Here is a 72,089-nt window from a genome sequence, read left to right on the forward strand (position 1 = left end):
TCCTGATGACCGATGCGGGTGGGGAATTTCACCAAGAGGAGCAGGCTACACATTTGGACAAGATATAGCACAACAATTTAACCATACAAATGGTCTTAGCCTTATTTCAAGGGCCCATCAACTTGTGATGGAAGGGTTCAATTGGGCACAGGTTGGTTTCCATTGTGTTAGATTCCTTTGGCCCTAATCATTTTCGCACAATTCCTTAAACATGAACGTGCACATAGAATTTCCCTTCATCTCTGGCATTTGCGCATCAGACTGGAAAACATCCTTGCAGGAAACTTGAATAACTGATTTGCCTTATGTCGATCACTGTGCAGGAGAAGAATGTTGTCACAGTTTTCAGTGCGCCAAACTACTGTTACCGGTGTGGTAACATGGCTGCGATTCTCGAAATTGGGGAGAACATGGATCAGAACTTCCTCCAATTCGATCCAGCGCCGCGGCAAATCGAGCCAGACACAACGCGCAAGACCCCCGACTACTTTTTGTAATCGTGGTGTTGACTTTTTTTAACTCTTTGTGCTGCTGGTGCTCCTCTCATCCGCAGCACTGCCTGGCTGGATCTGTAGATCTCTGTCCTTAGAAAATGGGATTCCTTGAGCTGAGTTGTGTACCTCCCTCTCATTCTTTTGTTTGGAGATTTTGGTTGCCGCTTCTCAGGACCTCATAGGACATGTTAAAAGTACATTGCATTGGTATTTTTTTTGTATCTCCATTTTGTATTATTTCCGAGACAGAGAAGGGAAGCTGCAATAGAATCGTCTCGTAACATATTTCATGCTCTTCTTCAGAAGAGTTCCCTTATTTCAGGGATGTTGTGTTGTCTGGTATGGCCTGTGGAGGATCTGCCTCAAGTGACAAAAGTTGCTTGGTCTGTGTGAATTGTGTATGGGTTTTTTTCCAATGTTTGTGCATAATTTCCTGTTATGTTCTCTTTATAACAGTTCGCTGGGATCACCATGCCAGCACCTATATTAAGATGCATTGCCCGTCAAAGAAAAACTGGAACGTCTGTGAGTCCTTCTGGAGAGCCCATTGGTTAAAAGGAGGGGAATTAAGTGCAAGTTGTTTCCACCAGTTTGCGTCAGGGAGAAACGGAGGAACACCATTAAAAGGCTGCACGACGATGCAGGAGTTGGGTGAAAGATGAGGCCGATTGAAGTCCCTACTGGAATAACACTACTATCGATACAATCCACAAAGTAAAAAAAAAAAACCCAGAGAAGATCAAGGATCAAAGACCTATAATTCTCTGTAGTCCGGTATATAAAACTGTATTTGAAACCTATTGACTCAAGTTTATTCTACCAATTGCCAACAACACCTTATGTGTGGCTAGTAACTTTAGAATTGAAATTATGAGTTATATTTAAGTAGTTTTCTTTAGTGGTCATAAAAAACAAAATCCGAAGTGCCCTTGTGCCAGGTAGAATCATTGCAGGTGATGCTCTATTAGCACATGAGTTGACAAATTTCTTGCAACACAAAGAAAAGGCAGCCACAGTCATGTGACCCTCGAGCTTGAGTGTCGAATGGTTTTTTTTTAAGAACGTGATGATAAAGAGGCTTCAACAAGAGATGGATGAACCGTGTTATGAAATATATCCCTGCAGTAAGATATCAGACCAGTGTAAACAATCCCCTTAAGCGGACAAAGAAAGAACAGAAGTTTAACACCTGAGTTAGCATGTGTGGTTTTCTTTCCTCTCTTTCCTCTTGGCCAATGTAAACTTTTCGCTTCCAAGATCCATGGGTGAACTTGTCTATTTTCCTCCCCTCCGCTTGTCACTCTGACAGCTGATGGCGAGAGGGGAATCCCAGTGCCTTTGGCTCTCGCTAGTATTTTAAGTTATTTTTTCAATTCCTCGCGGGCATGGCATTTGGACGGATGACGACGCTTCTTCTTTCAGTTGTTTTTTCGTGATCCAATCGAAACGAGTTCGTCCATTTGGACGAAGTTGATGGAGCTCCGACGTAGATTCCTATCATTTTTGGATTGAGGTTAGGATTTCTCGCCGTGCGTATGCCTTCACGAGATCTGGTGTCTGGCTCTTTGGATTGATTTAAGGGTTCAATGACTACTGTCACGTGCACGGAAACTTTACTGTTGTCGTCAACAAGGTCAACCCGACTTCGGTAGAGGATCAACACGTCGACGGCTTGTTCTGATGACAATAATAATCATTCAGTGGTTTAGAGACCTCGATGCAATTTTTATATCTATATCTATATCTATATCTATACCTACTATTAAAGCAAGGTGATATTCTTAGTTTCGTCCCGCATCTGATCCTACGTTGCTTGAAATACATGAGGTGGTACTAATTTATAGAGCCAAGTTTTGTATGGGCTATTAAAAAACGTTTGTATCGGCTTAGTCGGGCCTGCGTTCCTCCACTTGGGCCTTCACTTTTACGTTGCGATCAGCCCCATCAGGTCGTTTCAGTTTTGTTTGGCACGGGATCGAGCTGGCGATCGAGCTCCTCCTGTTTCCGTTTCCTATGCCCTCCCGTGAGTTGTTTCTGTTTTCTTTTTCTAAAAAAATTAGTCGTCCGCCTGGGCCTTATGGCCCAGCAAGTTCAAGTACGTCTCAGCTTCCAACGGAATGAAAAACCTGCTATGCTAGCGTAGGCCTGTACATGATGCGTCTTTTTTGTCAATAATCTCATCTTGCCCAGTTAAATCGATTGCCATCAGTTTATATACGTTCTCAAACAATTAATACCAGTCACCTTAGGAAATAAACAGTGAGATGATAAAACGGGATTAGCATATGTTGTATACACAAAAGCACAACAATGACTTGAGATACACCAACAATGAGGCGGATGGGATGCACACAAACCCGATGCAGAGGCAAAACTTAGGCGCATGATGCCTCAAATATGAAAAATGCAAGGAGAGAAAGGACGAAAGCATACAGTTTTGGTCCATACTTATTGGACCGGGAGCATGAATTTTTTTCTTCATTGCAACGCATGGACATGATTGCTATTTTTTATAATGTTTGATGATGCTCTCTACCTCTGATCAACTTTTATGATAGACCGGATACTCCTTAAAAAAGATCCCCTCAAAGCATAAATGAAATAAGCTAGGAGCCCTTCCCTCACAAAGCCTCAAACCCTCACCATACGAACTGCTCTAAAAAAATGTCCGAGAGACTGCGGCGGCGCCAGTGAGCCAGCCTCCTCTGCGCAGCTGCGGCGCAGCCACCGGCCATGGAGATGGAGGCGGCGACTCCTATTCCCAAGAAGAGGAGGTCGGAGGTGCCCGGAAGCAACCAACCGGAGGAAATCTCGAGCCACGAGCCGGCGGCGGCGGCCATGGAGGCGCCCGAATCCGACATCCGAGAATCACCGACGCCTGGAGCTGGAGGAGCAGAAGACGGCGTCGGCCACATCAGCGGACTGCCCGACGCCGTCCTCGGCGACATCATCTCCCTCCTCCCGACCGCTGAGGGCGCCCGCACCCAAACCCTCGCCTCCCGGTGGTGGCGCCGCCTCTGGCGCTCCGCTCCTCTCAATCTCGACTACTACGACCTCCCCGCCGAAGGTGACGTTCTGATACGCCTCATTTCCCAGATCCTCTCCGCCGACGCTGGCTCCGGCCGCCAATTGTGCATCTCCGCGCACCATCTCTACCACCACGCCGCCACCGTGGATGCCTGGCTCCGGTCTGCTGGTCTCAGCAACCTCCAGGAGCTCGAGTTCTGCTGCGCCGGTTATCGACCGGTACTGCCGGCGGCGACAGCGTCCACCTTCCGTCTCTCGTCCAGCCTCCGTCTAGCCACATTCAGCCAATGCCGCTTCCCTGACAGCATCATCCAGGTGCTTCACTTCCCCCAGCTCAAGCAGCTCACGCTTGGAGAGGTCGGCATCTCGGAAGGTTCTCTGCAGAGCGTCATCGTCGGCTGCCCTGTCCTGGAATCCATGCTTCTTAGCCACTGCATTGGCTTCAGCTGCATTCGGGTCTGCTCCCCAAACCTTAGAACCATTGGCGTGCGTGTTGGATACCGAAGCAAGTTAGTGGGAATATCTATTGAGGATGCCCCTTGTCTCCAAAGGTTGCTCCAACTTGGCTTAACTAGGGGCTTGGACATATCGATAATATCAGCGCCCAACCTGGAGACCGTGGGCCGCCTTCGCTACGATGACACTTACGGCTTCAGCTTTAAGGTAGCTTTCACCTTCACGTCTAACCTGCATTTGTCAGCAGGCAGAATTCATATTTTCTGCATTTTTATATGGCCTGATGCAATGTTCTGTTCTTCATAGGGATTTCCTACTCTGTTCCCTGTGGTGGCACACACCGTCAAGACTTTATCTATCGTTGTTGTTCCTCTCAGTGTGGATATGGTTCTTGATCTCATGTGTTGCTTTCCCTGCTTGGAGAAGTTGTATATCCAGGTAACTGTTGTCTTGTGATTTGTAGTGTTAACTGTTAAGCTATTCTTTGCATTAGCTTATGTCTTTCCATTTTCAGATATGTTCGTCGGGGAGAAAGAATTTGTGGCGTCGTAAACACCAGAGTCACATCAAATGCCTTGACATCCGTCTCAAGAAAGTCGTGTTGGCAAATTATCGAGGCACCCTGTCAGATGTTAACTTTGCCATGCTCTTTGTGCTGAATGCTAAGATGCTAGAGTTATTAAGATTTGAGGTTCAAGGCTGCTGCGACGAAGAGCTCATTGAAAGGCAGCGCAGGTTGCTTCAGCTTGGGAACAGGGCTTCCAGAGGTGCTCGGTTTGTTTTCACAAAAAATACATGTCTCCGCAAACTTGAGGACATCAAGCATGTGCGCTATTTGTCTGTAGCTGACCCCTTTGAATGCTGATGTTGATATTGGGTTTCCTGTCTGTGTACTTGGAGGAGTTATTCTTGCTTATCACATTTTTTGTTCGATCCAAATTTGATTAGTTCTCTTGTTCCTGATGTTTTGAAGTTGCTGGTGTGCTGGGACCTTGTGGTATTTGAACCAATTATGTAGAATCTGTAGAGGATGCAGACAAATTTTCGGCTAATTGTGCCTAGGCAAGGTCTGTGATTGCAAAGTTTGAAACCATTCTCTTTCTTAATATTTTCTTACACTTATGCTGTGTACATTTTCTTGTTTCCTCTAAAACCGAGCTACATCGTACAAGAGGTTTATTTTATTTGAATGTTTCAAGCACAGGGAACTTTACTTTGTCTTCGCACTTTTCATTCAGTAGCACATATTGGCTTGTCATCTTTATTTACGTACTGTGTGTGTTGAGCCAGGTTGTTCTCTTCCATGAGATGACGATGGGATTTTGCATTTGAGAGTATCATTTTACCTGGAAGAGCATAAGGAGCATCTATCTAGCGTTGGTTGGAGTTCAGACATGACTCCAGCTGAGAGCGTTTCCTGTTACATTTGTCCCTTCATCTGCTCCCTTTTGCCCTTCGAGCTTGTATGCTCTTAGGTAAGCAGCCAGCCTTCCTGACGTAAGCATTTAAGTAATCTTCTATATCTAAATAGCTAGCCCCCACTAACATATTTTTCTCAACGTGCAAGCATGCCACCTCATCATTCAACATGCATAGAAAAAGGCCCACCTCAACATGCAACTATGCATATTAAAAATCCTCTTCACCATGCAACCATGTATGCATGTAAAATTCCATTCTATTATGCTATTTACATCAAATTCTTATATACTTTCAAAAACTATTATTTCAAATATTGATGTTTCGTGTAACCAAAAACCTCATTGAAATATTGCAAAATATTCCCGCAACGACGTGCGGGGCATCATCTAGTTTTCTGATAATTCCTTGGTTTGATACAGTTTACTTTGATGCATGTGTGCATGGTATTTATTCCTAATAGCTTGGATGGGTTGAAATCACATGTTTGGGCAATTGGGCCTTTCGAGTCAACTTCATATGCTCAATGAGACCCTAGACCTGCAGTTTTTTTTCTTTTTGAAAAAAAGGGGTTTGCCCCGCTCCACTTTTTATAAATGAAGCGGATATAACAAGATCCGGACTAGCAAAAAGCAAAACAATAGGCGCTCCTCAGGCATCTCACAGCTAACATGTCTGAGCAAACTAGAAAGCATCACTATCAACTAGGCCAAAGGACAGTCATCCCCAGCACTCCACTTTTTATTACGTTACCCAACTGAAGCGAAACAAGCAGCAGAAATAAAGCCCCTCCTACTGACTGATTGCTTCAGACGGGGGAAGAGTCATCTCCAGGCAATACAAGGAGCTCCCCACGACGTTTGTCCAGCGCGATGATGAATTGCCGGAGCAGTGTCGCCTGTGTGTCAGTCGCAGAGCACCACCCATTGCTGAAGGAAACTGTGCAGCTTCACAAGAACGCAACCCAGACCTCTCCAAGGGCGCCCCTGGAAGCAGAAATCGTCTCCAAATACTCCACAAGGAGGCGGCTACAACCATATTAAGTACAGGTTTTTTCTTATGTAAATGCCACAAAGCACAAATATCACTGAAACAAGAAATCTGGGTAGTCTGAAAAAAATCCAGAAACTAGCTCCCACGTTCTTTCAGCTACTATGCAATCAAAGAAAAGATGCTGTACAGATTCCAATTCGTTGCAAAAGAGACATGTAAGGTCATCAACCTCTCTCCGCTTAGCTAAGTTATCTCTGGTTAAAACCTTGTTATACACACACAGCCAAAGGAAAACATGAATGCTTTGGGGACAGGTTACTTTCCACAGGCTGTGTCCAATGGAGGAGGCAACACCTCCAAAATTGATAGCACTACAGAAAGACTTTACCGAATAAACTCCTTTGGACTCCAGCATCCAGACTGGAACATCGGGAACATCAGACATGGGGAATTTTTTGATATGCACAAGCAAATGACACCACTTATCTAGACCATCTCTATCTACACATCTTCTAAAAGACAGTTTCAGGGCCACACCATCCCACACCTGTGAGACAGTGCAGTCAGGTTGATTGCAGATTAACAAACAAGTCTCAGTATTGTGTTTTTAGGGAACAATCCCCAGCCCAAGTATCGTGCCGGAATTTAATGTTTCTACCGTTACCAATTTTCCAACGATAAAACGTCCTAGAGGCATTCAAAGCAAGTAACAGTCTTCCAAAAGGGAGAGCCACCATCAGACCTGGACCAAAGAATATTAGGAGAATTGGTATTATATTTGAAAGCAACCATTCGCTTCCAATCTTTGTTGCTGGAATAAAAAAACCTTTTACCCCAAGAGGCCAGCAAAGCCATATTAATTTTTTTTAAATTGGGAAAAACAAGGCCCCCAAAACACTTCTTTATGGTCACAAGCCCCCAATTAGCCAAATGATTTTTATGTTGATCTCCCATATTGATACGGGGCTAACCCGGTGTAGGCCGATCTTTCACAATTGGAGTGGATTCCCTTGAAGAACATGAGGAATACGGGGAAGAACGGGGAGAAATCATAAGGGGAAACACTCAAGAACAAGTCCAATCACACATCCACTAGACAATCAAACACACAAGATACATGAACAACAAAGAAAAAGATACAAGGTAGAGTTCATCCCAAATCCAAAGGAGACGGGGGCTTGAATCGTAGAAGGATCTTCCCACGAAAGGGGGTCTTGAATCCCTTGGGATCTTCTCACATGGAGGTCTTGAACTCCATGGGAGTGGTCTCTCTCTCTCTCTCAAGAGGAGGAGGTAGGAGCAAAGCTCACATACAAATGAGCTATCATATTTGCTAACCCTAGAAAGGAGGTGGAGGTGGTCTATTTATAGTCTAAGTCATGAAAGGGTAAGTGGGAGAGGGATACAAGGCCAAAGGCCCGCGGCTGCGCACAGGCAGGTACCGGACGTTCGGTCGAGTCGGGCGTCCGACGGCTCGAGGGGGACCGGTCATTAGGCGTGCGTCGGATGTCCGACGTTTCTTCTCTGGACAGGTGGCACCGGTCGTCCGGTCGGCGAAGGTTGTCCGGTCACTGGTACTTGTCGGACGTCCGGTGGTCGTCGGTCGTCCGGTCGCTGTAGCGTCTTCGTCTGGCTGGGTGGAAGGTGTCGGACGTCCGGTGGACGCCGGTCGTCCGGGCGCTGTAGAGTGTCGGACGTCCGGTGGCACATCGGTCGTTCGGCCGCTGTAGACTCCGCAGCTCCGTCTTCTTCCGTCTTCGCTTCCACGCTTCCCTCGCGGATGGTGTAGTTGTACACTTGCGCTCGCACTCCTCGTCGCCCGTAGTGTTCCGACAATACCTATGCATGCACACGAGTGGAGTGTCAAGTAGTACACCATCCTCGAAGGAGTCAAGTGAACACGTGTAAAGGAGATGATTCACCTTTATGTATGTGAAGTAGATGACGCACGTGTCACTTGCCAAACGGGCTCTTGACATGGTGATGTTCGTAGGATGCTCCGCATCATCCCCCCCCCCCCCCCCCCCCCCCCCGTTGGGAAAGATCCGACCTCGGATCAAAAACCAAATCACCATGGGAAAGAGATGGCTTCGCCGTGTAGAAGTGAACGTTCACCAAGTACTCATCATCTTCAAGCTCGCAATGGGCACTCTCCAATGTCGCACCGTCTAGTGATTCCTTCAAAATGAGCAAGGACAACAGACATTTGGAAAAACAAATGTGGTTAGCGTTAGTGCAAAACCAAGCATTCAAGTGGTGATTCACCCAACCAGTGTCGTCATCATGCAAAGCATATGGTTTGACAAAGGATTGTGACATGGCATGTAAGCACATAAATTGAGCATAAGCGAAGACATCATGGAGACAAGTATGCAATGGTGAGGTAGAGATGAAAAAGCATTCATAAATTGCTCAATGAAAGGTCTATGGTAGGCATAAGAATCATTCACAACACCAAATAAAATGAAGTGTCTAAACCCATGGGTCAAGTGCAAGACAATCCAAGCATAACATGCATAGGGTGTAGTGAAGATAGTATGGCACTCAACACAATAGAAAGATCAATTGTTCATCATGTGTGAGTCAATCAAGTCAATCATGTGACAAGCAATGGGACATGACATATGTGAAGAAATGACATTGTTGCAACCAAACATGTGATAGGAGGAAGTACTCCAAAAATTGGATGCAATGCACAAGGCATATATATCATGATGCATGGAAGTGTGAAAATGACAAGTCATAGCAAGATCTCTAACATGTGCGCAATGAAATGGTCCAAGATGGCCAATAAGTCTCATGGTGCAAGCAACACAAGTAGTATGATCCACAATATCCATGCTCAAGAAAGATGTCACCTTGAACGCGCGTCCTTGTGCATTCTTCACAATGCCGAAGTACAAGCAAATGCGATGTAGGATCGTCGTGGTAGAAGGTGGTTCGCTCTCAAGAGCTCGAATGGTCAACTCACGTGAAGTAGAAGTCGACACGAAGTGCAAGTATCCTACACATGCACACAACAAAACAAAGAACGTATGCACGTGGTAGATGAACACATCATCCATCATGATGGTTGTCATCTTTTACACATAACCATTAGGAGCACAAGTGCATGAATAATATGATGCAACAAGGGCGATATTCATGGCACTAGGTATATGGTGCAAAGAGGTAAGACAAGCATGTTTCACAAGAAATATGTCAAAATCTTCAAATATACGCGAGAATGCTATGGGGGCAATCTCATTAGCAAGACTAAAATTATTATTGCACTCAATACATGGAAAATCATCTAGCATGAGAGAGGCAACACATGGAGAAGCAATAACAATCATGTGCAAAGCATGTAGATGGTTGTCATCAACCGCATGTAATGAGCAAGTATAAAGCATGGGTGATGCAACATGAACAAGCATAGAAATCAAGTCGTGCAAACTAGTGGAGCAAAGATGCAACACACTAGAATAAATCATGACAATTATGTCATGTGAGCAATTAATAGGCATAGGCAATGCGCATGACATATCACAAGCACGAACACAAAGCAAGATCAAAGTATCATCATAGGGATGGGTCATAAAAGGAGCATGGCAATAACAAGCGATATCTCCATCAAGCTTGCAAATACACATACAAGAATTAGAATCAATCATCATGTGTAATGCAAGGCATTGGTCACAAATGCATGGCAAAGGCATATGAATGGGCATATCATGCAAAGTGAACATGGCAAGATGGACATAGGATATGTAATGGACAATAACCCATAACCATGTGAGGGCCATGTAGAAAAAATGCGCGAAGCCTTTGCGCGAAGAGAGCGGTGGGAAAGACAATTCATGGGATCCCAAGTCATCATTGCTCTCTAGAGCCCGTTTTGTCAACTCGTGGGACTGCGAGGTTGACAAGTATTCATGGATACCTACACAAAAAAGACACAAACCAAATAAATTGTGTGCAGTGTAAATGCACACATCATCCATCATGATGTGTATGTGCATGTGAGAGTTAGCACAAGATAAGCATCGCTCAAAGAAATTTGATGCATGTTATAAGAACATATCATCCATCATGAAAGAATAGTTATTGTGTATAACACGATGGGGACACAAATTGAGCATACTAGTGTATGGCACATCAATAGCATGTTTATTCATGGGGAGCATATGGTGCACATAATCATGGGAATCATGCAATGGATGGAAGCATTCAAAATCTCCTAAATGTATGAGGAAATTATGGGGGTCTCCTCATGAGCAATATCATAAACATCACATGAAGAAAATGGACAACATCCAAAACAATGTATATCCGAAGCTAGGTAGTCATGGCATGGCATATGAGATAAATGATGCAAAGGGAGCATATCAATACCATTACAAGAGAAACAAATGCCAGTAACCATGGGCTTGTCATCTATGCCATAAGTGCAAATTGGGTTTATTTTAATGGCATATGCATAGTTACTACGGAGAGATTGCAAATATGACATATTGTTGATCTCATGCATAGCATATGACAAGTCAAGTGGATTGTCAAACATGATGTGACCTAAAGAATTGTCACAAGAAATCCTATGTAACATGGCATCACAACTAATATATTCCACATGGCAATAATCATACTCATCATAAATGGGCAATAAATCATCACATGGGGAAGTCGCACTAGCATGCAGCATGGAAATAGTTGGATCAACATCATGCAAGCAATCAATGTCAAGAATGAACGCTAGTGGGACTAGAGCATCACCGTCACCTATGTTACCTTTGCCATTCCACTCAAGTGGTGTAGGTGAGGTGGGAAAGACCAAATGGTGGTCATCATCATCAACTTGATGGAACCATGTGGGGGTGCATTATATTCCACCATGGCCATCGTCTTGTCCAAAGGAAGGATGAAGTCGTCGAGAATCGACGCGTCATCATATATGGGACCTAGCACCAAATGAGAAGACACAATAGAGGTAGATGTTAAGTTGTTAGAAATCATAGTGGCCTCACATGCCCTATCAACTATCACACTCTCTCTATGTGGTGGTTCACTCCCTCCCTCCAAATAGGTGCACTCAAAGTCACATATGGTGGAGTCACTCATCTCACTCAAGTGGTGGGGGTTGTGGCTCTCCTCACATGGGAATTGGGGCAACACATCATATATGAGGCTAGTGGTGAAGTCACTCTCACTCTCAATATGGTGGCACAAGTCACTCAAGTCATCATACGTCGCCGTGGTTGAAGGGAGAATCCCATGCTCAACCATCTCGTTGTCGTCGCCGTGGATGAAGGCCGAAGATGGCACATCATCGATATCCTCTATGACCGAAGGGAAAATCCCATGCTCGATCATCTCATCATCGTCGCCGTGGATGAAGGCCGAAGATGGCACATCATCACTCTCGCCTCCTAAGATGGAAGCATCATCCTTGCTTGTCACCATGTTGCACGCCTCCAAAGCTTGGTCCTTGAGGGTCTCTGTAGTTGTACTCGTCGCCGCATCGTCTTGAAAAGGAGTCAAAGTAGACTCGGCATCATCAATGCCACAAGGAGGGATGGCGGTGAAGTCAAACTTGGGAGCATCATCTTGGAGCTCATCGGGCTTGGACATCTTGGTGGTACTATCCTCATGCTCGTTCTCATGGAGCTTGGTCGTCGCGAAGTGTGCTTGGGGTGGAGAAGCCTTGGCCTTCATGAGTTCTTGTTTCGCCTTGAGAGCACCAATGTAGTTGTCATCGAGGGACTTGTAATTCTCGAGGAAGATCGTCTTGGAGATGTCGTTGTGCAATCCCATCATGAAGTGGAACTTCATCGAAATGGGGTCGTCCGCCGGCTTGTCGCAAGGCAATCTTCGTCTCCTTGAAGTACGCATCGATGGACTTGGATCCTTGGATGGTGTTCTCCAATTGGCGTAGAAGTTGTTCCGGGTAGGTTGGGGGCACGAACTCTCGCCGCATAGGTCTCTTCGTCTTGGGCCAACTCATTTTGTAGCTCTTCGAAGGTGTGTGAAGCCACCATGTGGACGCGTAGTCGTGGAAGTTTCTTGTGGCGCACTTCACTTGCTTTTCGGAAGGGACTTGATGTAGCTTGAGGTAGTCGTCCATCAAGCGCTCCCACTCGAGATACTCCTCGGGTTCTTGAGTCCCATAGAAAGGAATCATGTGGTCGTGTCGAGGTCGTAGTAGCTCGTGGAAGCCGCGGACTTGAGCTTGGGGAGCTTCTCTTGAGGTGCTTGTGGGTGAAGATGCCGTATGTCCGTAGGTGAAGATGCCTTAAAGTCGCTTGGCGAAATGCCAAAGGAGATGGTGAAGTCGTTGAGCGGTTGTTGGTGTTGAGCTCTTGACCTTCACGTTCTCGTTGGTGATGGTGTCGATGCCAATGTGATCTTGCTGGAGATGGTAGCTCGGAAGCATGTGCTCTTGAGCGTCTTCTCGAAGACGAGGAAGATCTCTTGTAGGACTTGATGAGGGCTTTGATCTCTTCCATTTGATCATCCATCTTGGCGTTGGTGGAGTTTTTCGTGGCATCGAACTCGTCGTTGTTGTTGTAGACCGAAGGTGAAATGCCTTGCCTATCCATCACAAGACTCAAGTAGAGGTGAGTAGGAAATGAGATAAACTATACCAAGTTACCTTTTTCCAAAGTTGATGATGTATCACGTTTCACTCAATGTGAAATGAAAGAATAGTGGAATTGGTACTGGACTTGTTCACCTAGGGCGTGTTCGGGAGCCCTCCAACTCCTGGCTCCTTCGGCTCCAACTCTGGAGTTTGACCGAACGTTCCAGCTCCTGGAGTTTAGCGAGAGAAGCTGGCGGCGAGCATAGTGTAAAAACGAGGATTCACGGAGCTGGACAAACCGAGCTCTCAGAAAAAAGAGAAGATGGAGTTGATGGATATTACCAGCCCCTGCCACCGCCAAGTGAGTTCCTAACATACCGGTTCGCTCGCCAAGTGAGTTCCTCACGTACCGATTCGCTAGCCGACCGGGCCTATGGGCCATCCCCAGGCCGAGTACACTAAACGAGGCCAGCCCAAACAAATAGGACGCTAGCTCTAGGTTTTGGTGCACCGAACAGATCGCTGGCTCCAGAATTTCACATGAGAAGCTGGCGCTCGGAAGCTGGCGGTGGAGTTCAGGATTTCACGGCCACGGAGGAGTACCGAACACGCCCTTACACCTATCAAGTAAAGCTTATGGAGTAGCTTGGTGAGGATAGTGGCACAAAAAATTTGATGCAAAATGTTAGCAAGAGTCAATAATGTTGAAAGAGATTCACAAATTCGCAAGTGAAACAAGTAGACCAATAGCAATATGTGGCACACGGAAACACACACACGGATAGATAAATGTGGTCGTGCAACCAAGGAATGAGCTCAAAATGTGGAATCCACGGAAAACGCTCGCGTTGCACAACTCAAGAGAGACACTAGCACGATTGCTCAATAGGCGGATACGACACTTGTGCACAACCTATAAGATGCAAAATGTATCAACTTTCTATCCCAAGTATGCTATGTATGTATGGTCCGGTGCTTTAGCACAAGATGATCCAAGATGATCGGGTATGATACCATATGATATATTGTAATGCACTATGATACGATGCTATGGCTCTTGCTTACAATCTCTTTGCTCACTCTTTTTCTTTGCTTAAAAGCTTATTCCTTTTTTTATATGGCCACAATGCGAACTGCACAAACCAAGATAGCAATTGTGTATATGCGAGAACAATCTTGTGACACAATGGATGATATGATACCAAGATGATACCAATATGATATGGTATGTATGCAATGGAAGGTGTAGATCAATGATCACTAATGTGCACAAGTAACGTTGCCGACAATACTCAAATGGCTAGTCTCGATAGGCAAGTAACGCAAAATGGGCTAGGGGTTATCAATGCAATTGCAAGAAGAATGTACAATGATGTCGTCGAGGTTACCGTCCGTTGCGATGATGAGTGGCGGTGTTCTCGATGTCGAAACGAAAAAGCCGCGAACTCAAAATCTCAAGGGCAAATGTCAAATGGTGGTAGCGGAAAGCGGTGGTGGTTTTGCACTCGGCAATGCGGAAGTGGAATGATGGGTTATGCGAGTCAATGTTGAAGTGACCGCCCCTAAGTAGCCGAAACACCTTAGGAGATGCTAGCCACAACTCAAACAAGCTCAAACAAAATTTGGTTATGTTGGGATGGCGGAAGTGTATGGTGGTAATGCGGATGATATGGCGAAAGCCCTAGGCAAAGATGCCGAAGTTCCAAAAATTTGATGGTGTCAAATGATGGAGGTAGTATTTTTGTGGGAAGCGGAATGTCAAGAGCTTCAAAACGAGCTAAAGAACTTCAAAATCGGAGTTTGGATGAATTAGTTATGGCTGAAACAAGAATCAGCCGAAGTCGGTTTTTATAGGTGTCAGACGTCCGATGAACGTCGGATGTCCGGTGGTCGGACGTCCGGAAAGGCCAGAAATCCGATGTTTTGCCTCTGTTGGGTGGTTTCGGTCGTCCGGTAATGGTCGGACGTCCGGTGGTTCTAGGTGTTCGGACGTCCGATAAAGTATCGGTCGTCCAGTCGGTCTGGGTCAACGCGAGATGCGAGTTTCAGGACGCGATTTTGGGCGGAAATTGAGGGTTTTGGGGTCAAAATTGATGAGATTTCATGGATGAAAGATGGTGAAACTTGGGGAGATGCTAGATCCACTTGAAACCAAGCAAATCCATGGATCAAAATCAACAAAACATCATCAAACCAACAAATCGAAAAAAACATTGGGGCTATTTTTCGTGGGGATTTTCAAAATTTAGGACGAAATCAAGCAAAAGAAGGCTAGAAAACGATGGGAGGGACTCCAAATTTGTGATCAACGTGGCTCATGATACCATATGATACGGGGCTAACCCGGTGTAGGCTGATCTTTCACGATTGGAGTGGATTCCCTCGAAGAACACGAAGAACATGGGGAAGAACGGGGAGAAATCACAAGGGGAAACACTCAAGAACAACTCCAATCACGCATCCACTAGACAATCAAACACACAAGATCCACAAGGTACATGAATAACAAAGGGAAAGATACAACGTAAAGTTCATCTCCATGAGGAGGTCTTTATGATATCCTAGACAGATCATCCCGTAAGGGATCTTGAATCCAAGATGGATCTTCTCACATGGAGGTCTTGAACTCCATGGAAGTGGTTGTCTCTCTCCCTCTCTCTCTCAAGAGTAGAGGTAGGTAGGAGCAAAGCTCACATACAAATGATCTATCACTTTGCTAACCCTAGAAAGGAGAAGGGAAGGTCAATTTATAGTCTAGGGCCACGAAGGGGTAAGTGAGGGGCGAAGGGGTACTTGGGCCTCGGGCCCGATACACTGTGCGCAGACACGCGTCAAACGTCCGACGGGTGTCGGTCGATCGGTTGCTCGCGGGCGTCCGGCCGGAGGAGGCTGGACTTCCGACGTTTCGCTCGGTTGAGGCGGCGTCGGATTTCCGGACGATGTCGGTCGTCCGGTGGCTGATGGTCGTCGGACGTCCGGCCTTGGTCGGTCGTCCGACCGCTATAGCTTTCGTTGGCTGGTCCATCGGGCTGGTGCAGACTCCAGGCGTCAGACGTCCGGTAGTGTTCGGTCGTCTGGTGGCTGTCGGACGTCCGAGATCTGTAGCTTCCTGGCAGCTTCATTTCTTCCGTCTTCGCTTCCACCGCGGATGATGTAGTTGTTCCTTGGCGCTTGCACTCCTCCTCGTCATCCGTAGCATTCCGACAATACCTATGCATGCACGCGAGTGGAGTGTCAAGTAGTATACCATCCTCGAAGGGGTCAAGTGAGCACGTGTAAAGGAGATGATTCACCCTTCGGTATGTGAAGTAGATGTCACACGTGTCACTCGCCAAACAGACTCTTGACATGGTGATATCCGTAGGGTGCTCCGCATCACATATTGCCCCCCAAAAAGCGAGCCATTTGGGAATTAATAGCATTAATAGCCCATTTAGGGAATTTTGTAACAACCAGCAGATATGCTGGAATACTGACAATACATGCACATAAGAGGACCGACTTCCCTCTGTAAGTTAAATGCCTCCCTAACCAACCAGATATACTCCTAATAATCCTATCAATGATAGGTTGGAGATCCTCTTCTTTCAGCTTATCACAGTGCAAAGGCACTCCCAAATATTTGATGGGAAAGGAGCCTAGTTTGCAACAGAAGATTTGAGCGAAAGTCTTAGCTACCTCCTCATCAATATTAATCGTCAAAATATCACTTTTATGGAAATTGATTTTCATACCAGATAAGTTTTCAAAATAGGATAAAATCCATTTAAACTTTTTGGCCTTTTCACAAGAGTTTTCCAGAAAAAGGAGAGTGTCGTTTGCATATTGCAAACTAGTAATCCCTCCATAAATTACATGAGGCAAAAGCCCCGAGATTAATCCTTGCTGAGCAGCTTTAATCAGCATCTTAGAAAAGACATCCGCAACTAAATTAAATAGAAGGGGAGAGATAGGGTCCCCTTGTTTGAGCCCTTTTGCACCCACAAAATAAGGGCCAGAGAATCATTAATTCTCACACTAAAGGTACTTTGTACTAACACACTCTTGATCCAGAAAATCCATTTGTTACCAAAACCCCTAGATTCAAGCATCTCAAGAGAAAATCCGAACTCACTCTATCGCATGCTTTTTCATAGTCTAATTTGAGCACAGGCCCTTGAGTCTTGGATCTTTTAATCACGTGGGCTAGAACCACACTCTCAAGGATGAATCTTCCCTTGATAAATGCAGTTTGATTGGGAGAAATCAATCTGTCCCCAATAGGGACACCCTATGTGTCATAGCTTTAGTAAAATCTTGACCGCACAGTTACCTAGACTAATGGGTCTGAATTTATTCATATATTTAGCATCTACTTCTTTAGGAATTAAAACAATCAGCGCAAAATTAAGTTTATAGATGTCCAATTTACCTTCCTCAAAATCTCTAACCATAGCCATGAAATCATCTTTAATTATGTCCCAAAAGGTTCGATAGAATAAAATGGAGAGCTCATCTGGGACAAGGGCCCCATGGGCATAAGAGCCAAAAATGGCTTCCTTGATTTCCTCTTCAGAGAAAATTGTTTGGAGAGCCTCATTTTCTTCCTGAGTAACCACTTCTTCTTCCTTCCAAAAGGAAGGCCCCAAATGAATATTATGTTTATGTTCATACGCAAAAATATTTTTATAGAAAGAAGTGGAAATCTCAAGCATCTCTTTAGTGGTATGAACAGGGCCATCTTCCCCATTAATTTCAAATAAATGGTTTTTTCTGTGTCGATGATTAGCTAAAGCCTGAAAGTAAGCGTTATTCTTACGGTAATCCACTTTTGAGCCCAGGCTCAGTTGCACCCGCGCTGACAAAAAAATTCAAAACAAATACTTAAAAATAAAATAAAAATCCATTTTTTTTGGGGTAGATAATTTGATGCGTGAGGATCACTCCAATTTTCAAATCATTTGGTCATCTGAGCAACTCTCAGTAAAAAAGACAAAAAAGACAAATTCAGGGTCTGTAAAAATGTTAACTGTTCACACACTGTTCTGACCCGATTTGTCTTTTTGCTCAGAGTAGCTGATATGTCCAAAATATCTAAAAATTAGAGCGAACCTCGCGCGTCAAATTATCTACCACACAATTTGTTTTTGGATTTTTTGAGTTTTTTTTTATTTTTTCCTGATCGGGTGCAGATGAGTCTGGGCACCAAAACGCTGCATTCTTATTCTTATTGCCACTTTTTATTTTGAGATCTCTCGGTCACTGCCATAAGGCAGTCTCCTCTTTATGCCAGATAACATCAAGTTCTTCTTTAATTTTTTTCGTACGAGCCCTATCCGCCTCATCGATACGATTGGTCTCAGAGAAGAAATCCAGGATATCATATTCCTGCATGAGATCTTTTCCTTTTTCTTTTTAAGACCAGCTCCACGTTAATATTCCAACCCTAATTTTTTCTGAAGGATTCTAGATTTATGGAGCCAGTTGTCAATGGCCGAGCCCACACAAGGGGTAGTAGTCCAAATGTCACAAACAAGATCTTTAAAACCTGGTTGGTCAAGCCGCCATTTTTCAAAATGAAAAGGTTTAGGGGAGGTAACCCTCCTAGCTTTAGTGTCCAAGATCAGCGGGGTATGATCACTCCCCACCCTTGGAAGGGCAGTAAGAACAGAAGGGGGAAATGGGAATCCCAGGTGGTGGAAACAAAAATACGAGAACCTCTTGATTATTACTCCAAGTATAACTTCTATTAGCAATCTTAATCTCTAAGAGACCCCATTTATTGATCCAATAATTAAATAAGTAAGAATAGTGGTTATTAATTAAATCATTGTTCTTATCATCCGCGGATCTAACTAGATTAAAATCTCCACCCAAAAGAACAGGATAAGAAAAGTTATGCATCACATCATGCAATTCAGCAATGAACTCAATTTTAAACTCATTATACGCAGTACCATAGACAGCCACATAATGCCACGGGAAACCATCATCTTTATTCTTAATAGTGACAATGACACAATACTTTTTATTGATAAAACCAATAACCTCAAAAAGGTCATTTTTAAGGCCCAAGAGGATGCCACCAGCAGTATTATTAGCATGTAAAGTATGCCATCAGAAGTCATTTCTACCAGCGATGGTCTTAAGAATATGTTGATCAAAATCTTTATCTGCGACCCTGCGAACCCAAACAAGCTCTCAAAGAGGAGCACCGAGCCCCGTGTCGCTCCCCGCGAGCGACCCGGGCGCTAACCCTAGCCGCCGGGCACCGCCGCACCTCCAGCCTTCCTCTCCCCGCCGCTGCCGGAGAGCGTCGGCGGGCAAAGCCCGCGCGGCGTCGGCGGGTTTTCCTTCCCTGCGAGCGAGGCAGGCTGCACGGGGCTGCTGCGCCAAGCGAAGGCAAGGGCGCTGCGGTGTGTGACTGGGCGCGGGCTGGCGTTGCCCGGCATGCCATGGCGGTGAGTGGCGGCGTGCACACGTGCCAGCGGCGCGAGGAGGTCGCGGGTCCCACATGCGCGGGGTCGTCGCGGTCGACCGGGGCAGATCTGGCCTCTGCCGGCTTATGGCTGTAGGGCGAGGCGGGGGTGCCGGCGCACGCGCCGTTGGCGTGAGGAGGCCTCTAGCGCCAGAGGAACGGGGTCGGCCAGATCTGGTTGTTACTCGCTCACGGCGGGATGGTTTGGCGCCGCGGGGCAGCTTATCAGATGGCTGTGTTTTGCACCTGGGTCGGCTGCGTTTTGGCATGTGGAGGCAGTAGCGGTGGAGTCGGGGTTATTGGTGGTGTTTCTCCTTCAAGCGCGTACACGCCCGACTCCCTTGAGCAGTGGCGCCGTCCAGTTTGCCTGGGGCTTCACCAGGCTCGCGTAGACCAGATCCAACACGAGTACTCTTGCTCTTGCGCGCGGTGGTGCGGACGGTGCAATTTGGTTTGGATCTTGCCCAGTTCTGCGCGCTGCGGTGCGGACGGGCTATGTCCGGTTTTCCCTCTGCCTTTCTTGTGCGCTGCGGTGCGGAGGACCGCCCAATTCTGCGCACGGAGGTAGAGGATGGCCAAATCCGGCTTGGCTCGCCTAGGGTCTGCGAGCGGCTATGTGGACCGACCAGGTTGGCGTGTGCTCGCCGAGTTCCTGCGTGCGGCTTCGACGTACTCGTTGTTGGTAGTGTTCGCATGGGTTGTGATGCTCCGTGGCGTTGGTGGCCTCGGATTCTGGGATTGTTGGTGGAAGGCTCGGCTCCGGATGAAAATCATGCATCGACCTTGTCGTTTCCGGCGGTAGCGGCATCCACGGATGTCGTCATCCTCCTTGGAGGTATCGTTGTGGAGCCGGTTGCCCTTCCCATCGAGCGGCGGGAGATCTTCGGGTGAAAACCTAAGATCGTGCAGTGCCAGATCGGGTGACGGCGGTGTCCTCAACATCGTTTTCCTCCTTGGGGGCGTCACCTTAGTGAATCTCGGCGATGGATCCGATGGTGTTCATGATTGATGGTAGAGCTTGGGTTTGTGGTGCTGTCGATGGGTCCTTTTAATTTCTTTTCTTCTTGCACTGTTTTTTCGGTGCTTTCCTCCTTTGAGGATTCTTGTAACACCTTCTTCTGATCAATGAATTTGGCAGTTCTCCTACCAACATTAAAAAAAATATGTTGATCAATCACTTCTCTCTTGGTTTCAAAGAAACCAACAAAATCCTCTAGATTATTATTAATAAAATCTCCTAGGCACTGAAGTTTGCCATGTTGACCTAACCCCCTAATATTCCAAAACACACCTATCATTTTACTATGAAAGGATGAGACAAACCACAAGGCCGATTCTTAGTATGAAGAACTGGGCTATCCCTCCCTAAATCAGCAGTGCCCCCTGATCTAAGAATGGGATTAGCACCATGAGGTGATATGAGATCATCAACAGTAATATCTAAATTACCAGGAAGTATGAAAGGATCGATATGGTTGAATAGAGGGGGGTTGAATAGGCAACTAGCAATTTTTAGCTTTTCTTTACCAAATTAAACTTAGCATCAAAATAGGTTACCTAGATGTGTAACTAGGTGAGCAACCTATATGATGCAACAACAACAACAACAAGCACACAAGCAAGCAAGGGATACAACACAATATAAGCTTGCACAGGTGAAGGTAAGAGATAACCAAGAGTGGAGCCGGTGGAGACGAGGATGTGTTACCGAAGTTCCTTCCCTTTGAGAGGAAGTACGTCTCCGTTGGAGTGGTGTGGAGGCACAGTGCTCCCCAAGAAGCCACTAGGGCCACCGTATTCTCCTCACGCCCTCACACAATGCGAGATGCCGTGATTTCACTATTGGTGCCCTTGGAGGCGGCGACCGAACCTTTACAAACAAGGTTGGGGAAATCTTCACAACTTAATTGGAGGCTCCCAACGACACCACGAAGCTTCATCACAATGGAATATGGCTTCGCGGTGACCTCAACCGTCTAGGGTGCTCAAACACCCAAGAGTAACAAGATCCGCAGGGGATTAGTGGGGGAATCAAATTTCTCTTGGTGGAAGTGTAGATCAGAGCCTTCTCAACCAATCTCTAGAAAATCAACAAGTTTGATTGGCTAGAGAGAGAGATCAGGCGAAAATGGAGCTTTGAGCAACAATGGAGCTTGGGGAGGGAAGAGGTTGATCTTGTTGGGGAAGAAGACCCCTTTATATAGTGCGGGAAAAGATCCAACTGTTACCTCCTCACTCAGCCCGCGACACGCGGTACTACCGCACACGCTTGCGGTACTACTGCTCGCGCGGTAGAGGCCAGATGAGGTCCTGTTGCACTGGGCAATGAGTGGTAGAACCGCCGGAGTGGTACTACCGTGTGCCCCTACGGTACTACCGTAAGGCAGGGCTCAACTGGTGCTGGAAATAGCACGGAAGAAATAAATTGCTTCTGTGGCTACTTCCGCTGAGGTCAGAGCTGTGCAAAAGTCCGGCACGGTACTACCGCTCGCAGGGAGAGGTACTACCGCGTAGGGGCGGAAGTAAAAAATTTACTTCTGCGCCTACTTCCGCATGCGCCAGCGTTAGGGCTGGAGGCAGCGGTACTACCGCTCGCCTGAGCGGTACTACCGCGGACCCCTGCGGTACTACTGCTCCCTTGAGCAGTACTACCGCACGTCACAGAAACTATAGCACTTGGCAGCCTTCGTATTGCAGAGACAAGAATAACCGGATGGTGCTCCATCGAAGCGAAGGAAAGGTGGTGTAAAGGAACATATGTGTACGTGTTGATTCCACCATAACCTTTCCGAAGCGGACCCCTTCTTAATAGTACGGCTTTCCTATGACTCAAATCCACCGAAAAGAAACGTAGAGAACCGCCGTCTTCGATAGGCTTCGAGGGACACCGAATCGTCCTGTGCCTAGGCATGAGATATCTGAAATGCTCAATGCACATGATTAGTCCGCAAATGCAGTGTCATCAATCACCAAAACCACATAGGGAGAACTATGCCCTTACAGTCTCCCCCTTTTTGGTGGATTGATGACAATACGGGATTTACACATAGGGATATAAAATGAACATAAGCAAACCCAAGATCTAAAAAATATAGACAGGCTCCCCCTAGATGTTTGCACTCTATGGATATGCTTTGGACTGCACAACACACATACTAGGATCAACACTCCCCCTATATTTTATAGACAAGGCAATCCTTGCAACAAACTAAGTGACACTAAGCATGGAGGCAAGGTATAGTAAGTGAGCATGAAGTAGAGGGCACAAGATAAAATAAGCTCACAATCTACTAAACATACTAGACAATAAAGGATAACCTTGAGGGCATATGTCTCACACCATATGATAGAATAGGTCTCCTGGACTCACACGCACATGAACACAAACCAACAAACCAAAGCAACGAAGGTTCAACGAAACGAAAGCAAAGAGACACAAGACTAGTAAATCCTAGACTCTCTCCTCCTTTGGCATCGAGACACCAAAAATGCAGAGAGGACACCTACGACACAAGTGGTAGCTCCCACTGACGTGATCACCCATCAAGCTCCTCATCTGTCTCAGCAGCAGGAATGGGCTCCTCATCTGACTCAACCCACTGATATCCTTGCTTCGTCATCCAAGCAGCCTCAGGAGTGATGTTCTTCTCGGACCCGCTCAAGACTTGCACGCCAAGATTCCTCAAGATCCTCTTGTCACGCCGGCGACTCTCCTTCTGAGCAACGTGGGCCCGGTACTGCCCCTTGGCCTGCATGTAGAACAGAGACTTCACCTTCACCTTGAGATTCTTAGCCCAAGATGGCTCATAAGAGGAAGGTGCATACCCCTCAGAACTGTCCTCTGCCTCCTCCTCTTCAAACTCATCATCATCAACATCCATGCGTGCAGCCTCGGTCTCAGCCCGGGTAGTGGTGTTAGCCCACCTGCTCTTTTGGCGGAGCTTAATGGGCTCATGGCGAATCCAGTTGGGAGCAAGAATCTCTTCACTCGGAAAGAGCTTCTCCCAAGTCTTCGAGATCAAGAGGTGATAAAAAGGTCCATAGATGGGCACCTTGCGATGGAACACATCAAACTGAAGCTCACACCACATGATATGAGCGACAACAAGTGGTTCAGGTTGTTGACGACGGGCTTCCACACAGATGAGCATCATGTCCACGAGATAGGAGCGCACCTTGTCCTTGTCGCCTATGCGAGGAAAAAGAGAGTTGCGGAAGATCCGGTGCATGATGTTAAGAAACGGATTCAACACAAAAGACTTCTTGCCATTGGGGAGAGGTTTCTCAACAAGAAAGTGTTGAAGCTTGTTCTTGTTAGTAGACTCTGGGTTGGCATGTGGGCGAATACCAACGGGCACATCAAGCCCCTCATCATGAATGTTCAACATATCCATGAACTCCTTCCACTCAGCAGGCATCCACTTGCCATTTGTTATCCAAGTCATGGTCCGCTTCTCATCCATGTGAAAGTGGACAGAAGCAAAGAACTGAGCCACAAGCTCCGGGTCAAAGTCAAGGTGGAAAGTGATGATCCCCTCAATACCAAACTGCTCCACCAAATCCAGAGGCTCACCAAAATATGCCCGGTTCTTCTTCAAATGTTCCATGTCAATCCACTGAACTGGCACATAGATGATACTTTAATGCTATGGTTGGGTTTTACCTTAATGATCTTTAGTAGTTACGGATGTTTGTTAGAGTTCCAATCATAAGTGCATATGATCCAAGAAGAGAAAGTATGTTAGCTTATGCCTCTCCCTCATATAAAATTGCAATAATGATTACCGGTCAAGTTACCGATTGCCTAGGGACAAATAACTTTCTTGTGACAAAAAGATCTCTACTAAAACTAACTTAGTTGTTTCTCTATCTAAACAACCCCTAGTTTTTATTTACGTGCTCTTTATTATCTTGCAAACCTATCCTACAACACCTTCAAAGTAATTCTAGTTTCATACTTGTTCTAGGTAAAGCGTGCGTAGAGTTATATCGGTGGTCGATAGAACTTGGGGAATATTTGTTCTACCTTTAGCTCCTCGTTGGGTTCGACACTCTTACTTATCGAAAGAGGCTACAACTGATCCCCTATACTTGCGGGTTATCAAGGCGCTAAATGTATCATTGGTGAGCATGTTCCCACGCAACCGCACAAGGTTCCCGCCCGCCTAGTTTGGCCACGCATCGACTAGAAGAGGGGCAAACTGTGGGCGTTTATTGGCAAAAAGTTTTGGAAAAACGAAGTGTGTGGAATGACTTTGATCATAAGTTTACCCATGGGTGATGAGGTCAAAGTTACACAGAAGGGTTATGATGGACACTCGAGTGTGATAATTAATTTTGCGCTCTACAGGGCACACAGTTGAAGAAACCAACTATGTGTAATAATGTCGAAGATCGCAGTCGACTTAGCTATATAGATCGTTTGCTATGAGATCGACAAGGGAAACACATTCGAGAATGGTTAATAAAATCTAAGTCCATTGCATAGGTCAAAATAGTACTGGCAATATACGAGTCTCATACGATGCCATTTCAACGATTGTACCACAAAAGCCCAAAATATTACAAGGTTCAAATCCAGAGTTATATGGCTCAAATTCGAAGATTATAAGGTTCAAACTGATATTAAAAACGAAATTCAGCTCATTCAGCTGCAAACGCCCGCGCTAATCAACTGAACATGGATATAAGAGAGGTTCAAACTAATATTACCACTTGTAAGGCTTGTTTCGAAATCTCATCATTTCTGCAAAGGGATCAGCCACTGACAAGTCATGTATGGGGTTGACACGATGACTTTCGATTACTTTGTCATCTGAAGTTGCAAAATGAAATTCAACTTTTTCGGAGACTTTTCCATTCTGCAGCTGCCGCCGGCGCTGATCAACAAACCATTCATTTTTGTGAAATAAATCTAGGGCAAGCCTCATTACCTTCAGCACCCTTGCTCTGACAACAAAGAACCTGGCGAATATAATCTCCGGTAAGGTCCCTCGATAGGAGTTCAAAGTAATTTCTGATAGATGCAGATCTAGACATTCGATGTGATTATTATATTGTATCACATTATCCACCACCAGGCCTAATCTTATCTGCAAAATAAGAAAACGTGTTAGTGCCTACATACAGTTTTGAACACTACTATAGGCCTATTTGGTTTGCAGGATTTGTAAAATGCACTAACGTGCCATCTTCGATCCGACATGATTAACATGGGCATTTGAATACAATCTAGAAAAGTGTGGCATTCTTCACAAGAGGTTGGAGTGGCCGAAAAAATCCATAAGAAAACTAGTACATATGAATCCATAGGAGAAATGCTTATGGATTGTAACCATATGAATCAAGCAACCAATATGGGGGGGCATTTATGTGCTGAAATCCTCCAAAATTCCTTCAGAAATCATAGTGCATTGTCATTCTAAACTTGGGAAAGGGTGTCAAAAATTGAACTCCCTTATAGTTAACATTTAACAGGAAAGGAACATCACCCTCGATATATAGCTTCTCCAGGCACGGAAAGCATCTCATTAAACTGACAACTTGGTCCAGGTTGGGGCTGATATATTCTAGTGCCAAGACCTTCACGGTGCGCAGATTCGGGGTCAAGCTTGTCGGAATCATTTTCTAGATGACAGACGAACATACATCTTCAAAATTACAATTAATGTTAATTTCAAGTAGAGGTAGAAGGCGACTGTTGTACCTGAACGGGTGTGGATCCAATAACAAGTTCGGAGTATTTGACAAACGAGTACCCACCACTATCAATTTCGGAGCAGAAATGGCATTGATTCTTGTTGGACCTTCTTGATCAACTACGAGTAATCTCTCAAGTAAGGTGTATTCTCAATGACCATACTGTAGTACACATTTTGTTATTTCTATTTGCAGTACCGGTAACACACATAAATAGTCCGGAGAGTCATGGAGGTGATGTGGAAGCTACTGAACCCATTGATCGCCTGAAGACGAAGGTACTCGAGTGCAGTACTGCCGCAGAGTGGGCGCTCCATGTCATCCTTTGGGATGCAGACATCGACGAGCTCGAGGTGCTTCGGTCGTGGTAGAAAAAGAGCGGACGCGTCATTAGGGGGGATGGCGATTCAAGAACTTGGTGAGGCACAGCGTGGGCGCGAGGTGGAGGGCGGGCGTTGGCAGCGAGCGCATATGCCCATCATTAAAACTGAGATCCTCCATCTTTTAGGCCAGGAGATCGGAACTAGTCATCAAGCTTGGCTCGGTCCTTGTTGTTGGAATGGAACTTGCCCATGCTAAGGCCTCTGATTGGGCCATGGTGACTGCCGAGGATCTGGGATAATGCATCCAAGCTCTTGCTATAGCCATGGCAGAGCTCGTGGGCATCGGTGAGGTCGAGAGGGGTGGAGTGCCATAGGGGGTGCCAATGCCGGGAAAGGACGGTTGTCCGCGCCCCATATTTGATTGAGAGGAGGGAGATGATGACTATCAATATATCATTAGGGAGGCTACTGATGAAGTCTAGGCCTGCTGGAGTCGCTTGCGGTTCTTGCTCGACCCGTCTCCGCTTGTTGGCAGTCTCGTTCTTCACCTCCAGAGTCTCCTCGTCAGCGCCGCTTTCTGATAGAAGTGCGGGTATAGGGAATATTTAGTTAAAACAGGGCAAAAGAAAAGTGTATTGGTAACTAGAAGTTAGTAGATAGGAATAGAGTAAGAAAATGGAATAACTATTGGTTGCTTCAATACTACACGATTCCTTTGATATTGCTGGGTAAGTCAACGTGCAGATACTTGAAAAGAATACTTACTTCGAACAAAGTCTGGACGAATGATATCGTCGGGGAAGTTAGCATATATCTCATGACCAAGCTCTTTTATGTGCTGTGCAATTTTAGTGCCAGCTTTCAGTACATAAAACTTAAAAATTTCTGCCCAAAGGCTCGTGCCAAAATAGGAGTGACCATGTTCATCAAGTCTTACAGAAACAACGATTGTAAATCCATGGTTTGTGTTTAGTATGACATCCCTGCAATCTTGAGTTATGTGAAGGGTAAGATTGTGTACAACAGATGATGTTGCATAGCAAGGGATGTGCTGCAGAAAATGGTAGGATTGTTAAAGAATATGGTAACAAGCAAATATGGGCGAAATTGAAAGAACAGTACATCAGTTGAAATCAAAGGACATAAATCTATAATTAAACAGATAGTGTAACCATGATATCATGGAAATATGAGAGTAATCAAAAGAACAATATATCATTAATTTGCCTACCTCGGAGGCACACGATGGTAGCGGCAAACCAAGGCGCAATAAGAATAAGTGCATGCACAAGAACAACAGCAACGATACAGAGGACATCGCAGTCAACGTAGGGTTCAACGGCCCTAGGGCCGGACAGAAAAAGATGCCCTTTAAAGGGAATACAGACGGTCCTAGCCAGCTTGATAAAATCCTCGACAGGCCTTGCCAGATTCATGGCACCTCGGACAAACCTTCCAATCACACTAACCGGAACTACTGGGTCTTTAAGCAGGTCAGAAAGGTCGCAGTAGAGGGGCAAAGCAAAGCCAGTCCCGCAGCAAGGACGAGGATGAACCTCAGCGGCCCAATAATGGAGGCCATAAGCAATTCCCTCCCGATGTAAAGGATGTGAACATGATGTACGTCACCCACATCCCTAAAAAGGAGCAGAAACACGCACTTCAGATGTCTACGCTCTAGAGCCCGTCGCCCCGAAGTATAATCCGTGGTCAGCCTACCCGATCACATTCGACAAACACGACCACTCGACCAGTATCCGTCATGGAGGGTCTGTGGCTATGGTTTTGGACCCCATTGTTGATGGGTTCCACTTAACACGCGTCCTTATGGATGGAGGCAGCAGCCTCAACCTGATCTATGCTGACACGATTAGGAAACTGGGCGTCGATCCATCAAGGATCAAGTCCAGCACTACCACTTTCAAGGGTGCCATACCCGGCTTGAAGCACGCTACACGGGAACGATCACATTGGAGGTAGTCTTCGGATCTCCCGAAAACTTCCGAAGTGAAGACCTAATCTTCGACATTGTCCCCTTCCGCAGTGGCTAGCACGCACTGCTCGGGCGAACTGCATTCGGTCGCTTCAATGCGGCCCTGCACTATACACATTTAAACCTAAAGATGTCGGGACCAAATGGTGTTATTACAGTCAATGGTAACACCGAGTGCTCCCTTCGAATAGAGGAAGGGACCACGATTTTCGCAGCCGAGGTTTAGGCGTCAAAGGAGGCAGCTCGTATTCTACCCGGGAAAAATACACCTAGCTCTTCAAAGCGCAACCGAGGTATCCCTCCTGTCTTCGGACAGCCAAACACTGACCCTAAATAGGGCTACACGCTCCTCGCTTCTCCCCCTTTGGTCGAGAATAATGTAGGTGTCGGGCTTCTAGGACTGGGGGTACCTAGGCCCGTATGCCTGCGGCCTATCGCGTGGCACCAGTAGACGGCCCGGCGCGGTCCAACTTCAAGGATTCACGAGCAAGACCCTCGCAAGGGCCCCCGCCTCGCGAGGCGAACGTCATCAAGGGTCGTCAAGAGCTCCCGAGGGCCCCACGTAGGGCGGCCTCCCGAAGCAGCCTCCTGAGGCCCATCGCGGGGCGGATATATCTAGGCTTGTCAAGCCGCCTCGCGCTGCATGTGGGACATGCAAGCCACGACGAGCGACACCAAGAGCCGTGCCAGCAGGCGCAGATAAGGATGCTTTCCTCTTTTGTGCTAAGGAGGCAAGGACAACACGCGGGTTCCCAAAGCAAACCCCAAAGGTTGCCACTTTGGTGCAAGAAGACTAGGACAGCGGGCTCGCTAGGACGGAGGTCATCACCAAGCCCACCACCGCGTCACAGCAGGAGCTTTGACTGGCGAAGACCACTTTTAGTTAGGATAAGATGTACTTCTACCTTCCTTCAAAATTGTCTGTTGTGGCAACCCTTCACGCTTAGAGATTTCGGGGGAAGAGGACTGAGGCCAGTATAAGTATAGGCTAGTCTCCACCATAGAGAAGGGTCCGAAACTTCACCAAATCCTTGAGACCCCTCGAGCTAGCCGAGCCTTCCAAGGCAGCTCATCATCTCTGTACACACTCATAGTCATCCTCCCATGCGAGGCAATCCACCACAAAGCAGGAGTAGGGTCTTACACCGCAAGGTAGCCCGAACCTGAGTAAATTGACGTGTTTGTTGTTCGTCTTCCCTTCCGGTCAAGCAGGTCGGAGCATCGCCGTGAGGTAGTGATTAGGGAACCAGAGTTCGGCGTGGTTCTTCGAGCACACCCCCAGAGTTGGAACCTTTCCCGGTCCGCAGAGCCCCGATTTCAACATTTGGCGCGCCAGGTAGGGGTTTGCTGAAGCTCTTCCACTCCACTCCGGTTCCCGCCCCACCATCCTCATGGCCAACGATGGCCATGTTCGCGCTGAGTGTTGGGCGGCTCGTCTCGCCCAGACGAAGCCCGCAGGTCGTGCCGACCACGGCCACTCCGCTTTGCCCGTGGCCAACGCCGCCACCGACCCCGCTGCTCATGAGCAGCAAGATTCCTCCATGCACCCTTCCGTGCAACCCGACGGCCGCACCACGACGCCTTCCCTCACCCCGGCCATGGCTTCATCTTCTCATGCTCGTCGTGGGCCGGCGAATGCACTGGCTGCGCTGCTCATGGCGCGTGTGCTGCTACGGTACCGCTCGACCAAGGAGGGCTATGACGCCTGGCTTGGCCGCATCACTGAGCTCGTCAATGCTGCGGACGAGGCCCCGACGCCTTCCCACTCACTTCGTCCTTCGTCGTCTCGTGCTGGTGACGTGGCACACGGCGTGCCTCCGCCTCTGCCTCTGTGTGGTGACGACGCCGAGCCCCGGCATGGCGCGCGGCCGCGTGCCCAGCCGCGCGGAGCACCTGCACCGGCTCGGGACGAGGCCAGCTGCCAGATCATGCACCGCGCGCCGCTTGATGCATGTGCATCCCTCGATCGGCAGCGCCTAGACCGGGTCGCCCAAGAAGCCGCGACTGCAGGGCGCCAAGATCGCTCTGCCCACGCGCGAGGCCTGCCTTTGAGCGGCGCCGGCTGCCGAGCCTTCACTCCCGAGCTGCGCCGAGTGGTTTGGCCAGTCTAGTTGAAGCAAGAATTACCCCCGCGCTACGACGGTGTCCTCGACCCCATGGAGTTCCTTCGGCTCTACGCGCTAAGGATTGAGGCAGCGAACGGCGATGACAAGGTCATGGCGAACTGGTTTCCCATGGCCCTCAAGAATGGCGCGCGCTTTTGGCTCATGAACCTGCCCGAAGGGTCAATCTCCTCATGGGATGAGCTTCACGGGCAGTCCATCGCCAACTTCTAGGGCACTTGCGACCGCGCCCTCACCATCAACGACCTGAGGCGTGTGAAGCAGCGCCCTGGCGAGACCCTCCGCAAGTACATTCAGCGCTTCATCCAAATGCGCCACAAGATCCCGAGGGCCTTGGACAAAGCCATCATCTCTGCATTCACCAATGGCGTCACGGATGTCAGGATGAGCAAGAAGCTCGCCGTCGACGACGACCTGAGTACGGCGCTGGAACTGTTCAACATGGACAATAAGTGCGCCAAGGCAGAGGAAGGCTGCCTCTTCCTCCTCAACAACCTGACACCGAGCCAGACGACAAGAAAGCCAAGACCAAGGAGGTGGAGCGCAAGGGCCCTGCCGTGCTGGCGGCGGAGCCTGAGCAAAAGTCCCCTGGCTAGGTTGTGGTCTCCCTATTTATACTGTCCCTTCCCCCCTCCTTCCCCGGGGATTGCCACATGGCCAGCTTGCATGGGGAGAGTGAGAAGGGAGAAAAGGCATGTACCAAGCCCGACATGACCGGGCTTGCACCTTTCGCCCATGCCAGGTTGGGTGCTACAGGATGCCCCTATAGCCACGCGCGGGGTCAGTGGCATCACGCCAGGCCCTGTAGCTAACCACGCTGCGGCAGTGCCATGTAGGACATGCCCATCCGGATGACTGATGTCAATCGTTACAGCGTTGTTGGTACTTTATGCCTCAGACAGGCAGTCCTTTCATTTCCTTCACGAGGAAGGAAACACTCTCCGGGCTTCAAAGGCTTCCCAGACGTCCTTCCGGGAAGTCCTTGCCGGGCCGAGTTCCCGACAAGCGTGGCTCTGTCTCGTCGGGGAAACGGTCTCCTGTGCGTTTTGTCGAGAGCCACTACCAAGTCCCAGGTTCTGCCATCCGTGGGTAACCCTAGTTTATGTTGGGCCGACGGTTATAGTAAACGCTCCTTAGGCTATGACTAGCACTCCAACCCCTTAACCGAGGGGGAGGCTAGTCCTGTGTTTTAACTTTTGGCCGAAAAAACCGAATTTCAGACAACTCGGCCTGGGGCGAAATCTATCTTTCGGCCAAAATTGGTCAAAATTTAGTTAAATGTTAGTCAAATTTCGGCCGAAGTTTTTAAAAATGACCGAAATTCGGCCATCTCTGCTGGAATTTAGTCTATTTTGGGCAGCCCAATAACTATTTCAGAAATTTCTAATAAATCCTAGAGGCCCACTTAGCCCATTTGTGCAAGGCAAGGGATACTACTAAGTTTAGTCCCACATTGCTAGTTTAGTGGGAGTTGGACCTCCTTATAAGGGAGGTTCTTTCCCCACTTGTACGAGCATGAGACCAAGAGGGATATCCACGCGCGCTCCTCCTCCGCCGCCCGCCTCGCCACGCCTCGTCACGACGTGCCGCGCCGCGCCGCGGGTTGCGGGAATGAGTCGAGCCGATATTTAAATTTTTGCCACGCACTACGGGTATATGAAAGGTCACACGGAAGCTGAAAAGATTTTTGCGAAAGTGGAGTTCGAATGCGAACAGTGCAGCCCTTCGGCTGCTGGCTGTTCGCTTCGCCTCTGTCTCTTCGTTTCGCCTCCCGTCACTGCCCTCTCGCCTCCTTCTCTTGCGCCTATAAAAGGGAGGTCGCTCCTCCCAGAGAGACGCACCAGAACTACTCCTTTCCTCACCATCGGTTCCATCTCTGAGCTGCTGCTGTCTTCCTCATCCCGGCTTGCGGCGTGCACCGCACGTCGGGACAGTAGGCCTCCGAGACTGCACCTTTTGAGTCATGTACGGAAGAAGGGTGATAAGGTTTTTGGGGAGCGCTCTACGCGACTACTGGCTTCTTCATCACGGACTCCGACGACTACTTCCCCGACGACGACTTCTCCCCCGACGTCGACTACCTCAGCAACGACATGGCTGGAGAGGATGTCGACCCCAAGTCCAGTGCTTCTGCTGCTGCTGTCCCGTATGTGTTCTTCTTCTTTCTGTCAGATGTCCTGCCACAGTTTCTCGTACTAGTACTTGCCCTACATGTGTTAGGTTCTACTCCATATATGCAACATGATCTAGTGTCTGTCCTAGATGTGTTCAGTTTAAGTTCATATATGCAAATGCTATTTACTTTTTCTCCGTCAGGTTGCATGACTTGCTTTATCACGGCTATATTAGTCATGCTTTATCTAATATTTTTGTTAATAAAATCATTTGGTAAATTTCTCATATTTCCAACAATCCAAAAACCTTATTATAGGTAATTTACCCCAAATGGTTTTGCTGCTTCCATGAGACCTCCTATGTTTGAGGGTATCCACTATAAGAGGTGGCGCGTGAGAGCAGTCTTATGGTTTCAAACCATGAGTTGCTACGACGCCACTCTTGGCAAACCTGAAGGAGAGCTTGATGCTCAACAGGCACAAGCTTTTCAGAAAATGGATACTCTGTTTAAGGCTGCTCTCTTGAGTGTTCTTGGTGAGCACATAGTTGATGCTTATGCGTCAATTGATAATGGAAAAGATATGTGGGATGCACTCGATGCCAAGTTTGGGGTCTCGGATGCTGGCACTGAGCTGTACATCATGGAGCAATTCTATGATTACAGGATGACTGAAGAGCGCTCCGCGGTTGAGCAAGCTCATGAGATACAGTCATTTGCTAGAGAACTTGAGCACTTCAGTTGTATGCTACCGGACAAGTTTGTTGCCGGAGGTATCATCACTAAGCTTCCTCCTTCGTGGAGGAACTTTGCTACCTTGTTGAAGCATAAGAGGCAGGAGTTTTTCGTCCCGGATCTCATTGGTACTCTTGATGTGGAAGAAACGGCGCGAGCAAAGGACACACGTGCTCGAGATATTGAGGGAGGATCTAGTGCCAATCTGGTACAGAAGAAGAACTTTTAGTCCCACAAGTTCAAGAACAAGGGAAAGTTTGATGGTAAAGCAAAGTTTGATGGGAAGAACAAGGCTGTGCAACACACAAACTTCAAGAAGAAGAATGACAAGAAGAAAGATGCTTGTCATGTGTGTGGGGATCCTGATCATTGGGCTCCTAGTTGCCCTAATCGCTATGACAAGCGTCATCCTGGGAAAGGCGGCAAGACCGCTAATGTTGTCATTGGAGACACTGACATGAAGGATGCTGGGTATGGTATATTTCCCACTATTCTTTCAGTATGTCATTCTCCTGATTGGTTGATTGACACGGGTGCTAATGTGCATGTATGCGGTGATATTTCCATGTTTTCGTCTTATCAGACCGCAGGGACTTCAACCGTGCTGATGGGCAACGGTTCAAGTGCTTCTGTTCGTGGTGTTAGCACGGTCGATCTGAAGTTTACTTTGGGGAAGATCGTGCGGCTGAAGAACGTGCATTATGTCCCCTCCGTCAATAAAAATCTTTGTTAGTCGGATCTCTTCTGTGTAGAGATGGCTACAAGCTTGTCTTTAAGTCGAATAAATTTGTAATATCCAAGTATGGAACCTTTGTTGGTAAAGGCTATGAGTCAGGAGGTCTGTTTCGTTTATCCTTATCAGACGTTTGCAATAAAGTTGTTAATCATATTTGCAACAATAGTGAATCAAATGTGTGGCATTCACGTCTTTGTCATGTTAACTTTGGTTGCATGTCGCGACTAGCGAAGTTGAACTTAATCCCTAATTTCACCAATGTCAAGGGATCCAAGTGTCAAGTGTGTGTGCAAGCTAAACAATCTCGTAAGTCACACATGACTGCGGAAACGAGAAATCTTGCACCACTAGAGCTCATATATTCAGATCTATGTGAAATGAATGGTGTTTTGACAAAAGGTGGAAAGAAATATTTTATGACGTTAATTGACGACTCCACTAGATATTGCCGTGTGTATCTTCTGAAATCTAAGGATGAGGCTTTGAACCTTTTCAAAATCTATAAAGCTAAAGTGGAAAACCAACTTGATCGAAAAATCAAGAGGTTTAGGTCCGACCGTGGTGGAGAGTATTTTTCCAATGAATTTGATGCTTTTTGTGCGAAACATGGTATAATCCATGAGAGGACGCCTCCCTATTCACCTCAGTCAAATGGGGTAGCCGAAAGAAAGAAACATACTCTAACTGATTTGGTTAACGCCATGTTAGACACATCGGGTCTCTCTAAGGCATGGTGGGGGGAGGCGATATGGCCGCATGTCATGTCCTAAACCGAGTTCCCACAAAGAACAAAGAGATAACTCCATTCGAGGAATGGGAGAAGAAAAGGTCAAAACTCTCTTATCTACGAACATGGGGTTGTTTGGCGAAAGTCAATGTTCCAATTCCAAAGAAGCGGAAGCTTGGACCAAAGACTGTGGATTGTGTTTTCCTGGGATATGCTTTTCATAGCATTGGCTATAGATTCTTGGTTGTAAAATCTAAGGTACCTGACATGCATGTCGGTACGATCGTGGAGTCGAATGATGCGACTTTGTTTGAAGATATCTTTCCCATGAAGGATATGGCTACCTCATCTAATCAAGAGATGCCTAGTTCATCGAATCAGGAACCAGTTACAATTACCGAACCTAGAATTTCGATGGAACACTTTGAAAGTCCTGTGGAGGAGAACAATGAAGTTCCTATTAGAAGCAAGAGACAGAGGACTGCAAAGTCCTTTGGTGATGATTTTCTTGTGTACCTCATAGATGACACTCCCAATTCTATTTCAGAGGCCTATGCATATGAAGATGCTGACTACTGGAAGGAAGCGGTTCGTAGCGAGATGGATTCCATCTTGGCGAATGAAACTTGGGAGATAACTGATCGTCCTTATGGGTGCAAACTTATAGGATGCAAATGGGTATTCAAGAAGAAGCTTAGGCCTGATGGTACTATTGAAAAGTACAAGGCTCAGCTCGTGGCTAAGGGATATACCCAAAAGGAAGGTGAAGACTTTGATACTTACTCACCCGTGGCTCGATTGACCACTATTCAAGTTCTACTTTCACTAGCTGCCTCGCATGGTCTTCTCGTTCATCAAATGGATGTTAAGACTGCTTTCCTAATGGAGAGTTGGACGAGAAAATCTATATGGAACAACCAGATGGGTTTGTACTAGATGGTCAGGAAGGAAAAGTGTGCAAGTTGCTGAAGTCTTTGTATGGACTCAAGCAAGCACCTAAACAGTGGCATGAGAAGTTTGAAAGAACTTTAACAGCCGCATGCTTTGTTGTAAACGAAGCTGACAAATGTGTGTACTATCGCCATGGTGGGGGCGAGGGAGTTATCCTTTGCTTCTATGTTGACGACATACTGATTTTTGGAAAAAATCTGAATGTTATTAAGGAGGTCAAGAATTTCCTATCTCGCTGTTTTGAGATGAAGGATTTAGGAGTGGCTGATGTCATTCTGAACATTAAGTTGTTGAGAGACGATGATGGTGGGATTACATTGCTTCAATCTCACTATATGAAAAAGATCTTGAGTCGCTTTGGCTATAATGACTGCAAGCCCTCTCCAACACCTTATGATGCAAGTGTGTTACTTTGAAGAATCGAAGAATTGCTAGAGACCAATTGAAGTATTCTCAGATTATTGGCTCGCTTATGTACTTAGCCAGTGCTACAAGACCTGACATCTCTTTTGCTGTTAGCAAACTGAGCGGTTTGTCTCAAAACCAGGAGAAGTGCATTGGAAATCTCTAGAAAGAGTTTTGCGTTATTTGAAAGGCATTGCGAATTATGGACTTCACTACACCGGGCACCCAAAGGTGCTTGAAGAGTATAGTGATTCAAACTGGATCTCAGATGCTGATGAGATAAAGGCCACGAGCGGATATGTATTCACTCATGGAGGTGGCGCTGTTTCTTGGAAGTCTTGCAAGCAGACCATCTTAACGAGGTCAACAATGGAAGCAGAACTCACAACACTAGATACAACTACGGTCGAAGCAGATTGACTTCGTCGGCTCTTGAATGACTTGCCGGTTGTACAGAAACCTGTACCGGGTATCCTTATGAACTGCGACAATCAAACTGTGATCACGAAAGTGAGCAGCTCAAAGGATAACATGAAGTCATCAAGACATGTTCAGAGAAGGTTAAAGTCTGTCAGGAAAATGAAAAACTCGGGAGTTATTGCATTGGATTATATCCAAACGTCTAAAAATCTGGTAGATCCTTTTACTAAGGGTCTATCACGTAATGTGATAGATAATGCATCAAGGAAGATGGGTATGAGACCCACAATATGAGTTGTTCACAGTGGTAACCTATTCTTTGTGATCGAAAATCCCGTAAATTAGATGTGGAAGACAAGCTGTTGGTCAACCAAGAGGAGAGTATCCTTACTATTCACAATACCACTTTATGAAGATGCAATACTCTCCTAATCTACATGGCAGGTTGATGTATATCTTAATGTGTTCTAAGTGGCTTATTTAAGCAGAGATGTTATCCTGCAGAACATCTTTTGAAGAACACATCTATATGAGTCTGATTGTCAAACGTCGCAATCTATGAGAGTGGGGTTCTCTCTAGTAAACTCATGAAAGATCACGGAGTATGACGCATAAGCTCCACCCGCGGGGAAGACCCACGGTAGCCATGTATCGGTCAAGGCTTTATGTGAAGCTAGATTTGCAGAAAACTTGCAGTTCAAGACCCAGTCCACTGTTCAAGTTGCTTACTAGTGTAGCATAGAGTTCTAGGTGGAAGTTCAACTTAACAGTCTCCACTGCAGTACCAGTATATAAAATAGTGTTTTGGAATCAAAAGCAAATTTCTATGTGCCTCTGAGATCTGGTGGGGATTGCTGGAATTTAGTATATTTTGGACAGCCCAATAACTATTTCAGAAATTCCTAATAAATCCTAGAGGCCCACTTAGCCCATTTCTGCAAAGCAAGGGATACTACTAAGTTTAGTCCCACATTGCTAGTTTAGTGGGAGTTGGACCTTCTTATAAGGGAGGTTCTTTCCCCACTTGTATGAGCATGAGAACAAGAGGGATATCCACGCGCGCTCCTCCTTTGCCGCCCGCCTCGTCACGACGCGCCGCGCCGCGGGTTGCGGGGATGAGCCGAGCCGATATTTAAATTTTTGCCACGCACTACGGGTATATGAAAGGTCACACAGAAGCTGAATTTTTTTTGCGAAAGTGGAGTTCGAATGCGAAAGGTGAAGCCCTTCGGCTGCTGGCTGTTCGCTTCGCCTCCGTCTCTTTGTTTCGCCTCCCGTCGCTGCCCTCTCGCCTCCTTCTCTTGCGCCTATAAAAGGGAGGTCGCTCCTCCCAGAGAGACGCACCAGAACTACTCTTTTCCTCGACATCGGTTCCATCTCTGAGCTGTTGATGTCTTCCTCATCCCGGCTTGCGGCGTGCACCGCACGTCGGGACAGTAGGCCTCCGAGATCGCACCTTTTGAGTCCTGTACGGGAGAAGGGTGATAAGCTTTTTGGGGAGCGCTCTGCGCGACTACTGGCTTCTTCATCACGGACTCCGACGACTACTTCCCTGACGACGACTACCTCAACAACGACATGGCTGGAGAGGATGTCGACCCCAAGTCCAGTGCTTCTGCTACTGCTGTCCCGTATGTGTTCTTCTTCTTTCTGTCAGATGTCCTGCCACAGTTTCTCGTACTGGTATTTGCCCTACATGTGTTAGGTTCTACTCCATATATGCAACATGATCTAGTGTCTGTCCTAGATGTGTTCAGTTCAAATTCATATATGCAAATGCTATTTACTTTTTCTCCGTTAGGTTACATGACTTGCTTTATCGCGGCTATAATAGTCATGCTTTATCTAATATTTCTGTTAATAAAATCATTTGGTAAATTGCTCATATTTCCAACAATCTCAGCTTAAAACGCTGGGCTAGTCATTCGAACACGCCGTGGGAAACATTCAATTCGGAGCTAAAACTGTCCAGGCCGCTCAATTACCTCCCAATCAGAATGTGAACCCACTAGGGTCTAGGGGTGTGGTTCAGAAGTTGCAGGGCAATGGCTCCACCCATCGTTCCATCAACTAGTTGCTTGTAGTATTAGAAAAATTGCTACTGGGCCAACTTGCTTGTCGGATGTGTTGACGGACTTTCTCGTCCACGATCTGACACTTCGCTTGTCTGACACTGTGCGCATCCTGACGAGGAAAATTTGATCTCCTTCCACGCAAAGTAGTAGAAACTGGAGGCTGTTGAGAAGTTGCTGAGCAATTGCTCAACCCAACATTCGTCATCTTTTCGCAACAACTCGTTGCTTCTATTGGAAAATGACGGATGCGTCACCGGCTGAAAAGAGAGAAGGCGTGCTCCTCCCTATAGCTTAGGTGTGCTTTCAGATTCCGTCATATTTAAACAATGCTTTGATTCCCCTGCGTGTTTAGTGTTTTGGCGACAGCCAACTGAGTTGTAATAGGAACTTAAAGGTGTGCTTTCAGATTGTCAGCAAACGAGTCTGACATCAGGCAATCTTTTCGTTGCACTGCTGTGGGCTTAGGGGAGTTTGTGAACAGGACATTTGGCCAGCCAAACTGTGTGTAGACTTGCCGCAGACGTAGCAGCAGTGGATCACTGATTTGGTCTTCTTTCCTTTGGCCACGGCCCCAGCACCGGTGTCATATTGATCTTTCGCTTCAGAAAAATATCCAGGATCTTTCGGACTGAAAATGCCGAATTTGAAACAGACGGCTCTAATCAACTTGCTTCGAATCACTATCTAAATTCCTTGCAAAAAAAAAGAAACGAAAAAGAAAGAATACTATATAAGCAGAACAAGCTTCTAGTTTGCGTCGCCTAAACATGTCGACCATGGTAGTCATGCAGTTTTTCATGTTTGCCTCCCTTTGTCTCCCGTGTTTGGCCAATGCCATGCATGTAGCCACCTTGTCCACTGCTGAAACCGCCACAACAAGCAGCACTGACCACCAAGCGCTCGTGTCATTCGGTTCTCTGATTAAAGGAGATCCATTCCAAGCACTGAATTCATGGGGAAACCACTCGATCCCTGTATGCCAATGGCGCGGAGTGGCCTGCGGCACGCGTGGCCACCGCCGCGGACGCGTCGTGGCACTGGATCTTCACGGGCTCAACCTTGTTGGCACCATTGCCTCTTCCATAGGTAACCTAACTTACCTCAGGCATTTTGCCCTTCAAGAGAACAGCTTTTATGGTGTCATACCATCAGAGGTTGGACATCTCGTACAACTCGAGTATCTGAACCTTAGCAGGAACTCCATCGGCGGGGAGATCCCGCCGACACTGGCCACTTGTGTTCAGCTTCGAGTTATTGATCTGAGGCACAACATGCATAAAGGCTTGGTGCCCCGGGAGTTGGCATCCTTGCATAATCTTGAGGTATTGGCTCTTGGGTACAACAACCTTACAGGAAGTATCCCTGTGGAGATTGGAAACCTGAAAGGCCTGACCCATCTTCATCTGGCGTCAAACATGCTAGTAGGAGAAATACCAACAGAGATTGCAAATCTTAGAAACTTGACCAAGTTATATCTTAGCTTCAATCGCCTGTCAGGTCCTGTTCCTGCCTTTCTTGGTGGCCTCCAAAAATTACAGATTCTGTATCTAGGGCCGAACCGTTTCTCAGGGCCGATTCCACCTTCCCTAGGAAACCTCTCATCTCTACTAGTTCTAGATGTCCAAATAAATGGCCTAACTGGTAGCATCCCTGAATCGTTAGGAAATCTGAATCTGCTCAACGTCCTTTCTCTCACATCTAATAGTCTTACAGGCTCAATCCCTCATACTCTTGGAAAACTCAGTTCTCTCGTTGAGTTTTATCTCAACGGGAATCAACTCGAGGGTTCTATACCACCTTCTGTCTATAATTTCTCATCCCTCCAAATTTTTAGTGTCCAATACAACAACCTGAGTGGACCCATTTCATATCACTTGGGTAATAAGTTGCCACAACTCCAGAACCTTAGCATAGACAATAATAGGTTTCATGGGTCCATCCCAGAGTCTTTGTGCAATGCTTCAATGCTTGAAATAGTACAACTGAGCAAGAACTTCTTTTCCGGAGTAATACCAAAATGTCTTGGAGCTACCATGAAGAGCTTATCGGCACTGCTTCTCTCATATAACCAGCTAGAGGCAAGGAATGATGCCGATTGGGATTTCATTTCTAGCTTGACAAACAGTAGTATGCTACAGTACCTAGCTCTTGGCCATAACAAACTACAAGGGGTGCTACCAAATTCAATGGCAAACCTTTCCACAAACTTGAGATATTTCAGCGTGTCAGGCAACATGCTACGGGGAAATATACCTGAAGGAATTGGAAATCTTGTCAACTTGCAACACTTGCAGGTGGATGGTAATTTCCTAGATGGAAAAATTCCTGAATCGATTGGCAATCTTAGGATCCTGGTTGAATTATACTTGTCAAACAATGGTTTATCTGGACCAATTCCGCCAATGCTTGGAAATCTCACAGCATTAATTATACTTGACCTCAGCCAAAATGTGCTTACTGGCCCCATACCATCCAGCCTTGGAAGCTGCCCTCTGGAGACATTGAGCCTAGCATTCAATCAGCTTATAGGTTCAATACCAAAAGAGATTTTCCTCATATCGGCACTATCTGTTTCCATGGAGCTGCAAGGGAACATGTTAACTGGGACATTTCCTCAAGAAGTTAGTAATCTAGTGAATCTTGGATATCTGAATGTGTCTGACAACAGGATATCTGGCTTAATTTCTGCCTCTCTAGCTCAGTGCAGAAGTTTGCAGTATCTCAGTATGGAAGGTAACCTATTTCAGGGCCCAATTCCAGCATCAATGTCACAGATGAAAGGCCTTCTGGTTCTTGATGTTTCAAGAAACAACTTGTCCGGGGACATCCCAGTATTCCTTGGGGACATGCAGGGGCTCGCTATCCTGAACATATCATTCAACAATTTTGAGGGTGAAGTTCCAAAACGTGGATTATTTCTGAATGCAAGTGCAGCTCTGATTGAAGGGAACTATGGATTATGTGGAGGTATCCCCCAATTCAACTTGCATCCCTGCTCAAATCATACATCCGAGAAGTGGTCTCACAAGCTTGTCGTGTTGATCTCAGTAGGAAGCGCAGTTCTTTGCATTATGTTAGTACTATTTGCACTATTTGCACACCGGAAATTGAGAAGCAAGTTTACAATGACAAGACGGGTTCCATCACTCCATAGCGGACAGCATATAAGGGTTACCTATGTTGAATTAGTGAGAGCAACAAGTGGTTTTGCTTCTGAGAACCTCATAGGCACAGGAAGCTTCGGCTCTGTGTACAAAGGAAGAATGATGAATGGAGATCAGGAAGTGATTGTCGCTGTGAAGGTGCTCAACCTCGAGCAGCGAGGGGCATCTCAAAGCTTTGTTGCGGAATGTGAGACTTTAAGATGCATCAGACATCGAAACCTTGTGAAGATATTGACCGTCTGCTCGAGTATTGATTCCAGGGGTCTAGACTTCAAAGCTCTCGTATTTGAGTTCATGCCGAATGGAGATCTTGATCAATGGCAACACAGCCGTCTCCTGGAAGATGGGAGCCATGGCGTGCTCAGTCTTACCCAAAGGATAGACATTGCCATTGATGTAGCTTCAGCACTCGAATACCTTCACCACAATAAGCCAGTGCCAATAGTTCATTGTGATCTTAAGCCAAGCAATATTCTCCTCGATAATGACATGGTTTCCCATGTGGGTGACTTTGGACTCGCAAGGTTCTTGCAGCAGGATGATACTAGCCTCCCAGAAATATCAAGTGGTTGGGCTACAAGAAGGGGAACAATTGGATATGCTGCCCCAGGTTTGCCATTAATCACCGATGTTCATCTTTGATGTATCAATTTTCGAAACTGATTCACTTGCATTTCTTTTCCAGAGTACGGCCAAGCAAATGAAGTCTCGGTCTATGGTGATACCTATAGCTACGGAATACTGCTGTTAGAGTTGTTCACTGGCAAAAGGCCAACTGATGGTGAGTTTCTGCAAGATCTAAACCTACATAGTTACGTTGAGATAGCACTCAGAGACAAAGCAGCCAACCTGGTCGATCTGTGCTTACTATCTTCACTGGAGGAAGGGACAACCATGAGGGCTGCATGCATCACTTCAATTCTGCACATTGGGATATTATGTTCAAAGGAACAGCCAGCTGATCGCATGCAGATTGGGGATGCTATGAGAGAGCTACTGGCGATCAGAGACAAGTATCACACACACCTATTGAGTGAAGGTGGGTCCATCTAACTTGATGGCCCTCGCTTCATTGTGATTACTATTCATCATAGTACAGCAAAACAGAAGGTGGTGCAAGCTTTGTTGCTGCAATTTACTAGCCAACTAATATGCCTATCTTATGAAAGGAATTTCAACATGATATGGTAATGGTTTGTGAACAATGGGAGCAGCACATTGCAATGTACCTTAGTCATCGGGTCACCAAAATTCTAGTTAGAAGGCTCTTCTTTATGTTAACATATTCTCTTTATAGAAAAGACCACATCATGTATTTTCTCTCTGTTCCTATCTTGAGGCAAATTTGCTGTAGTTACTGGAGAAGTAAGAATATTGTGTTATCATTAAAAGGAGACTTGAAATTTGTTGTAGAATTTTGATACTGCACCTGGATTTTAAGTATCAGAAATTCTACTTTCAGAACGCCCAATGTGTTGTATCACTAGGCAGACGCAACTACCTCGCCAGATCACACACACTTCACTTATAGATCGACAAAAGAAATTATATACCGACAACACTTGTAATGATCATCAGCTAATTGGAGATTTATGCATGAGTTTACACGCACATCGTGCACTACGTGCTCGAGTCGATGAGGAGACTGGTGCAGAATATGTGTGCTGTATTCTGCGATTCGGTCAACTCTTGACTAGCTTTTCTTCTATTCTCTAAAATGGTTGTAGGGCGAACACCGCATAGTTTAGATGGTCAGATTTTTTTTTGTGGAATCAACCCATCCGGGTTCAAGTCCTAACTTGACACAGCTTTCTCACATATCTTCCTGGACTTATGTGAGCCTTTTCGACGCTATTCTTTTAGTGGTATGACGTACCTGTCGACTACGAGGCACTGTATTTCTCAAAAAAAAAAGGTTACAGGTCCCATCTGAAGGACCTATATGTGATCTTTTCTGGTCTGATCTGGATGACCGATGCGGGTGGAGAATTTCACCAAGAGGAGCAGGGTACACATTTGGACAAGATATCGCGAAACAATTTAACCATGGGAAAGTTGTAGCTGTGCAGCCATATAGACCCATTTTTGCATCAAGATTCGTGCATAAAAACTTCTCCTTTTTGTTCCTCCCAAATAAGTATAGATTTGAAATTGGAACTTCGCAAGTCAACATCACACAAGTGCTATGTTGTGCAGAATTGTTTTCGGAATTTTTGGCGAAACATAAATGTATAAAATGATAAAACTTATTCAAAATTTATAACAAATTTCGGTTGCATCAAAAAAATCAAAAACATCTTATTCACAGAGTGGCACTTGTATGGCGTTGACCTGCAAAGTTTCTTGATTAAATATTCTCTTGTTTGGAAGAAACAAAAAAGAGAAATTTCTATGTGAAGACAACACAGATCTTGATGCAAAGTTGGATGGCCTAGATAGAAGGTGTAGTTACATGGTAGATTAGAAAATTCACACTCTTTAACCATACAAATGGACTCAACATTATTTCAAAATTTTCAAGAAAGCATGAAGCATAAGCGAAGCGATAGGCTCTTGCTCGGCACTTAGCACACTTACGCATTATGTGCAAATCACGGCCTGTCTTTAGAAAGTCCACCTTAAGGAAGAAAACATGGAAAATCTAGAAGGAAAATAGAGCCCGCCTTGAAAAATCCCATCGCGGCCCAACTAAGTCCTAGAGTTTTGTTTGCAGTTGTTGATTTCTCGGTGGAAAAGGCCAATTTATCACTGGAGACGACCAATTTCTCACCGGAGTACCTCATTGGCCACCTAATGCTTCGCCTAGCCCAAAGCGAGGCGTTTCGCCATCGCTCAGCGCTAAAGCGTACTTAAAAACGCTTTCTTGAACATTGTTATTTTAAGGCCTATCAATTTGTGATGAAAGGGTAATTGGGCACATGATGGTTTCCAGTGTGTTAGATTTCAGTCATCCTAATCATTTTCCAATCATAGTTCTGTTCGCCAAGTTGTTTTCGCATTTTAAAATTAAGGGAAAAGATAATTTTATCAAATTCTCTATGGCTCCTATTCATCAGATAAAAACTCATATCTATTATTATATTATAAAAACAAAAGGAAAATGAGCCACCACACTTCTTCCACATAGGCTACAATATCTAATCCTTTGATTATAAATTTTAACGGTCTATATTTAAAAGTTGGCGGTTTTCTCGTCTCGCTCCATTCCGATCGAGCGATTGCCATTTGGACGGATTGCGAAGCCTTCGGTCGAACCCTTGGGGGCTAACGGCGGCGACAACGGCCGGCGGGGGGGGGGGGGGGGGGGGGGGGGGGGGGGGGGCGAACGGCGATGACGACCGATAAAGGTGGGACCGGCGAGATGAAAGAGAGAGAGAGGGAGCAGCGTAGACCGTTTGGTGGGCCCGTTAGCCATGCGTCCCATCATCCGAGAGGGCTGGCCATACGATGAGAGGAGATCGCACGGGTCGGCCGGTGCCCAGCCCCAAACCTTTTTCCTTTTTGAAAGTTTGATGCTGTAAAGTAGAAGGTTTTGGAGTTTGATGTCGTACCTTAGACTTTAGTGGTAATTCAGGGTTGCAATATAAAACCTCTCTTTAATTTTTATTGTGTTTGAGATGTTTTGTGTGAATTTCTATAATATTCCTAGACTAGATCTGAATATTTTTCCGGAAAAAAGAACATATACGTACTTCACAAGAAAAAGGAAGAGTCTAGTGCGCGAGACACGCTTTCGGTACATAGGTGTTCACACCATCTCACGACAGCGACCCAAAGAAACACGTTAAGAGCCGAACCCTTGTGCTCTCCAAACGCGTACCAGTTCATCGTCAGCATCCACCAGCCATAAATAATCAGGTGCGTTCTTCCAGTCAAGCTTTTTTCCCCTTCGGCGATTCCGCGGGCGCTCGAGGCTTCTCCGTTTCTCCGCCCCCTTTAAATCCACCCTGACTCGTCTCCTATCCGTCGCAGGTAGCACAGCAGCACGGATCCGCAGCGGCACCGGCGATGGCGGAGTTCTCGTGGCTCACGGCGCTAGGGTTCGCCTTCCTGACCTTCAACTCCGGCATGGCCGTGTACCGCTCCAACGGCGACGCGGGGTCCGTCGTCTTCGTCGCCGTCTCCTACCTCGACCTCGTCGCCCTCTTCGCCTGCCTGCGCCTCTACGAGCGCCTCGACCGCCACTCCCCGCGCCGGGAGCGGCTCAAGGCCGCCGTCTGGGCGCTCACCACGCTGCTCACCGTCATGTTCACCTACAAGGTCGCCGAGGTCATGCCGCTCGCCGTCAAGCTCCTCGTCTGGGCGATGGCCGCCGCCACCACCTGCGGCGGCTTCTACGTCTTCTTCGTGCACGACGACAAGCCGTACCAGCAGCTGCAGGACGCGTCGGCGGCCGCCGAGCGCGGGGACGTCGCCAACTAGTGGCTATATTAGACGGCGGCTGGGCGCTGGCCGCCGCGAGGTACGTGCTTCGGTGCTAACAGCGGCGTCGGGCGTTAGATCTAGGGCCAAACCACTAGGTTGTTATTGTGTCTTGGCTGTTTCGTTTCCCTTTTTTTGCCGATTTGCTGTCACTTGGTCTGCTTTGGCTTGCCGGCGTGCTCGGATTAGCAGATCTGGAATTTGGCCACCGGCAGAGGAGATCTGTTCAGTTTGATGACGTGCTTGTTGATCAAATTAATAATTGTGTGCTCTGTTGAGAAGTGAGTTTGTGTTAATTATGATTCCCGATTGGGCCATCAAATTGGGCGTGTGCCCGCCACGCGGCCCACGAGGAGGAAGAAACTGCGACAGCTTGAGGTAAGTTGAGTGGATTGCAATTGTGTAAGGGCTCTATTTGCATCAGGAGGAGGGTAGGGGAACGGATGCTGAGGGAGTAGACAAGAAACCAGAGAAATCCTTAGTGTGCAAAAGTGGATGATCTCTTGGTACAGAGGTGGTGTAGAAACTGCAGATAGTTTCCTTGAATTTGTGTGAAAATAGTGAATTGTCGTGACTAGCCAAAGTTGAGATGATATGAAGGCAGACGAACTGCAGGACAACATATGAGCGAAACAAGCAGAGGCATAAGTGAAGATTGCAGATACAATGGAAGTTCATCTGCACAATAAGGCACCAAGCTAGAATGTTGTACTTGTTAAGTTGTCTCATCTGATGCACCCATCAGTGGTTTGCAGTATGCCGACGGGAACTATAGATTGAATGTATGGCAACTTGAAATTCGATCAACAAATGGAAAAATATTCAACTGTATTTGAGGTATGAGACCAAGAGTCGAAATCATTTAACCATTGGTGGCCTCATCAGCTTGCAATTGTTTCCGCACTCTCAAAGATTTCAGCTGATTTATGTCCCTGCTTGTAAAGAGCGGCTGGGTTACTGTTAACCACCTGGATGAAGATCTTTTCATGGATCATTCAAGAAACTTGGAGAAGTGCAGAGATCCTTCATACCTTCCTCTTATCAAGAAAATATAACTAAGACAATAAATGGATAATTGTTCAACTGGATTTGAGATACGAGATCAAGGGTCAAAATCATTCAACCATTGGTGGCCTCATCAGTGTGCAATTGTTTTTGTACTCTCTTAAAGATTTCAGATGATTTATGTCCCTGCTTGTGAAGAGCAGCTGGTTTACTCTGAACTTGATGCAAAAGTATGGATGCTGGGAATCATGAAGGAGATCATTTCATGGATTCAAGAAAATTCGCAAAGTGCAGAGATCCTTCGTATACCTTCAACAGAATATGACTAGACAAGGTTGCGTGCAGAGACTGGAGAGCCAGAATAATAATGAGTAGGGAAGTTGTTCAAGTCAGAAGAACAATGTGGAGAGAACTAGTTCATGTTTGCTGTTTCGGTTTACCAGCATACAGATGAACTGTTCGTAATGAAAATATAACCACAGACTAAGACAGCTCATTGATAACTATGTGTAGTGGGAGCTAGGAAAGGGCCATTGGAATACATTATCAGCAGTAATGGATGACACATACGAGGGGATAAATACAAGAAAATTACAAAGCAGCGGATGTTCAAAGAGAACCAAATATACTACAGCTATGACAATGCTGATGCCAATGCCAATTCCGATGCTAATTCTTTGTCACATTATCCGGCAAGCCGACAGCAAGGTGAGTTACAAGGGAAGAGAAAAGGCCAAGATATAATAACGCCTAGTTGCCCAAAATCTAATTTGCCGTCGCTGTTGCCTGACGTATGTGCTGTGCTGTAGCGAGTGCCCAGCCTGCCCTATTACGCGTTTAAGTTGAATAAATTCCACCATCTACCAGCTATAAGTTATATCATTTCTATAAACTGTATTATGTCTATCTATGATTATATCGTATGTCGTTCATGTCGGTCGAGCTCTGACTAGTTCTCGAAGCGTTCATGATGGTCAGGTTATGTATTGTACACTACTGGCGCCAACTCTACCATCATTTGCTCCTCGTTGTAATACTCATGGTCTGTATTCAGTACGTTCTTCTGTATAATGCTTGCTTCTTTGCTGTCTAATGCATTATCCTGGAGATGCTCGCTATCCCGTTCATCTGTTTCTCGTCAACTCTCTTATGTGTGGCATCAGACTTATAGCCGCCAGCTATGTGCATAGCCTGTCAACAAAGGCAGCAGCAACACCAGTTCACCCGGCTGCGTGCAGCGGCCCAATGCTGAAAGGTAACAACAGTCTTCAAGTTTTATAAGTTTTCTTTGTGTAAGACGCAGGATCGATGGAGCTGCTAAGCAACACCTTCCTTGCAGGGTTGTGCTAGTAGAATTTGGCAAACTGAGGACCATGATTTGCTGGTAGATGCTTTCTCTTCTCTTGCCCAACCTGACACCGTACTACGTACATAAATTTAACAGTTCCCTGTCACGTTGTTCCTCAATCGTGTGACTTAACGAAATGACCAACAATAAATTGTATTTTTCAGCAACTAGTAAGCTTGCACCTCAATCGTGTGACTTAACGAAATGACCAACAATAAATTGTATTTTAAAGCAACTAGTAAGCTTGCATGTGCAAATGCACGTCTCAATTATCATAAATTAATTATGGTGATATTTATCATATCTATCCACACGGTGGATATATCTAGATCAGAATGGATTCTTTTGTACAATGGCGCAAACATTGTTAAGATTGTATATGTGTATTTTGCTAAAGATCATAAGTACATGGGAAATCGTTGCGAAATGCTATGTAGCACCCGAAAATGAAAAATGTATCTAGCATGTTGCAATATGATAAATATCACCATATATATAGAAAAATATTATGAAATGTTCTGTAGCACGGATACATAGTGAACTAACTCGATACATAGTCAAAATAAAAAAGAAGTCGTCATGATTCATGAATAAAGTCTGAATAAACAAAAGTCGTCATGATTCATGAATAAAGTCTGAATAAACAAAGGAACTACAAACTATGCGAACAAATCTAGCTGCTTTGCATAAGATCTTGCAACATCTAGAATGGACAATAATATAAACCTGAAATCATAACGTGTAGAATCTAAATAACAAAGAAGTAGAAGTATTACGAGAGAGAAAAACCAGTCTTTGGTACTATAGACATAGCCAGCCATTAGCATGAGGTCATTGTTTTGGAGCTCTGCTAGCCAACAAAAAAAATTGTAATACAAGTTAATCTTCACACGCCGATATCATTAGTAATGTGCCCAGGGAACTTATCACCAAATTGATGAGTGGCAATATTTGCACAGTTCATCCAATTTTATCATCAAATGCGTGATTGGAAAACTCACATTCTGCTGCAAGATAATTTGGTTGAGCATATGTGTGCTCATATTGGCAACCAACAGTGTATCGTTTTTAAAATGTATCTGACAATTTAATTTTTATTTGGCTTGCAAATTATGATATATTTTTTTGCCTTATGAACTATGCTATATTCGTTTGCTTGTGAAACTATGTAAAATGTGTGTATTTTGTTTGAAAAACAACAGCAAACCGGCCGCGCAGGCGAAAATGGGTATGCGTGTCCGACGCACTGCTGATCAAACCAAAAACAAGGCGGACGGCGAGCAGACGACCGACTCAAACGAATAGAAACAGAGAAAGGGTCTGCGTGCTGGACGCACTGCCGACCAAACAAAAACATAATGGACAAGGAGCAGACGGCCAACCCAAACGGATAATTTGGGTCCAGATGCTCTAACTTCTTCGTAAATCGTAAAGCATAGTCTATGTATTCTTTTCACTTTACTTGGCAATTACATCACTCTGTTAGGAAATAAAAACTAGACGCTTTACTGTTCACCAAGGGTGTGGTTGTGGCGAATCAATCTGTGGTTGGATGGTTAGAGAGACTGTGATATTCTCAGCTCACCAGGGTTTAAATCATGATGCTCGCATTTATTTTTGGATTTATTTCAGGATTTCCGACGATGCTCATTCAATGGGAGGAGATGTTTCCGTCGACGACGAGGTGCCTATGGTGACTTTGTAAATTTCAAGATGATATGACGGCTCAGTCTTTCGAAGGTGCTCATAAGAGTAGGGTGTACGTGTGTGTGTTCATATGGGTGAATGTATGCGCGTGTATATGAGAGCTTGCATCTGTACTATGTTAAAAAAACCGTGGATGTGCATTTGCCTCCACCCGGCTGTGGGATGGACGGACAGAGATCAGGTGATGTCACCGTGTGCCTTGCGGTCGGAATTCAAATTTAAACATTACGAAAAAATCTGAAAAAATCATGCATGTTCACAACACATATTAAGATAACCCCTAAAAAATTCAGATCAAAATTCAAAACATACATCGAGAGACAAAAAAGAGAAACTCAGATGTGAATAGTCTACAGAGAACCATTCGCGAACTATGCATGACAGATTTCTTCTCTTTTTTGTCTCTCAATGTATGTTATGAATTTTGATCTGAATTTTTTAAGGGTTATCTTAATATGTAATGTGAACATGTATAATTTTTTTCAGATTTTTTCACAATGTTTCAATTTAAATTCCAGCCGAAGGCACACGGTGACATGCAAAACGTACATGTCACCTGATCTCTGTCGGAGGTGGACGGAGTTGAGCGCCCTCGCGCACCTCCCCTCGTCGATTCTCTCGACATTTCTCTTCTGATGTTTGTTTCTCTGCGTTCGTCTTCTTCCTGCCGTCCCAAATCTTGTCCCGAGCTGCGGATTCACTGCTTGTATTTGTTCATTTCCGTTGCTGCAGCCTCCCTGCACACAACCTGTTCGACGAAACGCCTCTGAGCTCTGACCCCATGGCGGAGGCATCGGACGACGGGAGCATGGGAGACAGGATCAGTCATCAGCGCCCTCCCGGACGGGGCCCTCGTCCGTGTCCTATCCCACCTGCGCTCACGCGATGCTGTGCAGACATGCGTGCTGTCACGGCGCTGGCGATACCTCTGGCGGTCGGTGTCCTGCATCGACGTGTCTTTCGAGGAATTTGAGGACAGGGCCGCTGCAAACAACTTGGAGCGCGAGGAGATGTTCAAGATGTTTGTGAACCATTTGCTGATTCTCCGTGAACCCGTAGACCTGAAGGAGTTCCGGCTGGAGTACAGCTTGGAGTTCGGGGTCGGCACCCGCAGTGCCAACTCTGATGATGCCAACCTATGGATCTTCCATGCATTACAGGACAAGGCTCGGACTGTCAAGATAGGCAATCACAGCGACCTCTGCAGCTTCTTCCCTCGGTATTCACTTCAACGTACTTGAAAATGTTGGAAACGAAAGTTTGACAATGCTTCACGATGTATTGATCGATGCAAAGCGCACGTATATATGCAGTACAAGGTGGACCATAACCTCAACTATATAATGACTAGGAGGTGGGCCAGGCTGTACAAAATACATGCACAAAACCATATATTCAACACCCCCGGCAGTCGAAGCGTCGCTGGAGACGCAAAGACTGGACCTGAATTCCTCGAAGACAAAAGTAGGAAGTCCTTTTGTCATGACGTTGGCGAACTGCTGCGCCATCGGGACATGGAGGACCCGGATGCGCCCAAGAGCCACCTGCTCACAAACGAAGTGTATATCAATCTCAATATGCTTCGTTCGACGATGTTGGACCGGGTTGGCGGAGAGGTAGACAGCGAAGACGTTGTCACAGTAGACAAGCATGGCCTTGTGAACATCACAAAGCAACTCCCGAAGCAGCTGACGTAGCCAAGAGCATTCAACAACGGCGTTAGCCACTGCTCTATACTCAGCCTCGGCACTCGAGCGGGAGACGGTGGGCTATCGCTTGGAGGACCAAGAGATCAGGGACGGCCCAAGGTAGACGCAGTACCCCGAGGTGGAGCGCCGTATGTCCGGGCAGCCGGCCCAGTCCGCATCAGAGTAGGCGACGAGGTCGGTGGAGGCAGAGGTCATCAGTGTAAGTCCCAAGGACTGGGTGCCGCGTATGTATCGAAGGATACGCTTCACCAAAGTCCAATGAGAGTCACGCAGAGCATGCATGTGAAGACAGACCTGCTGAACAACATACTGCAAGTTGGGGCGCGTAGGTTCAGGTACTGCAAGGCGCCCACAATGGAGCGATAGAATGCTGCATCAGATGCAGGAGAACCCTCCAAAGCGGAAACCTTGGCCTTGGTGTCGATGGGCGTGGGAGCGGGCTTGCAGTTAAGCATGCCAGCTCGGTCGAGAAGCTCATAGGCATAGCGCTGCTGATGCAGGAAGAACCCATCTGGACGCCGAATGACCTCAATGCCAACGAAGTAATGCAGATGACCCAAGTCCTTCAGGGCAAACTCATCACAAAGACGAGAAGTGAGCCACTGAAGGAGCACGACAGTGGATGCCGTCAGAATGATGTCATCGACGTACAACAACAAGTAGGTCGTGTCAACTCCATGATGATACATGAAGAGGGACGCATCGGAGCGAGTCGATGTAAATCCGAGCGTCTGCAGGAAGGCGGCGATGTGCTGGTACCAGGCCCGAGGCGCCTGCTTCATCCGTAGAGAGAACGGGAGAGCAAGCACACATGATCTGGATGCGTGACATCGACAAAGCCGGTGGGCTGCTCACAGAACACCTGCTCAGCCAGGTGGCCATGCAAGAAGGCGTTGGACACGTCCAACTGATGCACAGGCCAAGCTCGAGACACGGCTAGCTGGAGCACGGCGTGGATCATGCCTGGTTTAACAACCAGGGCAAATGTGTCGGTGAAGTCCACGTCCGCGCGCTGTCGAAAACCCCGAACCACCCAGCGAGCTTTATATCGCTCGAGAGTGCCATCCGGACGATTCTTGTGCCGAAAGACACACTTGCCCATGATGATATTGGCACGGGGAGGCCAAGGGACGAGCTGCCAGGTACGGTTCCACTGGAGAGCGTCGAACTCTTCCTGCATCGCAGTGAGCCAATGAGGATCCTGAAGGGCGGCTCGAGCTGACGATGGGAGAGGAGACGGCTCAGAGACGGAAGCAACGAGAAGGTACTCATCGCTGGGGTACCGCGTGCTCAGTCGAAGAGTGCCAGCCCGAGAGCGAGTCATCGGGCGGGGCAGCGGGTCCGGAGTGGAGACGGGCGATGACGAAGAAGAACCCGCCTCCTCCGAGACCGCCGCACGCGAGGCCGCGGGCGAGGCGGCGGGCGAGGCCGCCAGAGTGGTCGAGGCCGGGGACGCTAGGGGCGTCGCTGGTGCAGAGGGAGGTGCGGCCACTAGGGCAGCCACCCGGGGAGAAACTCGACCCATGGCGTGGGGGGCACCCTCAAAGCCGGGAGGCAGCCCAAGAGAGGCACGAGAGCGGCCGTCACCTGGAGCGGGCAAAGCTGCAACATCCGAAGGTACCTGCTGAAACGGAAAAACTATCTCATCAAAGTAAACATGTCGTGAAGTGATCACCCGATGTGAGATAGGATCATAGCAGCGGTAGCCTTTGGTGTTGGAGGGTAGCCAAGAAAGATGCAGGCCACAGACCGAGGGGCGAGCTTATGAGGAGCAGTGGAAGCGATGCTGGGGTAGCACAGGCAACCAAAAATGCGGAGCTCAGCATAGGAAGGTGTGATGACCCACAAGTATAGGGGATCTATCGTAGTCCTTTCGATAAGTAAGAGTGTCGAACCCAACAAGGAGCAGAAGGAAATGATAAGCGGTTTTCAGAAAGGTATTCTCTGCAAGTACTGAAATAAGTGGTAACAGATAGTTTTGTGATGAGATAATTTGTAACGAGCAACAAGTAACAAAAGTAAATAAAGTGCAGGAAGGTGGCCCAATCCTTTTTGTAGCAAAGGGCAAGCCTGGACAAACTCTTATATAAGGAAAAGCGCTCCCGAGGACACATGAGAATATCGTCAAGCTAGTTCTCATCACGTTCATATGATTCGCGTTCGGTACTTTGATAATTTGACATGTGGGTGGACCGGTGCTTGGGTGCTGTTCTTACTTGAACAAGCATCCCACTTATGATTAACCTCTATTGCAAGCATTCGCAACTACAATAAAAGTATTAAGGTAAACCTAACCATAGCATGAAACATATGGATCCAAATCAGCCCCTTACGAAGCAACACATAAACTAGGGTTTAAGCTTCAGTCACTCTAGCAACCCATCATCTACTTATTACTTCCCAATGCCTTCCTCTAGGCCCAAATAATGATGAAGTGTTGTGTAGTCGACGTTCACATAACACCACTAGAGGCTAGACAACATACATCTCATCAAAATATCGAACGAATACCAAATTCACATGACTACTAATAGCAAGACTTCTCCCTTGTCCTCAGGAACAAACGTAACTACTCACAAGGCATATTCATGTTCATAATCAGAGGGGTAATAATATGCATAAAGGATCTGAACATATGATCTTCCACCAATTAAACCAACTAGCATCAACTACAAGGAGTAATTAACACTACTAGCAACCTACTAGCACCAATCTCGAACTTGGAGATAAGAATTGGATACAAGAGATGAACTAGGGTTTTGAGATGAGATGGTGCTGATGAAGATGTTGATGGAGATTGCCCTCTCCCGATGAGAGGAGCGTTGGTGATGACGATGGTGATGATTTCCCCCTCCGGGAGGGAAGTTTCCCTGGAAGAACAGCTCTGCCGGAGCTCTAGATTGGATCTGCCAAGGTTCCGCCTCGTGGCGGCGGAGTTTCATCCCGAAAGGTTGCTTCTTATTTTTTTTCTCGAGGAAAGACTTCATATAGGAGAAGATGGTCATCAAAGAGTCACCATGGGGCCCACGAGGTAGGGGGCGCGCCCTGGGGGGCACCCCCCACCCTCGTGGAAAGGGTGTGGGCCCCCTGGTCTTCATCTTTGGCGAGAATTTTTCATTATTTATTATAAGGTATTCCGTGGAGTTTCAGGACTTTTGGAGTTGTGCAGAATAGGTCTCTAATATTTGCTCCTTTTCCAGCCCAGAATTCCAGCTGCCGGCATTCTCCCTCCTTATGTAAACCTTGTAAAATAAGAGAGAATAGCCATAATTATTATGACATAATGTGAAATAACAGCCCATAATGCAATAAATATCGATATAAAAGCATGATGCAAAATGGACATATCAACTCCCCCAAGCTTAGACCTCGCTTGTCCTCAAGCGAAAGCCGATAACAATAAATATGTCCCCATGTTTAGAGGTAGAGGCATCGATAAAAATAAAATACGGACATGAGGGCATCATGATTATTCTCATAACAACAACATATATAGATATTGTCATATGATTACTTATGTTCAAGTGATGATCTTTTCACAATGCAAAAGTATGAATCAGAAACCTTATTGAGAACCAACAAACTATAACCTCAGTCATTGAAGCCATTGCAATTTATCATAACATCAGAAAGAGTCTATGTCAGAGCTAAAAAGCAAGTCCACATACTCAACTATCATCTAGTCCTTCATAGTTGCTAACACTCACGCAATACTTGTGGTTACGGAGTTTTAATCAGACACAGAGAAAGATAGGGGCTTATAGTTTTGCCCCACAACATTTTACCTCGAGGGTAATGTCAACAATAATAACTCATGTCCCCCTACATCCAATTATATATATATAGAGGAAAATGGTTGTGTACTCCTGAGAATACGTACTCTCACTCCTCATATACCACATAGATAAATCTTTTATAGCTTATTATTATTTTTAATATACTTCATTAATAATTACTTGATACCCTAAAATGGATTTCATGAAAAAAAATCATGTGTGCCTCATATTTTCAAAGGTTTACGTATATACTGATTTGTTTGTACGTGAAAAAGGTATATTGCAAAAAGTAGGTCGTAAATGATATTTTTTTCAATAAAACTTGTATTGATGTATCTTAGAATATTTAATGAACTATATTGAGAATGATAAGGGGTATAATCAATGCATATACGAGGTATATTGAAGATTGGAGTACATACTCCCGAAAGTACAGAAAATGAGTCCTATATATATATCAGGTTCTTTCCAACAAGCTGGGCTTGCCAAAGGATAAAATGAAAAAGGGAGAGGTGAAGATCACCTTGACACTTGCATAAGGTAGAAGATAATAATAAAAGATAGGCCCTTCGCAGAGGGAAGCATAGGTTGCCATGCGCTTTTATGGTTGGATGCACAAAATCTTAATGCGAAAGAACGTCACTTTATATTGCCCCTTGTGATATGAACCTTTATTATGCAGTCCGTCGCTTTTATTACTTCCACATCACAAGATCGTATAAAGCTTATTTCTCCCACACTAATCATACATATTTAGAGCAATTTTTATTGCTTTGCACCGATGACAACTTACTTGAAGGATCTTACTCAATCAATAGGTAGATATGGTGGACTCTCATGGCAAAACTGGTTTAAGGGTATTTGGAAGCACAAGTAGTATCTCTACTTGGTGCTGAGAATTTGGTTAGCATGAGGGGGAAAGGCAAGCTCAACATGTTGGATGATCCATGACAACGTACTTTATCTCAGATATAAGAAAACATAACCCATTACGTTGTCTTCCTTGTCCAACATCAACTCTTTAGCATGTCATATTTTGATGAGTGCTCCCAATCATAAAAGATGTCAATAATAGTATATTTATATGTGAAACCTCTCTTTCCTTATTACTTCCTATTAATTGCAACGATGACCAAAGCTATGTCTGCCAACTCCCAACAACTGTTAATCATCATACTCTTTCTATGTGAAGTCATTACTATCAATAAGATCAATATGAACTTTTGTTTCTTCTTATTCTTTTTCTCTTTTCTTTTCTTTTATTTGGGATCATGGCAAAAATAAGCAAGCCCTTGACTCAATCACTAATCTTTATTATATAGCTCAAGGACTCGATTACATAGGAGGATGATAAAGCAAAACTCATGACTAGATCATACTAAGAACTTTTATTCTACTAGATCAAAATATTACCAAAAGGATCGAACTAAGAAAAACGGTAAAGATAAAAGTGATGGTGATACGATACCGGGGCACCTCCCCCAAGCTTGGCAGTTGCCAAGGGGAGTGCCCATACCCATGTTATTATATCTCCTTGGTTGGTGAAGAAGGTGGAGGTGTTGTTGATGATGCGGGCTTGTCATCCATCTTCCAAGGCATAGGTTCACCATCATAGAAGGATGATCGATTCTCCGGAATCCTCGAATCTGCAGCCAAACTCATTCTTTTGAATCCATATTCATACTCACAGTTTTGGTTTTGCAGGTCGTAGATTTGGGCCTGGAGGTGCTCGATCTTCTCATGTAGCTTGAAGATGGCCTCCTCGGTATTCTTGGCATCCGGCTTGTGGTTGTTAGTGAACTCCGCGAGCATCGTGTGGCTAGCGTTGATTCCAGGCTCCACCATTCCCTGACACTTGAAAACTTGTTGCTCCATTGCTTCGAGCCTCGTCTCCACGCTTCCGGTTTCCTTTGGTCCCTCAGCATCGCGGATGTGCAGTAACCCATCACGCATCTCAATGGTTTGAGGGTGTCGCAGCACCTTCGCGAGGTAAGGGTTGACGACCTTCTTGAAGAACTTGTCCTTGGAAGCACTTGGGGACGTCATGATAATCTAGATCTGTCAGAAAAACAGCTCAAAACAAAAACAGAGAATATTTGCGTGATACGGGAGTCAAAATCTTTGGGAGAATATATAGTGAATTTTTACCGACCAAAATACGTATCGTGCAAGAAAACGGAGTCCGGAAGGCACACGAGGAGCTCACGAGGTAGGGGGCGCGCCCTCCACCCTCGTGGGGCCCTCGTGTCCTTCCCGGGCTGCTACTTAATTTTCTATTTTTCTAAATATTACAAAACGGAGAAATATTGCCTTAAAAATTGTTTTGGAGTCGGTTTACTTACCGTACCACATACCTATTCCTTTTCGGAGTCTGAAACGTTCTGGAAAGTGTCCCTTATGTATTCCTCCGGGGTTACGGTTTCAATAATACTAGTTTCAATATTTATGGGATTACCTGAGATAAAATGTTTAATTCTCTGTCCGTTTACCACCTTCGGATTTGTGCCTTCCTAGTTGTTGTTTTTTATGGCACCGGAACGATAGACCTCCTCGATAACATAGGGGCCTTCCCATTTAGAGAGAAGTTTTCCTGCAAAAAATCTTAAACGAGGGTTGTATAGCAATACATAATCACCTACATTAAACTCACGCTTTTGTATCCTTTTGTCATGCCATCTTTTAACCTTTTCTTTAAATAACTTGGAATTTTCATAAGCTTGGGTTCTCCATTCATCAAGTGAGCTAATATCAAATAACCTCTTTTCACCGGCAAGTTTGAAATCATAGTTGAGCTCTTTAATAGCCCAATATGCCTTATGTTCTAGTTCGAGAGGTAAGTGACATGCATTTCCATATACCATTTTATACGGAGACATACCCATAGGATTTTTATATGCGGTTCTATAGGCCCATAATGCATCATCAAGCTTCTTGGACCAATTCTTTCTAGATCTATTGACAGTCTTTTGCAAAATTAATTTGAGTTCTCTATTACTCAATTCTACTTGACCACTAGACTCTGGGTGATACGGAGATGCAATTCTATGATTGACGTCATATTTAGCAAGCATTTTACGGAGAGCACCATGAATAAAATGTGAACCACCATCAGTCATTAAATATCTAGGGACTCCAAACCTCAGAAAAATAACTTTTTTAAGCATTTTAATAGAAGTGTTATGATCAACACTACTAGTTGGAATAGCTTCTACCCACTTAGTAATGTAATCAACAGCAACTAAAATATGTGTATATCCATTAGAGGCAGGAAAAGGTCCCATATAATCAAAGCCCCAAACATCAAATGGTTCAATAACAAGTGAATAATTCATAGGCATTTCTTGACGTCTACTAATATTACTAATTCTTTGACATTCATCACAAGATAGGACAAACTTACGGGCATCCTTGAAGAGAGTAGGCCAATAAAAACCGGATTGCAATACCTTATGTGCAGTTCTATCTCCCGCGTGGTGTCCTCCATAAGTTTCGGAGTGGCACTTGCGTAGGACCTGTTCCTGTTCATGCTCAGGTACACAACGTCTAATAACACCATCTACTCCTTCTTTATAAAGATGTGGGTCATCCCAAAAGTAATGTCTCAAATCATAGAAGAACCTTTTCTTTTGTTGGTATGTGAAGCTAGGTGGTATAAATTTAACAACCATGTAATTAGCATAATCAGCATACCAAGGGGTACTACGAGAAGTACTTATGACATTTAATTGTTCATCGGGAAAGCAATCATCAATAGGTAGTGTGTCATCAAGAACATTCTCTAACCTAGATAAGTTGTCTGCAACGGGGTTCTCAGCTCCTTTTCTATCAACAATATGCAAATCAAATTCTTGTAGCAAGAGAACCCATCTAATAAGTCTAGGTTTAGCATCTTTATTCTTCATAAGATATTTAATAGCAGCATGATCAGTGTGGATAGTTACTTTAGAATCAACAATATAAGGTCTGAACTTATCACAAGCAATACAACTGCTAAAAGTTCTTTTTCAGTAGTAGCATAATTTGTTTGAGCATTGTCTAGGGTCTTACTAGCATAATGGATAACATTTAATTTCTTATCAACTCTTTGCCCTAAAACAGCACCTACAGCATAGTCACTAGCATCACACATAATTTCAAAGGGTAAATTCCAATCAGGTGGCTGAACAATAGGTGCAGAGACTAATGCTTTCTTAAGTATTTCAAATGCTTCTACACAATCATCATCAAAGACAAATGGTATATCTTTTTGTAATAAATTAGTCAGAGGCCGAGAAATTTTTGAGAAGTCCTTAATGAACCTCCTATAAAATCCGGCGTCACCAAGGAAACTTCTTATACCTTTGATGTCCTTGGGACATGTCATCTTTTCAATAGCATCAACCTTGGCTTTATCAACTTCAATACCTCTTTTAGAAACTTTATGCCCCAAGACAATACCTTCATTAACCATAAAGTGGCACTTTTCCCAATTCAAGACAAGATTAGTTTCTTCACATCTCTGCAAAACTCGATCAAGATTGCTCAAGCAATCATCAAAAGAAGATCCATAGACGGAAATGTCTTCCATGAAAACCTCACAAATCTTTTCACAAAAGTCAGAGAATATAGCCATCATGCATCTTTGAAAGGTAGCAGGTGCATTACATAAACCAAAAGGCATACGTCTATAAGCAAAAGTACCAAAAGGACATGTAAAAGTAGTCTTTGATTGATCTTTAGCCGACACAGGTATTTGAGAGAAACCAGAATAATCATCTAGAAAGCAGTAATGTGTATGTTTGCATAATCTTTCAAACATTTGATCGATAAAAGGTAAGGGGTAATGATCTTTCTTAGTAGCCTTATTTAATTTGCGTAAATTAATTACCATCCTATAACCTGTAATAATTCTTTGTGGAATCAATTCATCTTTATCATTAGGAACAACAGTAATACCTCCCTTCTTAGGGACACAATGAACAGGACTTACCCACTGACTATCAGCAACGGGATAAATTATACCTGTCTCCAGAAGCTTTAGTATTTCTTTTCTTACCACTTGTTTCATTTTAGGATTCAGACGTCGTTGAGGATCATGAACTGGTTTGGCATCTGCTTCCAAATTTATTTTATGTTGACATAGAGTGGGACTAATACCCTTAAGATCATCAAGAGTATATCCAATAGTAGCACGGTGCTTCTTCAGAGTTTTCAATAATCTTTCTTCTTCATGCTCTGAAAGGTTAGCACTAATAATAACAGGATATATCTTCTTTTCATCAAGATAAGCATATTTAAGATTATCAGGCAACGGTTTAAGCTCAAACACGGGATCACCCTTAGGTGGAGGGGGATCCCCTAGGATTTCAACAGGCAAATTGTGTTTTAGAATAGGTTCCTGTTTAAAGAATACTTCGTCTATTTCCCTTCTTTCATTCCTAAACATATCATTCTCATGGTCTAGCAAATATTGTTCTAAAGGATCACTAGGAGGTACGGCAATAAAAGCAAGACCAATAATTTCATCCTTACTAGGCAATTCTTCTTCACGGTGTTGTTTACTAAATTTAGAGAAATTAAACTCATGAGTCATATCATCCAAGCCAATAGTAACAACATTCTTTTCACAGTCTATCTTAGCATTAACATTGTTCAAGAAGGGTCTACCAAATATAATGGGACAAAAGCTATCTTGTGGGGAACTAAGAACAAGAAAATCAGCAGGATATTTAGTTTTATAGCACAAGACTTCAACATCTCTAACAATTCCCACTGCCGAAATAGTATCTCTATTAGCAAGTTTAATTGTGACATCAATATCTTCTAACTCAGCAGGTGCAATTTCATTCTTGATTTCTTTATACAAGTCATAAGGTATAACACTAGAACTAGCACCCATATCACATAAGCCATGATAACAATGTTCTCCTATTTTAACAGAAATAACAGGCACGCCTACCACATGTCTATTTTTATCTTTAGCACAAGGTTTAGCAATTCTAGCAGTTTCACCGCAGAACTGAATAACATGCCCATCAATATTATCAGACAAGAGATCTTTAACAATAGCGATATTAGGTTCTACTTTAACTTCAGGAGGTGTATATGTTTTAATATTGCTTTTATGAACCACAGTTGAAGCTTTAGCATGATCCTTTATCCTAACAGGGAAAGGTGGTTTCTCAACATAACAAGTAGGAACAATAGGATCATTATAAGTGACAGTCTTTTCTTCAACTTTAATAGGTGCAGCTACTTTTACTTCTATGGGAGGATGATATTTAAACCACTTCTCCTTAGGGAGATCAACATAAGTAGCAAAAGATTCACAGAAAGAAGCTACTCTCTCAGAATCAAGTCAATATTTAGTGCTAAACTTACGGAAAATATCGGTATCCATAAAAGATTTAACACAATCAAAACTAGGTGTCATACCTGACTCCTTACCATTGTCGAGGTCCCAATCTTCAGAGTTGCGTTTAATTCTATCCAATAAATCCCATCTAAATCCAATAGTCTTCATCATAAAAGAGCCAGCACAAGAAGTATCGAGCATGGTGCGATTATTTTCAGAAAGCCAAGCATAATTTTTTTGAAGAATTGTTTCTCTTGGAAGCTCATGATTGGGGCATGAATATAACATTGGTTTAAGCCTCCCCCAAGCTTGAGCGATGCTTTCTCCTTCGCGAGGCCAAAAATTATATATATAATTGCGGTCACGATGAACAAGATGCATAGGGTAATACTTTTGATGAAATTCCAATTTCAATCTTCTATAGTTCCATGATCTCGTATCATCACATAGCCTATACCATATCAATGTGTCTCCCTTCAAAGATAAAGGGAAGACCTTCTTCTTAGCAACATCATCGGGTATACCTGCAAGCTTAAATAATCCACAAACTTCATCCACATATATTAGGTGTTCATCAGGATGCTTTGTTCCATCTCCTATAAAAGGATTAGCTAGCAGTTTTTCTATCATACCCGAAGGATACTCATAAGGAATTTCATTTTCAATAGGTTCAGTAGGTTGAGGAGCAACTCTTTGCTCTACTGGTCGGGGTGAAGATACCCCGAACAAGCCCCTCAGAGGATTACTTTCCATAGTAACAAGTGACAGTACATTTCAGCACACTATATAAATTTTTCCTTACCAAATTCCACCTACCAAAGGCGCTTCACTCCCCGGCAACGGTGCCAGAAAAGAGTCTTGATGACCCACAAGTATAGGGTATCTATCGTAGTCCTTTCGATAAGTAAGAGTGTCGAACCCAACGAGGAGCAGAAGGAAATGATAAGCGGTTTTCAGCAAGGTATTCTCTGCAAGTACTGAAATAAGTGGTAACAAATAGTTTTGTGATGAGATAATTTGTAATGAGCAACAAGTAACAAAAGTAAATAAAGTGCAGCAATGTGGCCCAATCCTTTTTGTAGCAAAGGACAAGCCTGGACAAACTCTTATATAAGGAAAAGCGCTCCCGAGGACACATGAGAATATCGTCAAGCTAGTTTTCATCACGTTCATATGATTCGCGTTCGGTACTTTGATAATTTGACATGTGGGTGGACCGGTGCTTGGGTGATGTTCTTACTTGAACAAGCATCCAACTTATGATTAACCTCTATTGCAAGCATATGCAACTACAACAAAAGTATTAAGGTAAACCTAACCATAGCATGAAACATATGGATTCAAATCAGCCCCTTACGAAGCAACGCATAAACTAGGGTTTAAGCTTCAGTCACTCTAGCAACCCATCATCTACTTATTACTTCCCAATGCCTTCCTCTAGGCCCAAATAATGGTGAAGTGTTATGTAGTCGACGTTCACATAACACCACTAGAGGCTAGACAACATACATCTCATCAAAATATCGAACGAATACCAAATTCACATGACTACTCATAGCAAGACTTCTCCCTTGTCCTCAGGAACAAACGTAACTACTCACAAAGCATATTCATGTTCATAATCAGAGGGGTAATAATATGCATAAAGGATCTGAACATATGATTTTCCACCAATTAAACCAACTAGCATCAACTACAAGGAGTAATTAACACTACTAGCAACCTACTAGCACCAATCCCGGACTTGGAGACAAGAATTGGATACAAGAGATGAACTAGGGTTTTGAGATGAGATGGTGCTGATGAAGATGTTGATGGAGATTGCCCTCTCCCGATGAGAGGAGCGTTGGTGATGACGATGGTGATGATTTCCCACTCCGGGAGGGAAGTTTCCCCGGCAGAACAGCTCTGCCGGAGCTCTAGATTGGATCCGCCAAGGTTCCGCCTCGTGGCGGCGGAGTTTCGTCCCGAAAGGTTGCTTCTTATTTTTTTCTCGATGAAAGACTTCATATAGGAGAAGATGGTCATCGGAGAGCCACCAGGGGGCCCACGAGGTAGGGGGGCGCGCCCTAGGGGGGGCGCCCCCCACCCTCGTGGAAAGGGTGTGGGCCCCCTGGTCTTCATCTTTGGCGAGGATTTTTAATTATTTATTATAAGGTATTCCATGGAGTTTCAGGACTTTTGGAGTTGTGCAGAATAGGTCTTTAATATTTGGTCCTTTTCCAGCCCAGAATTCCACTTGTCGGCATTCTCCCTCCTTATGTAAACCTTGTAAAATAAGAGAGAATAGCCATAAGTATTGTGACATAATGTGAAATAACAGCCCATAATGCAATAAATATCGATATAAAAGCATGATGCAAAATGGACGTATCAAGGTGGCGTGCCAAACAAGAGGTGATGAGGTGCAAAATTCCCGCGAGGGAGACAAGGACGAATGTTAATGAATAGTGATGTGGTGGCGAGCGCGTCGGGCCAAAAACGTGGTGGCACGTTGGCGTGAAAGAGGAGGGTGCGAACACAATCATTGAGAGTGCGAAGCACACGCTCAGCGTGGCCGTTTTGTTGCGAAGAGTATGAGCAAGTGAGACGAAAGATCGTGCCGTGTGAGGCGAGAAGGTTGCGGATCGCAAGGTTATCGAACTCCTTCCCGTTGTCTGTTTGCAACGCATGAATGGGACGTCCTAACTGCGTGAAGACATAGGAGTAAAAAGCAGTGAGAGTGGCAATAGAGTCCGACTTTCACTGCAACGGGAAGGTCCACACATAGTGCGAAAAATCATCAAGTATGACAAGGTAATAAAGATAGCCCGTGTTACTTGCAACAGGAGAGGTCCAAACATCACTATGAATTAACTCAAATGGGTATGATGCAACATGCGAGGAAGTGCTAAAAGGAAGACGAACATGTCTGCCGAGACGACATGCATGACAAGTGTGATCGTCGATCTTATTATAGGTGAAGGAAAACCCCCGGAGAATATGACAAAGGGTGGCAGTGTTGGGATGACCGAGACGAGCGTGCCAAAGGTCCACTCCGGCGGAAAGCGCCATGGGTGCAGCGACGGAGGAGGTAGAGGAGTGGACCGGATAGAGCTCGTCGGGGCTGTCACATCGGTGGAGCACCATCCGGGTACGAGCATCCTTAACAGAAAAGCCAAACATGTCAAATTCAACGGTAACAGGATTTTCACGTGTAAGAGAACGAACGGAAACAAGACTTTTAGTGATGTCAGGAGAAACAAGCACATTAGAAAGATATAATGGCATGGAGTTAGAAGGAAAAGCAGCATGGCCGACATGAGTAATAGGCATGGAAGAAACGTCACCCACGGTAATGCGAGCAGCGGTGTGAACAGGGTGAGCGGCGAGAAGGTTACCGGGGTTGGCGGCCATGTGAGCCGTAGCTCCAGTGTCCATATACCAGTCTCCACCGCCAGTGTACTGCTGCGGCGTGGGGGCGGTGTAGAGGGCCGCGAGGAGCGCGGGGTCCCAAGGCGCCGGTGGGAGAGCCGGGGCAGACGACGCTGGCTGAGGCGGGGGCACCACAAACCCACCGGACGGAGGCAGCCCATAGGCCGCAGAGGGGCCATAGAGCGGCACGGGCTGGTACGCCTGAGGGGCCGCGTGAAGCGCCTGATGAGCGGCCGGGCGGGCGCCGAAGAGGCCCGGAGCGGGGGCACGTGGTATAGGCATGGAATATGCATGCACAACCCCGGTCCAGGGGTTCTGGCCAGCCTGCCAGGGCGCCGGGGGGAGCTACGGCTGCTGCTGGCGCGGTGCCCCACCGGGCGCAGCCAACTGCTGCTGTTTGCGGCCACCGCGGCCCCCGCGGCGCTGCTGCTGCTGCTGCTCGGTAGGAGGCGGAGGAGGAGCCGGCTACGGCTGCGGGTAGGGGAACCCGGGTGGCGGCGGCACTAGGAAGGGGCCCGGGGCAGGCCTTGGCAGGGCGGAGGGTGGCGCACCGTGGCGAGTACCGGCGGTGAGGGCGGTGTGGGTGGTGTTGTGGATCTAAGACTGACAGTAGAATGGGGATAGGTATGAGGAGGCAAGATCCTAGCTATGGAGAAGTTGTACACACGAGTTTTACGAGTTCAGGCCCTTCTCGGAAGAAGTAACAACCCTACGTCTCAGTGCCCTGAGGCGGTCGACTGGATTATATGTGTGTGTGAGTTTACAAAAGATGTGAACCCTTGTGCCTGTGGAGGGGGGTGGCTTATATAGAGTGCGCCAGGTGTAAGTGCATCTAGTGCCACCCCTAGTTGGTTTTGGAGTATTGACGACAAACCTAGTTGAGGGACTAATGTGTTTGTGAGAATTGCAGGATAACACAGGTAGAAGTCCCTCATTGATTCGGTTTTACTACCAGAGATGACCCCTAAAAATGTACGAAGACATTGAAGTCAATGGTGGTATATGAAGATATTCACATTGAAGACTATGACAAGAGAAGACACCACGTGAAGCCTATGGAACCTCGAAGACTTAGATCTTTCGTAGTTCTCTTTCATTTTGTGTTGAGTCATAGGAACCACCGTACTGTTAAGTGGGGTCCAAGAGAACCAGTCAGAACGACTGAAGTGATGCCTAAACAAAAAACCTATATCTTCGAGTGAAGACTATGAGAGCAAATCTTGTCCAGAGTCGAACAAGTCAGCTTTGCTTGTAGCCCAAGTAAAGTTGCCGTGTGAGTTTGAAATCTGACCGTTGGAACACGTGTCAGTTCCTTAGTGACCCAGGGTCATTTCGGACAAATCAGGTCGGGTTGCCTAGTGGCTATAAATAGTCCACCCCCTACAACCATAAACGGCTGGCTGCTCAGATTCAGTGCACGGCTTTTGTCGTTTGAGAGCAACCCACCTCGAAGCCTTTGAGAGAGAGAATACCTAGCGAGGATAAAGCCCTAACCACCCAGAGCCAGAGAGAATTGGGCATCACTTAAGTCTTCTTGTCTGAGTGATCTGAAGACTTATTACACTTGAGGACTGTGCATCCTCTAGCCGGTTAGGCGTCGCATTCTGAGCATCCAAGAGACATTGTGGATCGCCGGTGAACGAAGTCTGTGAAGGTTTGGGAGTCAACCTTGAAGACTTACCAGAGTGATTGGGCGAGGTCTGTGTGACCTTAGCTCAAGGAGAATACGGTGAGGACTGGGTGTCCTGAGCTGCGTGTTCAGGACTGGGTGTCCGGGACTGTGTGTCCTAAGGTTTAAATACCTAGCCGCTCCAACCAGACGTACAGTTGTCACAACAACTAGAACTGGTCCAACAAATCATTGTCTTCAACGAGTCACTGGTTTCATCTTCACTTCCTTTTACTTACTGTTACTCACTGTGAAGTCATTGCATGCTTGCTCTATCTTTTGTCTTCACAACATGACTGTATGATCGGTTTGGCTTCATAATATCTTCCTACCTGATCCTTATTACACTGCAGCTATTTGTCATTGTGCTTTCACTCTACTGAATACTTGACCATGGCTTGCCTAGTGTAGTCTACCTTCCGCTGCATAGTAATAGGCATATCTCTACTGTTTGGCTTCATAACTTCCACATTTTGAAGACTTCCATAAAAATCGCCTATTCACCCCCCTCTAGTCGATATAACGCACTTTCACCAGGACCCTAGCCAACCCACGTTACAAAGGTTTTAAGGTACATTAAAGGGGAGACGTTACTGATAATGCTGGTAAATAAAGAGACATAATGACCATTAAGCTACGAGGTGATGACCGACCGTTGCAGTTCGGAGTGACCTTAGACCTTCTGGTGGTCGAGTGACTTCAAGTCTTCCGAGTGAAAGTCCCCATGGTCGAGTGGATGATGACTCTTCTTCGAATGCTTCTGGTTTGAGGGTGACGTCCTAGGGGAGGGTGTCTATGTCAGGCCTATGACCCTACCCTAGGTACATATCTTCATCATTATCCCCCGAATGGTTCAGGGTTCGAGTGGAGAAGGAGTTGATAACCTCTCCGATTCAGCTTTTGCGCTTCGGGAATGTCTTGTCCAGAGGTTGAATGAACATTCATGATGACTTCAACCGCTTGTTCAGTCGCCTTGATCCATTCTTGGTTTTGTCGAGTGAACTTTCATTGTTAAGCTTCGAGTGTTGATATGGGAAAAATCTTCCGTCTGACGGGTTGTTCTGCTATCTGCGGATTTCACGGGATTCGAATTTTGGGAAGCACGCAGGGCGGGGGAGGCCGCAGTAATCAGGACGGATTAGGCAGGCCGCCTCGATCTCCACGCCACCTTTTTCGCCATGTATCGCATGCGCGACTGTTGTGGGATTTGATCGGATTGCCTGGGCCCACGAGTCAACCACTCAGAAATGCCCTCATATAAGGCGTTGGACGGGGGTTTTCGCATAGTGTGTTCTCATTCTTCCCCTTCCTCCTCTGTTTTCTCCACCGCATCTGCCTCTACTCTCGGCGTCGTCGCCCCATTTGAACTCGATCCGCTGCCATGGGAAAGGAGAAGACGGTGGCGTTGGAGCGTGCGAAGAAGGCGACGGCGAAGGCGAAAGGGAAGAGGACCAGCCGGGGCGGGTCTTCGTCGAGCTCCGGCCTGCCGCCTGGCTGGATCCAGGGCGACTGGATTCGCTCGACAATTAGCCAAGACGATATCGATGACCTGGTCGAGGGGGGACTGATCCCCCATGAATCGGCGCGGCTCCCGGGGAACGAGACTGAGCCGCAGCCGCAGGAGGGTGAGTGCATTCTCCTCGCCACTCACGTCGACCGTGGTTTTTCTTTGCCTCCCCATCCTTTCTTTCGCGGTTTCTTGAACTTCTTTGGGGCTCAACTCCACCACTTTTCTCCAAACACCATCGTGTATCTTGCCGCTTTCGTGTCCATGTGCGAGAACTTCTTGGGTTGTCGACCACACTGGGGTCTCTTCAAGCACATATTCACGTGTCGTTCTCAGACGGTCAAGAAGGCCAACCCGAGTGATGAGAGGACGCACGTGATACAGATGTGCGGGGGTCTTGGAATTCAAATGAGGAACAAAAGCACTTTCCCAACCATGATCCTTCCTGAGTCGGTCCGGGGTTGGCAGTCGACCTGGTTCTACTGCAAGGACCAGCCGACTCCAGGTCAGTCGACTGGACTTCCCCCCTTTTCCATGGCCCGAGTGGAGAAGCCCTCCACCTTGAGAGTGATCCCAGAGGAGAAGGCGCGGGTGAAGGTGTTGGTCGAGTGGGTGGTCCAACTCGTCCGCGACGGAGTGACCGGTATGGACCTGCTGGAGGTCTTCCTTAGTCGACGCATCCAACCACTCCAAGCTCATGACCATCCGATGTGGATGTACTCGGGGATCGAGGATTCCACTCGGATCCAGCCGGAGGATGTCAGTGAGGACACGGTGGAGCAGTGGCTGAGAGGCATTACTAGCAACAAGGATAACCCCCGGGGGTCTAGGAGGGTGGTTCCATTCGACCGTTTGCGCCAGCCAGAACAGGTACGATTCTGCATTGTCGAGTGTTTTCTTGATTTACCATGTAACATCTTGTTGACGGCCGACTGTCTTTCTTTTGTTCGTTGTCTTTTAGGCTCTTGTTGATATCTATTCAATGCCCAATCGGAGTGCAGGAGCAAGATCTCAAGGGGGAGGCGAGCGGAGGCGAGAGTGGCGAGTGGCACTCGGATGCAGAGGAGGACGAGGAGAGTGACGACCCGAGTGATGAAGAAGAGGTCGACTCACCTCATCGCAGAGAAAGCAGGTCCAAGCGCATTCACGACCTAGCAAGCATCCCCCGACCTGGTGGCCGCACCAACTGGGCAGTCTTCAAAGCGCCCTCGGACGTCCTCTCCAGTGCCGACCGAGAAGGTACCGAAGCAGCCCAAGACTACGCCGCCTCCAGTGCCAAAACCACCGAAGGCCACATCTTCCAAACCACCGAAGGCTTTGCCCAAAATCAAAGTGGTCATTTCCACTGTCTCTGGGTAACAATCTGACCTGATCCTTTGGTTGACTTGGGTAATAGAACGTAACCGACTGAATGTTGACATTTGCAGTGCTACCACTTCTGGAACTTCCACCCACCAGTACCGAGACGAGGAGATGGAAGATGCGATTACCTCCAACCCAGGTACAATTCTCGTGATCTTGTTCTTGATTATTTGGCCGATTAAATTCTGGTGATTCACTTAGGGTCGACTGATTTCTTTGCAGCCCCACTCAATGTTATCGAGCTTTCGAATGACGATGAAGACGTGATACCGAGGCCCAGAAGGAGTAAGAAAGCAGCAGGTGGCAAGATATCTTAGTTGGAACCGGTGGCAGAACCAACAGTCCAACAACCCGAAGATGCAGGTAGAGCCTCTGTAACTTTTGTTGTCCCAGTGTCGAGTGAACACCCCGCACCGTCGACTGTACCAGTGTTTTCTTCAGTCATTCAACCTCATGCCTCAGAGCTCCAAGCTGCTGCATCTGGACCGTCTGTCCCCTTCTTCACCACCTATCATGTTCCGGAAAGCCAGTCGGACGCTGCTGTGGAGGCTATCCATCAGGCTGGCGTAATGGTGGAGCGGATGAAGGCGGTGCACGACAATAGCCAGGCTGCTTACGATGCCAGCGCGGCTCTTCGAGCCAATGTCCAGGTAAGTTGACTTCCGACTAAACTTGTTCTATTAGGATATGCTACCTGAATATTTTCCTTCGTACAATCTCTTATTGTCTGCTTCGAATCTGTACACCCACTGGGTGTTTTGTTGTCTTTAGTATTTGCACTCTTCCACTCGGTCTGGTCGAATGGGATCTGAACCAGTGGGGGCACGCTAAGTGCACCCACTGGGTGTAGTCCCCGAGACCGCAGTCGACTACGGGTAGTCGGCTGGGGTCTGAGCAGTTCTTTCTTTTTCCTTTCTTCCACTCGGTCTAGGCGGAACATGCTGAGTGGGATCTGAACCAGTGGGGGCACACCAAGTGCACCCACTGGGTGTAGTCCCCAAGACCGTGGTTGGCTGCTGGCAGTCGGCCGGGGTCTGAGTACTTCTTCTTTTTTTTACTCGACATGGGCGGACCGGCCGAGTGGAATCTGAACTAGTGGGGACACGCCAAGTGCACCCACTGGGTGTAGTCCCCGAGACCGCAGTCGACTGTTGGCAGTCGGTTGGGGTCTGAGTAAACTTTGAAGTTTTATTCACTCAGAAGTAAATAATCTTTGATCTTGTCAATTGATATGTCTTTTACTCTCTGCAGAAATCTTGTACTCTCATTTCCAAGTCGCCTAATTTGAGGAGAAGCAGAGGCAACTCAACCTTGACCTAGAGCTGGCCCAACAAAACTTGAAGAAGGCTCAAGATGAAGTTCCCGGTATGGAAGGTAACTGCCTGTCGACTGCTCATGTCGATCGTCCTTTAAATTATCCCTTTGATCTTTTGTTTGATCTAAATGCTTATTTTGCAGAGAAAATGAGGTTGGCTCTGGAGAAGAAGGACTTGGACCTTGCAGCTGCGCAGAAGGAGGCTCAAGAGAAGACTACCCTTGTTGACAAGAAGCTAGCTTCAGTTGGAGTGTTGTAAGAGGAAGTAAGCAAGCTGAAGTCCCCTCTCACTGAATCCAACCGAGAGGCAACTCGTCTGAAGAAGGATAAGGTGGCTCTGAACGAGAAGCTGGAAGCCATAGCTCGTAAGAGAAATGACTTGGATGCTTATCTGGAAACCCTCGCCAAGAAGCTCTTTCTTATGCTCGAAGGTACCCCTTTTAATCCAACTGCTTTATTGTTTGCAAGTTAGTCCTATCCAGCCGACTCACTAACTCCTTGACTGCAGAATTCTGCCTAAACTTTGAAGAGGAGACTAGATGGATTGAGACAGGTTTGGACCCTATCCTTTCTCCAGTCGGTGACGAGGCTGCCATGAATGTGCTTCGACTGGAATCCCACGTCGCCAGTGTTACAAGTTATCTTGCTCATCTGA

General features: G+C 46.1%; 4 protein-coding genes across 4 annotated transcripts in view; all 4 read left to right on the forward strand.

Moving 5' to 3' along the window:
- The window catches only part of LOC125522307 (serine/threonine-protein phosphatase PP2A-1 catalytic subunit), a 6,061-nt gene extending 5,282 nt beyond the window's left edge, over positions 1 to 779 (forward strand). Inside the window, exons 5-6 of the mRNA XM_048687377.1 lie at positions 1 to 151; positions 324 to 779. The exon at positions 1 to 151 is cut by the window's left edge and continues 41 nt beyond it. Of these exons, the coding sequence (XP_048543334.1) occupies positions 1 to 151; positions 324 to 497 (325 nt within the window). The 3' untranslated portion in view covers positions 498 to 779. The remainder of the gene's footprint in view (positions 152 to 323) is intronic.
- A 2,316-nt stretch (positions 780 to 3,095) lies between these two features.
- Positions 3,096 to 4,860, forward strand: LOC125521124 (putative F-box/FBD/LRR-repeat protein At5g44950). The gene is made up of 3 exons (XM_048686170.1): positions 3,096 to 4,184; positions 4,284 to 4,415; positions 4,492 to 4,860. The coding sequence occupies exons 1-3, from the start codon at positions 3,228 to 3,230 to the stop codon at positions 4,840 to 4,842; spliced, it is 1,440 nt and encodes a 479-aa protein (XP_048542127.1). The 5' UTR covers positions 3,096 to 3,227; the 3' UTR covers positions 4,843 to 4,860.
- Positions 4,861 to 39,476: 34,616 nt separating this feature from the next.
- LOC125524696 (probable LRR receptor-like serine/threonine-protein kinase At3g47570) lies at positions 39,477 to 43,257 on the forward strand. The gene is made up of 2 exons (XM_048689733.1): positions 39,477 to 42,476; positions 42,552 to 43,257. Exons 1-2 carry the CDS (start codon positions 39,479 to 39,481, stop codon positions 42,917 to 42,919), a joined length of 3,366 nt encoding a protein of 1,121 aa, XP_048545690.1. The 5' UTR covers positions 39,477 to 39,478; the 3' UTR covers positions 42,920 to 43,257.
- A 2,326-nt stretch (positions 43,258 to 45,583) lies between these two features.
- Positions 45,584 to 48,411, forward strand: LOC125522686. Its single transcript, XM_048687726.1, has 2 exons — positions 45,584 to 45,724; positions 45,839 to 48,411. Exon 2 carries the CDS (start codon positions 45,875 to 45,877, stop codon positions 46,286 to 46,288), a length of 414 nt encoding a protein of 137 aa, XP_048543683.1. The 5' UTR covers positions 45,584 to 45,724; positions 45,839 to 45,874; the 3' UTR covers positions 46,289 to 48,411.
- Positions 48,412 to 72,089: the final 23,678 nt, after the last annotated feature.

This window comes from Triticum urartu, chromosome 7, assembly GCF_003073215.2.
Source record: "Triticum urartu cultivar G1812 chromosome 7, Tu2.1, whole genome shotgun sequence".
Lineage (NCBI taxonomy): Eukaryota > Viridiplantae > Streptophyta > Magnoliopsida > Poales > Poaceae > Triticum > Triticum urartu.

Bases quoted from the DNA above. Each gene is read 5' to 3' on its own strand.
- LOC125521124 (XM_048686170.1), top strand. From the start codon at position 3,228: ATGGAGATGGAGGCGGCGACTCCTATTCCCAAGAAGAGGAGGTCGGAG. The intron at 4,185-4,283 runs GTAGCTTTCACC...TGTTCTTCATAG, and splicing joins CTTACGGCTTCAGCTTTAAG to GGATTTCCTACTCTGTTCCC. The intron at 4,416-4,491 runs GTAACTGTTGTC...TTCCATTTTCAG, and splicing joins TGGAGAAGTTGTATATCCAG to ATATGTTCGTCGGGGAGAAA.
- LOC125524696 (XM_048689733.1), top strand. From the start codon at position 39,479: ATGGTAGTCATGCAGTTTTTCATGTTTGCCTCCCTTTGTCTCCCGTGT. The intron at 42,477-42,551 runs GTTTGCCATTAA...TTTCTTTTCCAG, and splicing joins AATTGGATATGCTGCCCCAG to AGTACGGCCAAGCAAATGAA.
- LOC125522686 (XM_048687726.1), top strand. From the start codon at position 45,875: ATGGCGGAGTTCTCGTGGCTCACGGCGCTAGGGTTCGCCTTCCTGACC.